The 72,089-nt window shown below is 42.9% G+C and overlaps 2 protein-coding genes across 2 annotated transcripts; one reads left to right on the top strand and one right to left on the bottom strand.

Annotated features, from left to right (window-relative positions):
* Nucleotides 1-12,317: 12,317 nt before the first annotated feature.
* Nucleotides 12,318-17,984, bottom strand: LOC308273997 (gastrokine-3-like; the record flags this gene model as incomplete). Its single annotated transcript, XM_080711383.1, has 6 exons — nt 12,318-12,412; nt 13,178-13,319; nt 15,183-15,290; nt 16,824-16,958; nt 17,102-17,155; nt 17,913-17,984. 6 exons carry the CDS (start codon nt 17,982-17,984, stop codon nt 12,318-12,320), a joined length of 606 nt encoding a protein of 201 aa, XP_080567509.1.
* A 37,857-nt stretch (nt 17,985-55,841) lies between these two features.
* Nucleotides 55,842-62,406, top strand: BMP10 (bone morphogenetic protein 10; the record flags this gene model as incomplete). The annotated part of the gene is made up of 2 exons (XM_080711893.1): nt 55,842-56,175; nt 61,466-62,406. The coding sequence occupies 2 exons, from the start codon at nt 55,842-55,844 to the stop codon at nt 62,404-62,406; spliced, it is 1,275 nt and encodes a 424-aa protein (XP_080568019.1).
* Between the last annotated feature and the right edge of the window lie 9,683 nt (nt 62,407-72,089).

Raw genomic sequence — 72,089 nt, 5'->3', positions numbered from 1 at the left:
TGTTTCAGCTATAAAATAAGAACATTATTTGCTTATGGTAGTGATTTTCCATATTTTATAATTTTGTAGTGTGTTTGTGTGTGTGTGTTTGCGTGTGTGTGTGTGTGTGTGTGTGTGTGTGTGTGTGTATTTTTTTTTCTGTGCTGAGGCTCAAACTCAGGGCTTTACATATGGTAGGTAAATAGGTAAGTACTTTACCACAGCTAAACACCCAGCCAAGTGTTGTTCTTGTTGTTTTTAAATTTCATCTTATGGATTCATGATTCTATCCTAATGCTAACTAGACTTTTTTATTATGGTGGTACTAGGGATGAAGTCTAGGGGCATTCTACCTCCGAGCTACACCTCTAGCCCTATTTTTTATTCTTTATTTTGAAATAGGGTCTCACTGAATTGCAAAGGGCCTCACTAAGTAGCTGAGGCTGTCTGTGAACTGCGATCCTCCTGTCTCAGCCTCCCAAAAGTAGGGATTACAAGTGTGCCCCACCACGCCTGGCTCTAACTAGACATTTCTAATTGTGGCATTGAAAATTATATGAATTAACCTTTATTATATCTTTTTGTTAAAATCTGAGGAATTTTCATTTCCCTCTCCCCAGATAACTTAGAGATAGTGCTAACTTAGAGATAGTGCACATCTGGACCAGCCTGGTGATGGGCAGAGGGCTTTCTGAGCCTTATTTCTTTTAAGTCCCTGAAAATTGCCTCTAACTCTCAAGGGAAAAAGAAATGAAGTTATAAGTCTGCTCATTGTCAAAGCAGAGCTCCTGGCCACCATCCTCACTCCGAGTTTCCTGTCTATTCCTGAGGTGGAGGGATTTTAATAAGCAGGACCAGGACATGAGGCAGACGCTGAGGGGGCCCAGCTCAGGTCTTCTGGAAGGACTTTGCTTTCAGGAAGAGATTTTAGGAATATGTCCTCATATGTCTGTGCAATGTGCATGTAGGACAAGCATCTTGCAATATTTTTAAAGGGTGGAAATTGAAATCTCAAGTGCAGCATAGGACAGATAAGAAGAAAATATTTGCAGAGTGACCAAGTGCTGCATTTGCATTACTGACTTATGAACTTCACTGATATCAGGGATGTGTTTGAGTCTCGATCCCGATAAAAGAGTTTGCTGGGGTGTGTCAGAGATATGGCCCTGGTCTTTTCAGATGTGATCGTTTGGGAAAAGAGATTTCGACCATCTCAAAACCAATATAAAGGATGGAAGCTGCTGTTCCAGGCGGCTTCACCTGCTGCAGCTCCTGCTTCTCTCCAGGCAAAATGAAGACTCTCGTGAGTATTTCTTTGCACTTCTGGATGCCGGTATGGTGGGTGCTTGCAGAGAATGTTCATAATATCCAATATGCCCTGGGTTTCCGAAGTCTGAGACTAATTCCTGCATGCTTCTAGGCTTCTGTGATTGAATCAATGGTGTCTTTGGCAAGAATAATGTTGAATACTAAACCAGATATTTGTGTGTCTACTGTCTATTTTTTGAGATGTTTACTAAATATACAAAGGAAAAGATGTGGTGACATGTAGATAATTTTAATCGGAGGATGCTTAACAGTAATTCCTTATCAAGAGCTTTGCAAGGAATGTAGGGATTTTAGAACAAATGCATTTACCATCTGAAAGAGAAGTAGTAGTTAAAAAATAATATTAGAAAAAATAATCATAGCAGCTATAGTTTCTCAAATGCATATTAAGTCCTAGGCTAAATATTTCATATTAACAATCTCTCCTATTCATTGTGTCAGCCTTGTAAGCTAAATAGTATTATCCTTTTACAGACAAGGAGACTGAGGTACAGAAGAATGTGATTTTTCCTAAGCCTTTAAATGTGGGGTATAGGATGTAATTTACCCATCTTAGTCCCTACCTACATGCGCAATCAGGCAAAATGTAAGCAGCTAAAGTGTCACCAGTGCCTACTCATTGTATAAATTCTTCTCTAAGGCAAGGCATTCTTCCGTGACTACCCCCAACCCCCATCTGATCCTGGCCTCCACAGTTCCTCAGGGGATTGTATTCTGATCCAGGCTGGGACCCCTTCTCCCAGTCTCTGTCCTTTCTTCTCATTCAGCTGAGAAGGAAGAAGGCAAAATGTTAAGTGCCTCCCCACAAGGTGGCAAAGCTCGTCTTCCCAAAGGGTCCCTCTCCCAGGGATCTTTTGCTTTTCCAAGAGGAGACCCAACCCTCAAGCACAAACTTATAATAACTGGGTGCCTTGATCATGATCTGGGGCCAGAGGTTATTTGGGGACAGAGGACATTCCCTTGGGCTTTCTCTAGTCATACCATTAAAGCAATTAGTCTACCTTCCTTTTCAAATCTTTATTCTAGACCCATTGAATAGAATGTGTGGGAGCATCAGAGGTTGATAGAGCTGAGCCGGGTAGAGAAGACATGGCCCTGTGCAAGTAAGCAGGCTGGATACAGGACAGGTCTTTGTTAGATAATCCCCCCTCTCCCCACACACACACCCGGCTCTCCCAAGAGAAATGGCAGTAGTGGAATGGAATGTAAAGCAAAAGTCCCATTGCCAGCTCTTGAAAGTATCTGCCCTTCGCAGACTCTCTGCATCAGTACCTGTCAGTGATAGTATATCATGATGACGTTCAGGAGGGAGAGCACAGAACTGGGGTCAGCGTGTTGGATCAGACCGTGTGAGTGTGTGTGTGTGTGTGTGTGTGTGTGTGTGTGTGTGTGATACCGGGCATGGAACCCAAGGGTGCTCTCCCTCTGAGCTACACTCCAGCCTTATTATTATTATTATTATTATTATTATTATTATTACTACTATACCTTTGGTTTTGAAACAGAGTCTTGCTTGGTTTCTGAGAATCTCCCTAACTTGTCCTCGAACCTGCGATCCTCCTATCTTTCCCTCCCCTATTTTAGGGTTACATCCAGCTCGGAGCAGACTCCCACGTAACTGCATCATAACATCAGAATTGCCTGCCTGTCAAGCTCAGGGCCTAGTTAAGCTTGGTGGTGGTGCCACTAACACCAGGGTTGTAGCAGAATATGGAAGTTTTCCTTATGTTAGCCTAAAAGTGAATTGGACTCTTAAGCCTCCTGCATCCTCCATCCAGTCCATCATATTAAAAAGAAACTCATTGTAGTTTTCTCATTAATTAATCAATTTTAAGTCCATTTTATTCTCTCAGTCTCAAGATTTCTCTCTCTCTCTCTCTCTCTCTCTCTCTCTCTCTCTCTCCATCATATTAAAAAGAAACTCATTGTAGTTTTCTCATTAATTAATCAATTTTAAGTCCATTTTATTCTCTCAGTCTCAAGATCTCTCTCTCTCTCTCTCTCTCTCTCTCTCTCTCTCTCTCTCTCTCTCTCTCTTTCTCCTCTCTTTCTTTTTTTTCAAAGGATATAACTGTCCATAGCCAGTGTGAAGCCAGGGTATTCCAACAGGAAAATAAGTCTCTGCTTACCCAGCCCTAGTTTTCCCTACTGTCTAGAGGTGACACTGTTGGGAGAGTTGGGAACTGGGTGGCAAAATTAGTCTTTTTGTATATGGCAAATGCTGATGAACTTAATGCCTGTTAAAGGAGTGAATGTGTGTGAATTCGACTCTGAAAATGGTTTGCCGTCCATCCGTGAGACTCACCAGTGTCCCTCTGTGCCCAGGGTCCCCTCAGGTCTCCATCCTCAGTGACCGTCCCAGAGGGGCTAGATAATCCCCTCCCCTGCACACACACCCGGCTCTCCCAAGAGAAATGGTAGTACTGGAATGGATTATCTTCTGTTTTTCAGGTGGCTTTTCTGGTGGTGCTGGCCATCTTTGGGACACAATCTCTAGGATATGAGGTAAGCTTGTTCCCTAAATGTGTTGGGAGCGAGAGTAAAATGAAGACAGAAGATCATCTGAAGGACAGTAGAGAGTCCACATGCCCTACTTGGGATGTAATCCCAGAAATAACCAATAATGGAAACAGAAAAGTGATCACTTCTCTCTCTGAGGTTAACCTGTCACTTTACTTGGGAGGCAGAGATGGGAGGATTTCAGGTTCAAGGACCATATCTGCAATGTAGCAAGACTCTTAGCAACCTAGCAAGATCCTGTGTCAAACCAAAAAATAAAAAGAGCTGGAGATGTAGCTCGGAGGTAGAATGTCCTTGGGTTCAATCCCCAGTACCAAAAAAAAAAATAAAAGTTGTCAGTTTTATATATTTTTCCCTGTGACATCATCGCTCCTCCCTTGTAAAGATAAGCTTTGCATTCTTATTGTTGCATGGGCTTTGGACTGGGATCCCAGTGGAGACGTTTCAGCCTTCAATTACTTGTGCATAGCAATTACAAGGTTTTATTTTGTTGGCAAAGCTGCCTTTCAAGTGCATGTGATTTATGGACTACTAGTTGTAGCTTTGTTGTCCGTTCTAGGTTTATAACATCTTCAGCCAAAGCAACAATGGTGGGAATGTTCAGGAGACGGTGACAATTGACAATGAAGAGAACACTGCCACTGTTAACATCCATGCAGGGTCCTGCTCGTCTACCACCATCTTTGACTACAAACACGTAAGCAGCAAGAGTTTTTATGCTCTTTGAGACCGGTTTTCCAAAGGGCAGAGGGACACACAGTTTTCCATGTTTAAGTTCTAGCATCTATCTTTGCAATTCCTGAAGAATTTCCTCTGCCAGGCATGGTGGCGCAGGCCTGTCACCTCAGTACTTGAAAGGCTGAGACAGGAGGATTCCAGCTAGAGGACAGCCTCAGCGATGTAGTGAGACTTTCAGCAACCATGGGAGACCCCGCTTCAAACAGAAAAATAACAAAATAACTGGGAGTATAGTTCAGAGGTAGAATGTCCTTGGTTTTGACAATCCCTATGAACACACACACACACACACACACACACACACACACACTTTCTCTCTTCTGCTTTTCTCTTGAAATAATCAAACAACTGATCAACAAAGAAGCAATCCAAACTATTCCTAATAAAAAATATAAGAGGGAATATTTTCATTGTCTTAACCTTTCTAGGTGGAAATTGGACAAGTGATGCACAGTCCTGTTACAGATTCAGAAAGTACATAGAAGAAGCCAGTTATAGTGGCACATGCCTGTAATCACAGTATGTAGGAGGCTGAGACAGGAGGATTGCAAGTTTGAGCCCAGCCTCAGCAACTGAGTGAGACCCTTGGCAATTTATTTAGTGAGACCTTTTTTTGAAAATAAAAAGGGTTGGGGGTACAGCTCAAAACTAGAATACCCCTGGATTCAATCCCCAATACTGACCACCACCAACAACAACAAAAAGGAAAGTACATGGAAGAATGACCAAAGCAAGGCCCAGCATGTCGACTCCCAATAACATTTGTTGAATGAATAAATCAGAGCTTCTAATACAATCATCATGTAGGAACAGAACAAGCATAAGCCAATCACAAAATAGCAGAAGCCCAGAGAAATTACATACGTTGAATTATGTATATAGATTAGACAATATCATATTTCTTCTCTAAGAAGAAATTTCCAAGTTCTAGTTTCTTGGAAACTATTAACAATATGTCTCAGAAACCTGCTCAGAAAACTTATTCTGCCCTTCATCCATTTGCTGATTTTTTCCCCCCATTTATCTTACTAATGATAGTTACGACCTGTCTTATAGTTATCTGCACCATGGATATGAGTAGGTTGTAACTCACTCTACTGAACATTTAAACACGCTTTTCTTTCTCTGTTCTAGAAACTTCCTCACATCCTTCACACTAGTGTCGGGGGTTCTGTATCATGTTTGAAAGGATAGACTCTTTGAAAGATACGGGTCAAAAGGAAGTGATTAAAATTGTGTTAAAGCAGAAGCCACAGGAATCCCAAAAATAGCTTAAAAAAAAAATCAAGTGGTGAGGATTTGGTTTAAGCCCTTTGCAGGATCCTCAGCCTTGCCTTTAGTCTATTTTTGAGTTTTAGGAACTAGAAATTCGTGAGAATTACAGAAACCAGAAGTTGAAGGGTTTATGTCACCTTGGGTTGGGGTGGAGAAAAGATGGAGAAAGCAGGGAAGGAGGAAAGACCAGGTGCAGCGTGCAGGAGTGCGGGTGAGCAGAGGAGGCATAGACGTGCTTAGGAGAGTTCAAAGGCACAGCTCTCTGCAGTGAGGGAGGCGTCTGTATCTGCCTTTTCCTGTTGGGAGGCCCCCAGCAGCTTGTGGCTGTTGAACACTCAAATGTGCGTTGGAGGGGGTGGCTTGAAAAGTTTATCTTCCATGAGTTTAAATTTAAATAGCCACATGCAGTGAGTATCCTAAAGAATGTTGTATTTTACTCCAAACTGGGGAAGAGGTAGAGTAAAAGCAATCACAAGGTGCAGAGAGCTGCTGCTTCTCAGTCTTTCAAACTCCAGACTGCAGACTCTGACCTCATCCTATGAAGTGCAGGTGTAAGTCATGGATTTGCACGATTTCAAAGGGGGAGGAATGGTACAAAATAAAAACGCTGTGTGGGCGGAGCTGATTGCAGGTTGACAGTAGTGACCTGCCCTCCCTGTGTGCTCAGGACTTGCGCGTCACCTCGCCACGTTTAAACCCAGGGAAGCAGAGAAGGGTAGTAACTGTGTCCTTGCTATCTCAGGGCTACATTGCATCCAGGGTGCTCTCCCGAAGAGCCTGCTACATCATAAAGATGGACCATAAAGCCATCCCTGCTCTGGACACACTCCAGCGGTACATCTACGAGAAGCAGGTAATGCTGGAGCATCCTTAAAAACGATCTGTCCCGTTGAGCATGTGGTGCCTCCCTGTTAGCCCACTACTTGGGAAGCCGAGATGGGAGGATCACAGGTTCTCAACCAGCCTCAGTCACTTGGTGAGACCCTCAACAACTTAGCAAGACACTGCTTCCTAATAAAACATAAAAAAGGCCTGGGAGTGTAGCGGAGAGATGGAAAGCCCCGGGTTCATACCCACAGTGTCACATCCCTCGGAAAATTTCTCTGTTTCTGAGTCAGGCAATACTAAAACCTGTGGAGAAATTAAAAGAGTTAGACAGAAGATTATTAATACTTCAACCTTACCATGGATATGGTACTCAACTTCTCAAGGTATTTGTTTATTTGTCTATTCATTCATTCACTCACTCATTCATTCATCTAAGCTCGATTTCCCACAGATGGCCCTAAATACATGAACTTATAATACATTCCAACATTTTTGTACAAAGGACTGGGTAGCCTCTTTCTCAGAGTTGAGTTCTATGGAATAGTGATTGGCAGAAATATGAGTGAAGTTATCATGTTCAGTGTGGTAAAGGTGCAAAAAACCCATAAAAACAATAAAGTACATCAGATTTACCAGTTCGTTTTACGTTGTCCTTTTTCTGTTACCTGAATCTAGACTATGCAGACCATGTTCTCCAGAGAATACACCTGGGTCAGGTACAACCCTCTGGCGTCTCTGATCACAAAAGCAGACTGGTTCCTGTTTGGGTCGCCCATCGAGCAACTCTGCAAAAACATTCCCTTGTACAGGGGGGAAGTGGTTAAAAAGACAGGTGAGAACCCCAAACATCATTCACTCACCAGACTTCTTCTGAAAGCTTGTATGGGCCCGCCACTCTGCTTGGTGCTCGGTGAAATACAAATGCTTTAAAACAGGACTTAATTCAGATTATATCCAGAACTGAACACCTGCTATGTTTGGAAATATACGTTGAATGTTAGGGACACCGAAATTATTAAAACTTTGTCTCCAAGAAACAGAGGATGGTCTAGGGAAGGATTCATGAGTGTCAAGGAAAAAATCATGGATTCTCTTTCATATATAAGAATTTCAAGCAGGTAAAAGGTCTCTTGGGTTTTCAGAGTAACATTTTTTTTGGAGGTGGTAAAAAGGAAAATGCTAAGAAGTTCTCTCTGCATCTAGAAGAACAGAATCTATCCAGGAAAGAGTGGGCAAAGTGCAGTGATGGGGAACAAAAACTCAGTTTCATCCAGGTATCATAGGGCCCAGCACTCATTATTGAATTGTACACGAAGTTTCTAAATGTGGTGCCAACTCATGATGAACACAACAAAAGAAATTCCCCAGAGAGGTGGGAGGTACATAAAGATACAAAGGGTGAGCATTTAATACATTTCTGTAGCCCAGAAGAAAATCGAACTACTCTTCAGCACTCCTAAGGCACAGAGGTGCGTCATCGGCACAGAATATCACCACTGGGCTGACCAATACTTTCAGGAAACTGTCAGTCATCTTTATTTTTAATATTTGCTATGCAAGTAAAGCTAAACTCTTGGGTAACATGAAGTCACAAGTACATCCTCTAGTCAAAACATTTACAGAAAGTACTGGTTTGATGCATTCTGATACATATTTTTTTATTTTTCTTTACAAAATTTCCCCTTTCTAGAAGAACATGCTGCTGGAGCCTGTGCCAAGGTTGGACTCCTGGGCATCTTAGGAATTTCCATCTGTGCAGGCGTTCGTATTTAGGATGATCGGCTCAATGGTTTTATCTTTCCAAAGAAACATACCTTTAGTTTCCACTCAGAAGCCAAAATAAAATCTTTCCCAAGTTTCCCCCTAATTGTGAAATTCAAGAATAAAACATAAGGCTATATTTACAGATATCTGGATGTCTGTTCTTTTTGCATGCGGCAAAGGAAGGGCAAACCATGTTTATGTTAATATTTAGAAGAAAAAAACATTATCAGGGTTTTCAATAAGGTATATAATGTACAAAACTTCCTAGATAGTGTAGCTGGGCCACAATCAGTCTGGTCAGCTGGGTGTGAGCCCTGATTTCTGTCTGCATCTGCTTGCTAGACCAGCCTCTTATCTGTGGAACTCAGCTCAGGGGTATTGACTTTGACCCAGCAAGGGGGAGGGACTTGGCATCAGACAACTCCACTGCTCAGGGGAAGTAATCTGTCCCCTCTGATTAGCACTCAGCGTTGAGGGCCATTCCTATGCCTCTTAGGAAATACCTTTTAACTTGTCAAAGCAGTAGACTCAACCTTAGTAAGCACTATCATGATAACGTGCCAACCAGGAGTGAGCAGAGAGGAAGAAAGGAGTAACTAACACTCAGGCAAAGATGCGCTGTACTGAAAATCCTAACAGCAGGGAAGATCTTACTGGGAATGCCAGGTCTATATGTAGCAGGAAATCAATTTCCAAGATTTCAAATAAATTATACTATGCAGGCATATCTCCTGATCTCCTGGGTCTCATGCCATCTGGCCAGCTGGATGCAAATTCAGAACAAAGTGGCACTACTTTAGATTGCTTTTTGCACTGACTTCTCCTAATATATACTTCTCCTTCTTAGTAACCATCAACTTTTTTTTTTTTTTTTTTTTTGTAGTGGGGATTGAACCCGTGAGTGTTCTACCTTTGGGTTATATCCCTAGCTCCTTTTAATTTTTATTTTGAAATGGTGTCTTGCTAACTACCTGATTGTGTCCTTGACTCTGTCATCCTCTTGTCTCAGCTTCCCAAGTAGTGGGATTTCAGGTGTGTGCCACCCCACCAGCTACCAGCTAATATATTTTAAGACTTTTTCTGCCGGGCGTGGTGGTGCACGCTTGTAATCCCCGTGCTTGGGAGGTGGAGACAGGAGGATCGCGCAAGTTCGGAGCCAGCCATGCTGGCTTAAGAGACCTTGTTTCCAAATTTAAAAAAAAATATAAAAATGGGTCTGGGAGTGTAGCCCGGAGGTAGAAGGGCTTCCAGGAGCCCCAGTACCCCCCCCCCCGACACACACACAGATTTACCATGTCCTCAGCACTGGGGCAGGGATGATGGGGCGAGGGAGAAGCCCAAATCAAAGCTATCATAGTCCAAAAAGTTATTTTTATTGAGGCAGTGAGGGATTTATACAGTAAATTTTGATGATAATAATGATAGTAGAGAATATATAATAAAGTGCCAAGTAAATATTAGAGCATTTTACCTGGAACTTTTTTGGTGGCAAGTGAAGGAACACAAATCACATTTGCCAAGGCCAAGAAGGAATTTATTGTTCTATGACAAGCCATGGAAGGAAAGGAGATTCTGGTCATGGGTACTGAGAACTAGGTGCTTAATGGTAACCAGACTCTCTTTTCCCACAACTCAACTCACTGTCTCTCTATATTTCAGCCTCAGTATCTGAGACTGGTTTTCTCCACATGAAGAGAAAACCCACACAACTGTCAGCCTCAAGGTCTTCATCTTCCCAGCTTCATTTCCAGAAAAGGGGCTCCTTTTAGTTCTAATTTCAAACTAGTTCTAACCTAAAAAACTCTCTGGAGATGACCCTAGTTGGTTCACATTCTTACCCCTGTGGCTAGTATTGGTGGGGGTGTGATGGAGTAACATAGATCCCCAGATTTATTGGTTTAGCACTATCTTTTCAGGAAAAAAAATTACTCAGCACCTCCTTATTTTTATGCAGTATCTCCCAATTGCACCAGAGACTGCAATGGTCCCCTGGGTCATTCCAGCATCCTCCTGCAGGGGGCGATATCTTTTACTTTGGGAATCTGTTGGAAAAGGGTGTTAAGAATGGCAATTCCTTTGGGATTTACTGCTTAGAGAAGTGTTATCCTTGCCCACTTTTATAATAAAAGTCCCATTTTTCTAACTCTGTTCTCTCTAAGTCAGTTAACTCCTCCATCCTGTTGTTATGCTGCATCTGATAGGATAGTGGAGTACAACAGATATCTGCCTAAAAGGAATGTGTCCAAACAAAGGCTACTGAGAAGCCGGGGATCCCCTCTATGTTCTTGTAATTACTTCTTCAGGGCTGAGTAAAGTGGATATCAACTCTGTTAACTTCCTGAGTACTTCAGCCACAGCCATTCCCTAGGCCTTAGGAAGGAGGTACAAACCCATTCGTTCCCCCAGGCTGTAGCATTGACGTTGGGAAGAGAGACGCCAACATCTCACCCCTCACAGCCTGCAGTGGTGCAGCCCACCCCTGGCGTGCCTCTGAAAAGTTACCTTTGCATACCCCTAGGACAAGGCCTGAGGCACACGGTCCTGGGCCAAGCCAACCATCCTATCCTCTTGTTCATAATCTTTGGCAGCTTCATTCTTCTGTGTGATCCAAATTAATTACTACAACTAGGAAATGTGGGGAACTGTCCTAAGTTTAAAAAATACTGGCTTAAAGATGTATAGCTTTTCGTGTGCTTTGGTCGAAGATCTCCTTTCTTAAGGAAACTGAAGACAGTGGCCTCGATGCCCCTTTGCTATTTTTAGCTGTCTCCTTCTGTTTCGCTGCACCTTTTGTTTGTTCTGCTTATGGGTGGGATACTGCCCCCAGGAGGGAGCTGAAGACATCTGCCAAACTGCCAGGTGACAACCTATCTTCTAAAACATTCCGAACACAATGCTCTACTCCCTAGCTAGAGACAGTGGATGATTTAATGATCCAACTTTAATTCTAAGCCTGTATAGGAAGAGCTGAGTTCTACTCCAGGGAGTCTGGCTCTCTTGCCTTCTCCCCTCTTTGCATCTTAGAGACTAGGAATAAAGTCTCAAGAGCAGTTTTTCCCCTCCCGTTGTCCAGTGTTCTGGTGGCACAGAGCCTGGCAGTAAGAATCCTGGGGTGTGAAGCTGACCCCATCTCAAGAGCCCTGCAGGGAGTGTTTGATTCCTGCCGGGAGTCCCTCAGCACACCTCACCTCCCACTCTCTACTCCCTCGGAGCCGCATGGAGCTTGCAGTGGGCAGGGTACTGCCTGGGGGTAGAACGAAGGAACTTTCTAGGGTGCTGGGAATGTTCTACCTGGAGGTTGCCACTAAGCCATTAACACCACTTCCAACAGAAGCTCCTTGGATTATTTTCAGAGGATTTCCTGGCATGGGCTGGGTCACAGTAGGCAATAGGCTTCCTTGGAATCTCGGCCCCTATTGTGAGGAGGCAAAGTTGCAGTGTCAGAAACGACAGTCAAGCCTGTGCTGTGGCTTTGTTTATTCATTTATTTATATATTTACTGTGCTGTGACTTTATTTATTGCTCAAATTCTCAAGGGGGTTTCTCAAGGGATACCCCAAAGAGAGACTCCTGGAAGTGGCACCTCTGAGAGAGGCACCTCCTTCTTTGCCCTGTGCTTGGGCGTGATGTTCTGGGCTGCACGTGGCTGGCCATGCTGAGAGAGGACAGTGTGGACGAGGGGCCCATCTGCGAGGCCAGTGATGGAAACTTTATTATTCTAACCCAGAAGGAGAGAGTGCACCCATTTCCCCAGGATTTCAGAGAAGGTTACTGGATTGAAAGGCAGAAGGCAGAGATGTTAAGTGAACGGCTTTCCATAGGCAGGGGCTGGGCCAGAGGCCCAGGCCAGGCAGGTCCACTCCTCATCTGGCTGATTTGGAGATTCAGAGCCCAGGGATATCACCACAGATAGAGAGTCCCATAAGGGACAGAAGCTGGACTTGGAAACAGGAATTAGGATCGATTACCAGGGCAGTTCCTTTAAAGAAAAGAAGTTTTACACAAATGATCACTTTAAGACCTCAGAATAGACATGCTATGAATTGCACCCAAATTTCTCCCCTCCTACTTGTCCCTGAAAGAGTTGTCTCCACATTTTCTATTTTTTTTTTTACTGACCCATAATTATCTTTCTTAATCCCCCAGCTTCCCAAGTTCTCCCCCCTGCTTTCCTCCTGGTTCTTCCTGTTAGGAAGAAGCCTTGTTTGTTGGTAAATTTATAGCAAGGTATAAACGACTGGCCCAATGGACAGGGTGCCGGCTGTCTATGGATTAGCCTACAGCTCTTGAAGTCTCGGCTAGTGGCTTAGCCCCAGCATGGTGTCAGCCCTGAGATGCTCCTTTCCCAGTGTGGTCTATGACCACTGGGGTTTTGCCTTCCAGCCTCAAGTGGCTTGAGAAGAGGACCCAGGACCCCTGTTTTTGGTGTTGTGGTACTGGGCAGAGACTAATGAAGCCTTAAGTCAGGCGAGGGTCCATCAACTGCCTGCCAGATCCCTCTGACAAAGTGACCAGCCTTGACCTCCTGATTAAGCCAACTCTGCTCCCTGTTTCAGGTGGTCCCTGGTGCTAAGAAATCATCTCTGTCAGTAGAGGGGGGAGACATCCTGGGCCACATTATTTTTATGCCACTAACAAAGGAACGGAGTGAACTGTCACTAGATTTTGCCAATGACCTAAAAAATCACTCTGCACCTCTTGACTGTCCCGTGGCCTCAGGTTTCTAGTGATGTTGTTAACACACCTTCTTTCTGCTGCTGGGCAAAGTAGGTGGGGACTTCTCTGCACATGTCCCTGATGAGCATTCCGTACTGGGCTAAGTTTTTGACCCGGTTGGGTAAAACAGTGTAGGTCAGGCCGAGGGTGGACGGGTAGTGACTAGAAACCTGGAAGACACATATCAGAATGGTGAGACAGGCAGTGCAGAAAAAAGGAAGAAATAAATTCCTGGGGCCTGGCCCTCAGGTAAGCAGCAACTGATTCAACTGACAAAATGAGCTGTGAATCCAAACCTGGCCCCAAGTTCAGCCTCCGGTGGCAATATCCTATCTAGCCACTAGGGGGAGACCTTACTCTGGGAAAAATCTGTATGTCTGTGTGTCTGGTGTCTTCCTGTCTTGTCCTTCCTCAGGGCTTTCTCCTCTCTGATGATAACAGAGTTTAAAATTTATATGTAATTAATTTAAATTAGTTATTTGCATTCATGTTATTTTTTGGCTAGCTCAGATAAAGTGGGATATTTTGACTTCTCAAAAAAATCATAAGTTGCTCTAGTTTTATGTGATATGAAGTGTATTTTTGTTGTTGTTGTTTTTGGTGCTGGGAATTGAACCTGGGGCATTCTATCACCAGGCTACACCCCTGGCCCTATTTTACTTTATATTTGGAAACAGAGTCTTACTAGGTTGCAGAGGGCCTTGCTAAGTTTCTGAGGCTGGCTTTAAACCTGTGATCCTCCTGTCTCAGCCTCCCAAATACGTGTGTGCCACCATGCCTGGTTTATTTTTATTTTTCCTCCATGATTCAGAAAACATTGCAGCCATGCACACAATGTGCTGTGCAAGATACTGAAGCAAATGACGGTAAATTTCAATGACCTTTCAAAGATTTCCTGCTGGGGTTATTTTTTTAATAGAATTTTTAAAAATATATTTTTATTGGTGCATTGTAGTCAAACATCGCAATGGAATACAAGACTTGTTAGGATATCTAAGTACACATCGTCCAATCAACCTTTATCCAATCCCCATCACACTACCTCCCCCCTAGTGTTTAACATTGATATATTTGTTTGCATACATCATGTGCTTTAAAGAGATTCCATCTTCCTCCACCCCATCCCTCTGATTGGTCACCTTAATTGCTCCTCCATAGGGCCCCTTCTTCCATTAGATTCCCTCCTATTACCCTCCTATTACCTATTAGTTTTGCATATTAGGGAGAGCATCTGATTTTTTTTTTTTCTGTGATATTTCTTTGTGTATGCCTCTTTGCAAGTTCCAGTCCCACTCTTGAAGGCCCCAGTACCGGCCTGGCCACCTGGTAGACTCTGCTCCCGGCCTCACTGGCTCCAGCACCGGCCTTGTCCCGTGGCGGGCTCCGATCCCAAACTCAGGGGCCCCAGTACCAGCCTTGTCTTTTAGGCTAGCTTCTATCTCGGCCTCGCTGGCTCCAGCTACAGCCTCATCAAATGGCAGGCACTGATCCCAGCCTTGCTGACCCCAGCACCGGCCTCCCCCCTCGGCAGGCTCCGATCCCAGCCTCTGAGCCCCGGGCACCGGCCTCCTGCTGGTTTTTAACTTTTCATCATTAGCAGTTTCCCTTGTCACTTAAGAAACTAAGGATCCAAGCTTCAGCAATCTTAGGTTATTTTCAACGAAAGATAATATGTATATATGTGTTTTGTTGGTGGCAGGAAAGGACAGAAGGCAGGGGGATGTGGATGCAATTATATTAACTCACTCTGACATTTATATTCAACAATCTACATTCACTAACATGTAGCTTAAAATGTCAGGAATACAACGAGCTGAGGTCATGGCATGGGGTTCTCATTCATTCAGTAATGATTTGACTTGAACAAGCCATTGGTGGGATTCAGAGTCCTTTGGGGATGGTGCGATTTCATGAGCATTATGGAGTATGAGCATGCATGAGTTACCCCAGGTGCACTGAGTTGTCCCACAATGTTGGATGTGAGTTGGAAAACACCAGAGTAGGAGGGGCCCGAGGGAGGTGGTCTCACTTACCTGCTTGCCCAGGGCCTCGCTAATGTCATCCAAACTTGGGAAGACTGCTTGGTCCATCTTGGCCAGGACACAGGCCATCTTGCTGAACAGTTTAGCCACCAAGAGGGCCTTAAATGCAACACAGTGAAAACACGGTCATTCATTTGGTCAGTCATAGGAATGTGCACCCACTCTCCACAGTGCTGGTAGCTGTTCTTCTGACAGTGATATGCAGTGCCCAGCGGTGTGCTGCCCTGGATGCCAGCGCAGAAGCCAGCACCAGGACCAGCAGTGCAGACTGAGCCCTGAGCTCTCCCGGGTGGGACTGGGAGAGTAGGGGCTTAGCACAGTAGTAAGGCTGACTTTAAGATCCTGTTCTGCCTCTCAGCTGCCATCTGAGTCTGCAGTGGCTTCTCTGCTCCTCAATTCATTCACCTGGAAAGGAGGGATAATAGCCCCGCTTCCACGCAGTGGTCATGGAATTGAGAGGGGGCGATGAGATGCTAACTGCTTGTTACTGAGTGATCTCTGAACACGCAGGGCTGTTGGGAGTGCTGGGCCTGGAACCTAGTGCTGGGCCTGCGCTGACCTTCCCTTCTATGTGGCTCTGTCCTTTGTCCTTGCTATGCTTGGGTGAGAACAGTGGTTCCCTGCAGCTGTGTCTCCTGAGCCCAAAGTGCACTTGCATGGAGCGAATCCCCTCCAGCAACAGTCTGGCTCTTTGTGCTTCATGGAGTGTGGAAGTTTTTGCTGAATGCAAGTTTCCATGGCTCGCAGGAGAGTTGGAGACCACTAGACTGTGTGCCCTTTAGGAGAATTTAGAGGACGTCTCCTAGAGGAAATTGAGAGCAGGCTGGGTGAAGAGCAAGGGAGGTGTTCAGAGAAGAGAACATGGCAGGTTCAGGTGGGAGCGGAGAGGATGTCTGTGTGTAGTGTCTGACTTGAGGGGTCCAGTGTGGATGGAGAGGGTGCAATGGGGTGGGTGGAGGAAGGGCTGGATGGCAGAGGGTTTCTGGGCCAGAGTGAGGAGATAGTTTATTTCCCTTTCAGAGCTTTGCCAGGCACACAAGGCAGCTGTTGATGTTGTTTGCAGATATGGTAACGGAGACCTGCAAAGCTGAGTGACATCTTTGTGGCTGATAGTGCTTTTCTATCGGAGAGCCAGGCCAAGGATGCGGGCGCTTCCTTCCTGATCTGGCATCTTTCTGCTAGATCTCACTACTTAAAGGGGTGGGTATATTGCAGATAGATTTCTCAAATTGCAATGTATCATTCTCTTTTAGAAGTAAATATTAAAATTGGAAGTCTAGAACAGATAACTTCTGTAGCTCATCCCAAATGCAAGAAATGGGGGTCTTCAAATGGCATCCTTAGTTATGAGGCCTTTGGTGGCCTTGAGAAATCAACACCTCACAGGAACACAAAATGTTACGAGATCCCTCTGGACCAGAGAAGATTCTCCTACATTCCCCGGCTCAAAAAGAAGTCACTGCAAGAGGAGGAAAGCTGCACTTTTACCTAAGGACATTCCTTCCCCCAAGGGCCCAAACCTAGAGAAGGAAAATTGGACAGAGTCCTCCTCTCTCTGGAAAATCCTTAAGCAACCTTTTGGACCAGATAAGACTTTCTTTGGTATCACAATGAATGTATTTCACATCTTACATTCTTGTAGTCCAAGACTCCATCCCATTCACTCAAAACATTGTTGTCTCGGATGCTGACGGTACCTTGCGAGGCACTGACATGGATGATTTGAGTCCCAACAGATCCACCCAGAGGATGGCTGTCGCTGACGTTCTGGAGAAAACCAAGCAACAATGAGAAACACTGAAAGTCCAGAGTCCCTACTTTTTCCATACCTCCTAGGCTTGAGGGGCTACCCACAAGAAATCTGAGGAGCATCACCCTGATTATCAGAGTGGACTCTCCACTCTACTCACCATCAGAGCCAGAGATGGAGTTAGGAAGAAGATCACAAAGGTGGAAGATACCATCTGAAATGGGAACAAATGTCAGTGAACCTTTTCCTTAGTGTCAGATGATAGTTCAAAGCCCAAGACCCTACTGGGGTCAGGACCTCCTTGAAATGCTCTGTAAATTTCATGTCCATGGAGCTCAGTGTGTATCAGGAGACTGTGGTTGTCTGGGATAGGCTGGCTACTCAGGAGGCAAAGCTTTATCAGTCTTGAAGGACACTTACGTCCTGTGTTGCTTCAGCTGTGAATCACCTGGCTAAGTATTAGGCAACCTGACTGACCACTTGATCTTCACACACAGGGTGGGACCAAAATGTAACAGCAATCCAAATTCCAGTCCCCAGTCATCTTTTTCTGCATCTCCCTTTCTACTTCGAGCCACTAGTCCAGCTCTTCATCCAAACCCAGTGCCGTCTGGTTGGCCCAGCACTGCCCTCTGGCCACCACCACTCCTCCAGAAGCTGAGATCACTCATACCAACTTCCTTCTCCCTAGATTATCTTACCTGGCCTGAAAATCAAAGACCACGTCTCACTTATTTTCACCTTACTTTGTAATAGAGTGTATTTGAATGCGACTAGTTCTTGAACTATCTGTAGTCAATCATCTCCTCTCCGTGTGGCCTGCCTTGTTGAGGGGATGCCATGCAGCAGAGAGTACGTGGAAGGGAATTAGAGGAGGTGGGAGCTGGCTAGGTAAGAAAGTGCAGCAACTAGTCTTTCTCCATATCCATCATCGTTCGTTATCTGGTGGATGTAAGGCTCCCTCAGCTCACCTGAGCTCTCACATCAGCTGATGTGAGATATCGACAGGATACCCTGCTCCCCACCCCCTTACAGCAGCCCATGCAACACTCCACATGCAATTTCAACAATAAAATGTATGATCCATCTTTGAAGAGAAAGAAAGCAGCAATTCAATGAACAATAATTGTAGTGTAGGGAGGTCATTCAGGCAGATGCCTGAGATGCAGACTACAACACCCTCTCATCAAACTATTCAGAATCGGTGCCGATATGAAATATATCTAAAGCTTTCTCCCACTGCAATTTGTACATGAGATAAACCCAGGACCCTAAAATCTGAGTATCTACCTACCTCCGAAAGATTTTTGACTTCTAAGAAACTGAGTATTCGTTGCTGAAGAGAAGACTGTTTTTCAGAGGTTCCAACACAGAAAAGGTTGTCAACAGAAAGGTTATTGACAAATTAAGGCTTGAAAGTTTCATTTTCCCAGGAGACAAAAAAGAGAATGTCTCCCTGGCTTCTTTCTAGTCTAAGACCATGATCACCTACATTTGAAATTAGAAAATGTACTTACGAGGTATTTCATGGTCTCTCTCTCTTTCTCTGTCTCTCAAATTTTATGCTGCTCCATGCATAACAGGATTTTCTATGTCCCATTTATTTTCTAAATCTGGTTTATATAGTCATAGACCTTTCAGCTATTGCCATTATAAAGGACTCTGGGAGTAGTTAACCATGAACCAGGTACCATTTGAATGGGGGGGGCAAGTTTAGGTAATTACACTTATCACTCTTCTTTGATTACATCTGAGTATTTTTCTTTTCTCCCAATACTGCCCCTGGTTACAAGGCAAACATGGGTATGAAGGAGTCTTTGTGGGCTGGCATACCCATGACCTTAGCCACTAAGGTAAAGATTGCAAACAGCAGAGCCCACAAAATGGCCCTGACACACAATCAATGCGCTCACTGTTTCTACTTCTCAATTTCTGAAAATGTTTTCTCCTTCTTCTTTAAAAAAATAACAGTGAGAGTGGCTGGGAGAAATTTTATGAAGCCCAAAGAGACAGATTAGATTGGTTGCAAAGCAATCTGGTCCAGCTCTTCATCCAAACCCTAAATCACATGTTTGGCTCCGCATCACCCTCTGCCCACCCACCGAGCTGACCTCATGTCATCTCTTCAGACATCCATGTTTGGTTGACTTCCCTGATATTTTGATATTTTGTCCTCACTATTTGGTTTTGCCTGCACCCTAAAGGACCTGTTGACCAGTCCTGGAGTCCCCTAGGCATAAGGGAACTATGGCCCGTATGCAGTAAGTCAAGCACCAGTTTAAACCCTTTAATACCTTGTCTTATTTTTCTTCAAACTCTGGCTGGCGGTGGCCCAGTTACCTGGATCAAATTCTCTAAGGCACAGAGTATGGTGGCACATGCCTGCAATCTCAGTTCTTGGGAGGCTGAGTCAGGAGGTTCACAGGTAGGAGGCTAGCTTCAACAACTTAAAGAGGCTCTCATCAATCCAGTGAGACTCTGTTTCAAAACAAAACAAAACAAAACAAAACAAAACAAAACAACACAACAACAAAAAAGTGCTGAGGGTGTGTCTCAGAGGTCCCTGGTTCAATCATGTCCCTGGGTTCAATCCTCAGGGAAAATTTTTATTTCCACAAAAGAAACTAAAAATTTCCTAAGGCAAGAATCAAAAAGATAATTTCTTCTGAGATGAGCTTGAGCATAGGAGCAATGCAAGAGGGAAGACAGGCGGCTCATTCCTTGCAGTGCTGAATGAAAACTAGCCAGGAGCATCAAATAGACAGACTTTAATTGGGTGTAGTGGCACGTGCCTGTAATCTCAGTACTCAGGAGGCTGAGACAGGAGGATTGCAAGTTCAAAGCCAGCCTTGGCCACATAGCAAGGCCCTCTGTGACTTAGTTTAAAAATTAAAAAAATAAGAAAAATAGGTCTGGGATATAGCTGGGAAGAACGCCCTTGAGTTCAATTCTTAGCAACACACACACACACACACACACACACACACACACACACACAGGCTTGGACTTTCTGGTCACTAAGCCTCAGAAAATATTCTCTCTCTACTCTTTGATTCTTCAAAAACACCATGCGAAGGCCACATACTCATCACTATTGTCTAAATAAGTAAAATGAATTAGAAGGACTTTCAGAGACTAACAACGACAGGCATTGTCTCTAAATGGGTGGTAGCAAGAGGGAAGAAATAAAAGTTAACCCTTAAGTTTTAGGATTTCGTGAGAAGCTTAATACATCTATCAGATCTGAAAGCAAGAAGGCGTCTTTGTATTGGGATGTCCCTAGTGAAAACTCTGCAGAAGCCACTGAAGAGAAATCAGGAAGGATTGCGATTTGCAGAACATCAAAAGGAAATATAATTATGTGTCTTTATAAGATACCTTGGAACTTACAAATCACCTTAATAGTCATGATTTTATTTGTACCTTATTACCAATTGCATGGGCTAGGGGGAACAGTGACTGCTAACCCATTATTATATAGATGAGGACACACAGTCAATAGATTAACTCTGCGCTAACCAAGTTCAACTCCAAACTGCACTAATCAGAGATCAATGCACAGCTAAAATTTAAATTCAACTCCGTGGATTTCAAAGCTCCAATTACACGCACCTCCCCCACCCCGATCCCCAAATATGCTCCCCTTCGGAGTTTGTTAATTTCAAGCTGCAGATAAAAAGAACAAGGATCCCGAGGAGCAAATGTTCTGCTTTTATGTCCTCATTTATAGATTTTTCTGTTTTTTAGATAACTCTGTTGAGCAACTAATGTTGTTAAAGTCTCTCTATGCAAAGGGAATAGCAGGCATTTAATTCCCAGGCAGCCAAGTGCCATTCCTCTCCCTCAGTCCTGGTGTCAGGAGTGAGGGAACCACAGCTAAAGCAGATGTGTCATAGAGGGAGAACCAGCAGAGCCCAAGTGAGTTTCTAGTCCTGGAAAGATCTGAAAAAGAGGGGCATTCAGCTGATAGGAATCCAAAGAGGAGAGTCTGCAAAGGGATAAGAGAGAAGGCCTCGAGGAATCAGAAATTCATGATGGATAACTTCGGACACCTCCCAGGGCCCCTGTTTTCTGGAATCTGTAGTTAGAGGGGTATAAAATATCTGGAAGACACTCATCTAACACCTCCCACCCCCAATGCCTTCCAATAGGTCCAGCCTCTGGGGGTGACACCGTTCAATTTATTGGAGTCTCTGTTGAGTAATGGAATAGTGTTGGGTTATTTTCACAATAAATTGCCTCATGTAAATTAAACTATTCTCAAATGAATTTCTTATCATAATGGCGCTTTAATTCTTGTTAAAATATTGGCATGTAAGTTTGCTAATAAATAATGAGTCAGCCACATACTTGAATCAGCATTCAGTTCTGCAAAGACCAAGAGCCATGCACAGAGAGGAATAATCAATCTATTCGAGCCACGGAAACTCATTAAGGAATGAGCTTTGGCTAAAAGAAAGTTTAGCAAGCACATCTTTTTATTTATTTGTTTTGGCCTCATATTCTCTCTTCTATCTTCCAGTTCATTCTGCAAACACGTCCAACCTCACCAATTCATTTTTCAAGTCATCCAGACTTCCAGGATTTGATCACCATCAACTTTTGCCTTGTCTTCTGCCTCTCTCAGCCCACCCCAAACACCAACAGGATCTGCGACGCCTTCTTCCCCATAGGTAGTTTTTCTTTCCTAACTCCATGCCTAGGTTCATACCTGGAGATTCTTACTCAGCTACTTCCTCCTATCCCTTCTTCAAGTCAAATTTGAACCACAGTCCCTTCTCTCATCCTTTCTTCATACCTAGTCAAATAATTTCTCTTCTTTGGAGACATCATAGTTCTCTGCTTGTATCTTAATTTTGCTATTTATATTTTTGTTGTGTTATATCAATTCATAAAGTTGTGTGATCAGGCTATTAAATTGCACATTTATGTCACTCAACTGTAAACTTCATAAGGTTAGAGACTTTGTTTTGTTCTCTGCAGTATCTTTTTTTTTTTTTTGGTAGTACTGGGGTTCCTGGAAGCCCTTCTACCTCCAGGATACACTCCCAGACCTATTTTATATTTTTATTTGGAAACAGGGTCTCTTAAGCCAGCAAGGCAAGCTTCAAACCTGTGCAATCCTCCTGTCTCCACCTCCCAAGCACAGGGATTACAAGCGTGCACCACCACACCCAGCTCTGCTGTATCCTTAATATCAAATATTTAGTACCATCCCTAACACAGAAGAGGTACTCAAAAATACATATATTACTGAGTGAGAGGATAGGTTTCACAGATACTATATTACTTCTCTCTGTATCTCCTGGAATAATTAGCCATGTCTAGCAAATAATATGTATTAAATATGTGTTGAATTTAATAGCAAATAATGGAATCCAACATTTAATGGTGATGTGAAAGAGGAAGACAATTCAAATCTGAACAAAACAGCATGTTCAATAAGGAAAAATGGCCCTCTCCAAACTCCAATAACAGTTCAATTAAAAGCTTAGCAGAGAAACATAATTAACATTTTTGCCCATAGATTTGAGGGCATGAGGTGAAGAAAAAAGAAAACAAAAGGCAGGCATCTGTAAGATTGTTTGCCTTTTATCTTGCATCCTGGAAATGCTGGCAAGAGCGAGGCTCTTTGGCCGGATCCCTTGTCCTGCTGGGTGTTTGCTAAGCCTGCTTTGATTCTCCCTCCTGTGCTTACTGCCTGCTGTAAACCAGAAAGTTCCTCACACCTATTTCACATTTTTTAGTTTCATTCTGGAATGCAGACTCGGGTATTCATCCCTGGAGTGGTACTGAACACAGTGGGCGTCAAAACCAAGGCTTTAAAACAAATGAGTGAAGCCTTTGCCCAGGTGCTCTCCACTGTACTGCTTCTCTAAGCCCTAGGCAAAGGCAACACATAAATAAGTAGCCCAGTCATGTTGCTGTGGCCGCCAACAATCTCTCATTCATTGTGTTGGTTGAATTAGTTTTTTTCTGCAGGGTGCAGTACAGCTTATCTGGCTTTCTTCATGCTTGTACCACTTGTTTTATATTCCTATATTTGATAGAGCTTACACCCTTCTGATATTCCTCGCTCAGCCCTTTCCCTCCTTCACGTCTATGTATGTCCAGGAACCTGAGATCCTACCTTCGAGGCCATCAGCTCCCTTACCCCATTGCGTTCCTGTTATCTTTTCCCTTTCTGGTTCAGTTCTGCTGGATGTTCTCTCTGATATTTCTTTTTACCTTTGTGAACCCCAGATCCTAATATTTCCTTCAGAGCGGGCAGAGCGGGCACCTCTGAGCAGGTACAGTTTTCTAATAAACATTATCTTGCTGCACCTTATATCGACCCCGAGCTACTTATCTCTATGTCCTCTAAATCTGCAACTGCGTGGCTTACTCCACTTCTTCCTGAAGTTCATTCCAGGTAAATGGGCAGCCAGCATCCCCAGGGTGCTCCATCTTTTAGGCAGATGACATCATCTTTTACAAAGCTCAGTGTTCTTACTACCAAACATTTTATTCAAGTAAAAGCTTCCAATACCAAGTCATGTTTTTTCTTTCCAAAGAGAACTAACATTTGGAGGCCTAGCCTGCATGGTTGCAACCAAGGAGTATCACACCCAAGTGGAGATTTCGGTCAAGTTTTATTGATCTGGCTAACTTTCAGGAATGTGCCCAACAGTATCTGATTCGGGTAGGCTCTTGGAAAATCTGACTCATGAGGTGACACAATTTTGCCTGTGGTCCTGACAGAGTTTCTTTTGGCCTCTGAGAGTTACAACTTTGGCAAAGCTGCCATTTCAGAGAAAGGAGGGTAGTGGCCAAAGGCATGGGCAGCAGGGCAGCCTGGGAGCTGTTAGAGAAGCTGTGTGCTGACACATAATAACCCATGAAAGGGATCTGTGAGGTGAAGTGGGGACAAGATGCTCTTCCCTAGTTTTCTTACACCATCTGCATTGTGCTATCGTGAGTTAGGTGTGGCAGGAATCAATACTCCTATTACTTAGAAGAAACATGCCTGCAAGAAAATTTAGATTCCCAGAAAGTTGTTGCTAATAACATTTTTTCATCATAATACATGTGCATGAGCAACTTGTGCACATCCTGAGGCCTGATCTACAAAGTTCCCCACATAGATGCTATGTTTCTCAGGCTTCCCATCATGTGTTTCAGAGGCTGCCTTTCGCTCCCCTCAGTGGGTGACACAATAATTCATTTTTATCCTTTCTGTGTGGGAGAAGGAGGGTGTTGGTCATCAGCCTTCCAGATGGCTCCCGAAGATTCTTCCTTCCTGGAATTCATGTCAAGTTTCTCCCACAGTGAATAAGGCCAACAGGTCCAACTATGGGCTACTGTAAAAATGTCCAGACTAGTTTATAAAAGACATCGTAGCTTCTGCTTTGTCTTCTCATGGATTACTTACTTTGGCAGAGTCAACTGCCATGGCTCTTATGTAATGAGAAACCAAGACTTTCTGTAGGGGCCATGTGAGGAGTCACCTTGGTTGGGCACTTTCCAGTCCTAGCCAAGCCTCAGGTGACTGCAGCCATGGATGACATTTTGACTAGCATCTCAGGAGGGACCCTCGCCAGCGCCACGAGCAGAGTCCTCCTGGATTCCTGAGCTTCAAATCCTTGGGATGCAGTACATGTTAGTTGGGTTTATGTTTTGGATAATTTGGTCTGCAATAGGAAAGAGCTGATCTTATTTATCGATGTTAAATTTGCATAATATGAAATGATCTATTTTGTTTTTTATTGGTGTATTGTATTTATACATCTATTTTGAAATGAACAACTCATAGATATTCAGTAATCACCAAGTTATGCAACCACCTCTTTTGCGTTTTCCAAAAACACTTTCACCACTTCAAGAGGAAGCATTACACTCATTAAGCAATTTCCCCATCACCCCTTCCCTCAGCCTCTGGAAATTGTCAGCCTGTTTTCTGTTTGTAAAGATTTACTTCTTTCAGATCTTTCGTGTGAGTGGAATTATATAATATACATCCTTTTCTATTTGGATTTCCCATTCAGCATATTTCAAGGTTCATCCACACGGTAGCATCTATCAATACTGTCTTTTTATAGCTCATGTTCCTCTTTATGTATATATTATTTTGTGTTTATCTACTCTCGGTTGGTGGACATTTTGATTATTTTTGTCTTTTTTGTCACTGTAAATAATGCTATTATGAGTGGGTGGGTAGAGGTATTTGTTTGGGTACTTTCTTTAGATTATTTTGGGTATTTACCTCAGAGCAGAATTGCTGGGTCATTTGGAGAGTATCAAACTGTTGTAAATAGCTGTTAAACAACTTTACATTTCAACCAGCAATGTATAAAGGCTCAGTTTCTTTATATTCTCACCAACACTTGCTTTTTAAAAATACTCTTACTAGTGCACTGCAATTATACATCTTAGTGAGGTTCCGTGTGATACATACATCCACACAACTCTTGGTGTATTTCCTTCTACACACCCCTCACCCCCAATCATCCCTTCTCCTTCCCCATACATGTTAGTGGAATTTATAGTCAAACCTTTCTATATGGCCATAGGATTAATGGCCATAGGATTATTGAACTGTTTCCTTCCCCATCCCCCTCCCTCAATCCTCTTTCACTACTCTTCAGGCCTCTCCCCACATTATTTAAAGTCCCTTATGTTTCTTATTTTATCTCTAGTTTCCACATATGAAATAAAACATACAATCTTTGACTTTCTGGAACTGGCTGGTCTCACGTAGCACAATATCCTCTAGTTTTACCCATTGTACTGCAAATGACATACTTTGATTTTTTATGGTGGAGTAGAATTCCTTTATGTCTATATAACACATTTTCTTTATTCATCATTCTATGGATACATCTTGTTTGGTTCCATAATTTGGCTACTGTAAATTGTGGTGCTATAAACATGGGCATACAAGTGTTTATATAGTATTCTAATTTCAGTTCTGTTGGGAGTAGTATAGCTGGACCATATGATGAGTAGTATAGCTGGGCCATGTCATGATTCCGTTCCTAGTGTTTTAGGAACCTCTATACTGATCTCCATAGTGGTTGTACTAATTTGTGATCCCACCAACAGTGTACAAGAGTCCCTGTTTCCTCACATTCTTGTCAACATTTGTCATGGTACATATTCTTGGTGATTGCCATCTTAACTGGAGTTAGATGGAAACTCAGCATAGTTTTGATTTGTATTTCTCTAGTTGCTAATGATGTTGAATATTTTTCATAAGATGTATTTACTGTCCAATTGTATCTTTTGAGAAATTTCTATTCAGTTCAATTGCCCACATTTTTATTGGGTTATTTGGTTTTCTAGTGCTTTTAGTTCCTCTAGATATTAGTCCTTTATCAGAGTTGATGACAAAGATTTTCTCCCATTCTGGAGGCTTTCTCTTTTGACTCTTGACAGTTTTCTTTGCTGTGCAGAAGATTTTTAATTTGATGCCATCATATTCCTTGATTCTAGGTTTTATTTTCTGACCTTTGGAGACTTACTGAGATCTCTACCAGTGCCTGCATGTTGGATAGTTACTATATTTTCTTCAAGTAATTGCAATTCAATTATTTTTTTGTATGTGTGTGGTACTGAGAATTGAACCCAGGAACATTTTACCTCCAAGCTACACTCCTAGCCCTTTTCATTCTTTATTTTGAAACAGGGTCTCACTAAGTTGCAGAGGGTCTCACAACTTAGTAACTTAAATAGCTGAAGCTGGCCACTAACCTGAGATCCTCCTGTCTCACCCTCCCAAGTCCTAGGATTACAAGCATGCACTACCACGCCTGGCTCACTTGTTATGTTTTTTATTATAGCCATTCCCATTGTGGCTTTGTTTTGATTTCCCTAAGGAAGGAATAATTATTTGAAACATTGGCTATCAAGGTATAGATTTGGTCCTTACAAGGAATGATATATTGAAGTGTCCCGATCATTAATTCACTCATTCCTTGACAAACATTCCTTGAGCATTATCTACAGAGTAGGTCCTGGATGTGGTGGAGATACTATGTATGAATAAGATAGTATTTTCCCCAAAGAGCTTCTTGTCAATTCAGGGAAATGATAGGTTTACTTAACATGAATTTACAACATATTCTCACTGTAAGGGGGTTTGAAGGGAGTATGACTAAGTGTTAGAGGACTTAACTTCCTATTAAGAAAGGAAAATTCAAGACTTGGGTATGAGCCAGAAGTTGAAATTTGAGAGTTCATGAGACAGCATTGGCAACGTCATGGTTTTGTCCAGGGCTAGACCTTCCCAGGCTGAATAAATGAGCACTTGCTTGAGGCCTCAACCTGGCTCTCCCTCCCCTCACAGTGCCCTTAGGCTCCTCTGGGGCTGTTTCTCCCTCTCCCGCTCCTGGAGGACAGCCCGATGGAACACACACTTGGCTTGGAGTAGGTCTGGAGTTGGAGGAACTGGTGGGAAAGAAGACTGGTTGGTTTTTGTTTATTTTCCCATCAGCACTCAGTTCCTAACCCTGTTCCTGTACTTTGGGTCAAGCTTTGTTCATGTTGGCACCAATACAAGAATGCCAAGAATGCCCCCTACCTGTTCTGATGCCGCCATGTTCCTGTTCATTCCTTTAACTTATATTGAGCATTGTAACAGCGGCTCATATTGAGCTTGAACTTGGCACCATACCGGCTTAAAGTAATCACCAACAGGCCTTAGCTTGTTTCCTGTCCAGGCTGGCTGATAGATCCTACATGGCCATCTATATCTATCTATTTCTTTCTTTCTTTCTTTCTTTCTTTCTTTCTTTCTTTCTTTCTTTCTTTCTTTCTTTCTTTCTTTTTTTCTTTCTTTCTTGGTGTGGGAGATTGAACTCAGGAGCATTCCACCTCCAGTCCCTTTCCTTTTCTTTCCTTTTCTGTTCTTTTCATTTCTTTTTCTCTTGTTTTCTTTTTTTTTTGTTTTGAAACAGAATCTTGCTATGTTGCTGAGGCTGTTCTTGAACCTACAATCCTCCCAGTTCAGCCTTCTAAGCACTGGGATTACAGGCATGTGCCATCATGTATGGTTATCATATATCTTTAACAGTATTATAACAGTATTATCTGCTTTTATTTGCTGGGTTTCCTCTTCTCACCTTCCAAAATGATTCATTCCATTTCATTTTAACAAATATTTTCGAGAGTCTACAATGTGTTCGGTACTGTGATAAGTACTGAGGAGACTGAAATGAACAAGTTGGACATAGTGTCTAGCCTGCTAGGCTTGACAGCTTAGTAGGATGTATGGCACTAGACTCATTCATTCATTCATTCATTCATTCATTCATTCATTCATACATTCCAATGACTATTTATTGGGCTCTTTCTCAGTGGTAGGCAGAAGTCTAGGTGTTGAAAATACAGTGGTGAGCTAGAGAGATTTGGTACCAGAATTTATGGAAGAGATAGGAACTTAGCACATGTGTGCCCCCTGCCCCCTCATGCCTTCACTTCATTCCTTGTGTTCTTGCTACATCCTCAAATCCCTATCCCCACTGTGTGTGTGTGTGTATGTGTGTGTGTGTGCATGTGTGCGCGTGCGCGTGTGTGCATGTGGAGTGAGAGATTGAACCCAGGGGTGTCCTACCTCTGAGCTATGCTCCTAACCTTATGTTATTTTTCATTTTGAAATGGATTCTCACCAAATTGTTGAGAGCCTCTCTTAAGTTGCTGAGGCTGGCCTTGCACCTGCAATCCTCTTGTCTCAGCCTCCCCAGTATTGGGATTACAGGCATGCACCACCACACTGGCTCCTAGCCCCACTCTTATTTCAGTAACCTCTCTTGATTAAACCCACATCTTTGCCTACTTTGGGGACTGGGGAAGACCACACATGCTGAGTGATCTAACTCTCCATCCATATTCTCTTATCTCATGTGGCCTCAAAAGTCACAGGCAATTCCCCGCATGCCATATTCCCCAAGTTTAATCATACACTCAAACTCCAGTCTCTCTTTCCCATCCTCCCTGTCCATGGATGGCCTTTCCTGTTTTGTGGTCTTTGACTCCATTCCCAGCCCCCTCAGTTGTTTCTGGTATTGCAGATCGCAGGAGGTCACAAGGCTGCCTTCCCCAGACTGTTGTCAGTGGCTTTCCAGTCTGACTCTACCAAGGAGAGACACAGGCAGACACAGATTAGAAAGCTGGAGGAGGGGAGAAATCGTCCTGATTCTGGTCCTGGCAGTGCCCGCTGCGGGCCAGCAACCACATGTTCCAGCCCCGTCAGTGTTTCCAGCACTGACAGAGGGGGCGGGTCCTGCTTGCTGTTAGTATTGGCTCCACCAGCCAGTCAGGGGCCACATGGATAATATCTCCTCTCTCCATTGGCTTCTTCGGCTCTTCCAACAACTTGCAATCCATTTCCTTTATTAAGCTTTTCAAGAATGTTTCCTATTTTCAAACTGGGCACTGCTGGGTAGATCTTGTTCCTTATTCCACGGAGCCTAGAGAAGCTGTCTGAAAAAAACTTCCATACCTCCGTCCACCACGTCGCCACTCCTGCCCCTGTGCACATAGACTCCGACTACTTTCTCATTTTCAAGGTCGCCTCTCTATGTTTCTGGATCAGGCCCGGCCCTGCTTGGGCTCTAGATTCTGTTCCTTCCCTTTTATTCATACGCATCTCTGTATCCATTCTTGTCTGTTTTTACTTTTTTTCTGGATTATTCCTATGAGCAAGAATGCATGCTGTTACGTCTCCCACATTCAAAGGAAATAAAATAGCAATAACGACAGAAGTCAAACAAAAATCCCTCTCCTGACAGCTCTTTCTACCCTAAGCAATGGCCCTTTCCTCTCCTTCCATCCACAGCAAAATCCCTGGGAAGAGTGGCCCCTAGCATCTCTTCCTTCTTTCCCCTGAGCCCATTCCAATCAGGCTTCTCACCTGATGCGCCTCTGGAATGGACCCTTCGCGCATCTAATGGCCTCCACAGCAGGCGGTGCAGGGGCCAGTCTCCAGCCCTCTCTTACTTGACAACCCGGCAGCACCGCCCTCCACCCCGCGGCACCTGCCTGGCTTTTCTCCCACTGTTTTGGCCACTCTTCCTCCTGTTCATCTTCTCGACCTCCAACATGGGGCTGGTCCTACACCTCAGCCCTCGGGACTCTCTTCTTTTCTGGTTATATTTGCTCAGTTAATGATGCCACCCAGGGTCCTAGCTTTTTCTTTTCACCCCCTCAGCTCTTAGGTTTTTATCAAAATGTAACCTCAATTTGGCCGCCCTCGGGGGCCCTATAGCAAACCGCGTTCCCACTTCTGACATCTCTTTCCCCATCCCCTGCTTTATTTTTCTCTATTCCACCAATCTCAGCCAAACAGACCATATGCTTTTACCAATGTTTATTCCCCTAGGATACAAGCTCCACTTTGCTTCCCGCTTTAGCCTCAGCTCTTAACACAATGCCTGGTACCTGGGAGATAGTAAATAATAATGAACAAAGGAGTGAATCAATCAAAAGTGCCTGCAAGGAAGAGATGCGCATCATAAGGGGAGAAGCAAACAGCCCCCGACTTAGGTGAGCTGGAATGGGGTGCAGGGAGACGCCGGCTCTCTATGAGAAGTGGCCTTTGGGCTGAGACCTTCCGGGAATGTGCATGTGGCCAGCTGGGAGTGTGTTTCGGGGTGAGATGTAGCCTGACCAGGATGGGTTGATGGCTCAAGGGGAGGGGAGGAGGGTGTCTCCAGACGGGTTGGGACCAGTGCAAGTGCTTACGGGAGACTAGGCTGGGCAGAGCCTGATAGGTTGGGGCAACGGGTTTTCTCTGCATCGGTAATGGGAGGATGCTAGAGGGCCTTTGCAGAACTGTTTTAAGCCTCCTGTGGAGGATGGGCTTCAGGTGGTAAGAGTGAAATGTGGGGACCTGTTAGAGTCAGGCTATGAGGGCTGGGTTCCGATGTTTGGATGTTTGGGATCCATGAGATTCTGGTCAGATTCATGAGATTGGGATCCATGAGATTCTGGTCAGACTGAGTTATTGCTGCCTGGCTCTTTGGGTTGTGCAGAAGGGGCAGACTCTGGGCACACTGATGCCAGTGAAGGCCAGCACTCCTGTGAGTTGCTAAGTGGGTGAGATCGAAGTGGTCCCTTGATAGAGCAAGAGCTTGTCAAGGGGGGATTTCTGAGCCATTTTCTACATCCAATCAATAGAGGTGCTAATCCTCAATCTAGATAGCGGAACAATCCAACTGTGCACTTTGGCTTTAACTCCACCGCGGATTTACCAGCTGTCAAGGACCACAGCTGCCAGCAGACAGGCCTTGTGATGAAGAATGTCAGACATGCATGGCAGGGACCTGGACATTTCAGGTCTGGCTCCTCCCTGCAATGGACTCAGGAGCAGTCAGGATGACCCCTCCCCCCAGATGGCCCTGCGCATTTTATTGCCTGCTGTTATCAAGAGAGCAGGAAGAAACTCTTGTGTGTGTGTGTGTGTGTGTGTGTGTGTGTGTGTGTGTGTTACTAGGGATTGAACCCAGGAGTGTTCTACTTCTGAACTACACCCCCAGGCCCATTTTATTTTTCATTTGGATACAGGGTATTGCTAAGTTGCTGAGATTGGCCTCGAGTCTGTGATACTCCTGACTCAGCCGCCCAAGTACTGGGATTACAGCCTTGTGATACCTCATCTGGCTTGAGAAACCTATTTTGTGCCAGATTATAGGGTGGAATTTCCTGGCTTTGACTCTTTAAGGCAAAAAGTATAATCTGTGAAGAGTAGCGAGCACATGAGTGTCTTCAAAACTTTTTGTCCTTTTGAGAAAAAGTTTTTCGTTTTTTGGGGGTTTTTGTTTGGTGGTACTGGGGTTCCTAGAGACCCTTCTACCTCTGGGCTACACTCCCAGACCTACTTTATACTTTTTTATTTTTGGAAACAGGGTCTCTTAAGCCAGCACGGCTGGCTTTGAACCTCCGCGATCCTCCTGTCTCCGCCTCCCAAGCGCAGGGATGACAAGTGTGCGCCACCACACCCGGCTTTAAAAAAAGGTTTTATTTTTTTATTTTACTATTTTTTATTTATTTATTTATTTATTTATTTATTTATTTATTTTTATTGTTATTGGAAACTGAACCCAGGGGCATTTCAAGTAGCCCTATGTTTTATTCCTTATTTTGAAACAGGGTCTCACTAAGTTGCTGAGTGTCTCGCTAGATTCCTGAGGCTGGTTTTGAACCTGTGATCCTTCTGTCTCAGCCTCTCAAGTACTGGGTTTACAGGACTGTGCCATCACGCCAGGCTATCTGTATATTTGCTAAGTCGCTTCTTGCCCTTTTCCATCCTTAACTACAGCATGCTGTTCACAAAGAGGCCACAAGGTGGGGATAGGAGCAAAGAAGGCTCAGGCCTAAGTGACCAAGTGAGGTATGAAGAGGATGCATTGCTAGACAGGATGAAGTTGCACTTGTAGATAATGTCTTACCCTTAATGTGCGCAGATTCCAACTATTTAATTTACAAGATTTTCCCTGGAGTAGGTGAACGTGATCTTGCCCTATTTTATTTTTTATTTTATTGCAATACGGCGGATGGAACCCAGAGGCATTCTACCTCCAAGCTACACCCCAAGCCCTATTTTATTTTTATTTTGAAACAGGGTCTCACTGCTTGCTGAGACTGTCCTCAAACCTGCGATCCTCTTATCTCAGCCTTCCAAGTACTGGGATTACAAGCATGTTCCACCACATTTGGCTGGTCTTTCTCCATTTTAAAGCTGGCGAAGCGAAGCCCCGAGAGGCAAGACGATGTCTCTAGAATCCAGAGCCACAACATGGGGAACAAGAGCCCGTGGTCTCCCTTGCTGAAATGTCCCCATGAACATCGCCAAAAGGATAAACAAGCAAGTGGGGAGCAACAGCAAAAACCCGTGTGCAGGACCATCATCCCCGCGTCCAAAACCCCGGTGCCCTCTCTCGGTCTTCCATCTCCACTCACTGTTGGAGAGGTCACCGAGCCTGTGAGATGTTCTTTGGGGTACATCTCACAGCTATGTTTCGACTCCTTTCCACACTGCTGCCATCTCCATTTCACTCCTGGATGGTGTCCACATCCCCAGCTTTCCCTTCCAACCCATCCCCTTCACCAGGATGACCAGAGGCGGGGAAAATGGGAGCAAACCAGGTTATCATTTTAACGTCCAGGTGACTGGTGGACATTGGTGGGTCTTTGGTTCTGGCTGGACCTTCTGGGAACATTGGGTGGGCTGATGGACAAGATGTCAAGGCATGCCCATAACACCTCTCCTGGTTCTTCCTGAGTCACCTCTAAAGACCAGGGTATTATTGTCTGGTGACCCCAGGAGACACACAAGGTGGGTTAGCATGTTGGGGACAAGCACCAGGCAGTTCCAGGCAACACCTTCATCCCAGAGTGTCCCTTGGCAGGGAGAGGAGGCAGCCTTTCTGTTCTCCAAAATGACTTTTGTTGACCTCAATGGAAATGTGACCCTGGGCCATGCCCCTAGGCACCTGCTATGTCAGTTGCCTGTGACCTTAAAAAGAGGAACTGGAGCCCTCACTGTTGCCTTATAAGGCAAATTGGGTGCTGCGGGGCGGTTCTTTGGGAGAGAAGGAAGGTGACTCAGGGAGGACTGGATGGGGAGGGGTGGCTGTTGTACAAATCAGAGGTACACACACACACACACACACACACACACACACACATGCTGGGGACAGGCTTCCTGCATCCACCTCAAGGCAGACACTTTACAACTGTCATTTCCTCCTGTATGAGTTCTTTTCCTCTTAAACTCGCAGAACTCAGGTTTACCTGTACCGATGATGGTGGTGGGGAGTCAGGGAGATGTTTATTCCCGGCCTCCCGGAAGCAGCTGCGCATGCCTCTAAAAAAACAAACATCAGCTGGGAGGCTCTAGGCTGTGCTCTCGGCGCTCAGAGCACATCCCTCATCCAACTCTCTGAGCCTTTCTAGAGCAAACTGCCCAAGTGAGTGTAATCAGGAACTCAAGGATGTGGCTGCAGGTGTCCTGGATTGCCAGATCTGTAATTCCCCATTCCTCAGAAACACTCCAGGGCGAGGGGGCTCTGGCCTGGGTGGGAGCGGGCTGTGCTGTCCACCTGAGCTGCCCTCACCCTGAGAGCTGGTTCTGGGGTGGCCCAGGTTCTGAATGGCGCTCCGTCAGCGGGTCAGGAGTCAAGGCCGACTCTGGCTCTTCTCCACACACTTTGCCTCCTTCATCTCAAACACGCCCTTTGCCTCTGCTTGGATTGACATGGGATCTGGTCCACACTGCTTTGCCCAGTGAAAGGGTGCAGGACAAATCACAGACACCAGGACTGGAGGAAGAAGAGCTTATTGTGGGGTTTGGGGAGGGACCTGACAGGCTGCCTCTGGCCTGTGGGAGAGCAGCAGCAAGGTCCACTGAGGGTATAAACCTATGCCCTCCCTCAGTGGGTATAAACGGGGCCCTGCGGTAGAAACTGAACGATGGGAAAGTCATTAGGGGTGGAGCTGACATTTACAAAATTAAGTTGTGGAGTTGACATTTATAAAATTAAGTTGTTTGTTTGTCATGGTCACCTGCTTTCTGAGAAGTTACAGTTTTGAGTTGTGAGGTAATGAAATTGTTTTGGTCAGTTCCCTAACATGGCTGATGGTTTAAAATGGCTGCACTTATGCCAATACCCAGGTCAGTTCATTCAAAGTCCCATCCCCATTGTTGGTAAAGATCGGGACAAGGAGTGCACAGCTCGACAGCAGGAACAGATTTATTTGGGGATAAATCTGGAGGAGGCACCTGACCAGGAAAGAGCTCATGAGAGTCAGGGGCCCCTGACTTACAGACTAGGGGCTTTTCATGGGGCATTAGGAGAGAGGGATAGTTACACAGTCATGGCTTCAACCCATCAGTGGTCTTGACAGGGGGCTGGACAGGTAGATTTTTGGGCTGGGGGCAGGGAGATGGTTAGAGTCACTTTCCCGCCACTGCTGGAGTTCTTTGTTCTCCACCGCGTCCGGCCAGGCTCAGGCCTCACAGCCTGACCTCACAGTGCCCACACCTATCACATCACCCGCCTCATTCACAGCTGCCATGTCCCTCCTCCTAAAAAACCAATCCACAAAGGTGGGGGCAATGCTGAGCACAGGTCTCCCTCCATCGCACCTCCATGCCTGGCCACCACCACCACCAGGGCAGCCTCCTCCATCACACAGGGGATATGAATAGTAAATAGGTTTCACTAATACAGATATTCTTCCAGTAGACTATTAAATGTGTTTTTGTCTGAAAAATAACTAGAGAGATCATATAACTTTTTTTTTTTTTTTTTTTTTTTGGTGGTGGTGGTGGTAGTGGTACTGGGAGTGGATCCCAGAGGCTTTTCTACCTCTGGGCTATACTCCCAGACCTCTTATACTTATTTGGAAACAGGGTCTCACTAAGTTGCTGAGAGCCTCACTAAGTAGTTGAGGCTGGCTTTGAACCTGCGTGATCCTCCTGTCTCAGCCTCCCAAGCGCGGGGATTACAAGGGTGCGCCACCACGCCTGGCAGATCATGTAACTGAGTGAAGGCCATATAGCTGTTGTTCCTGTACCTAATTTCAAACCAAATGTTATGATCACAACTAAATGTTTTCTATGAATCCGATCTCCTGCTAACCTCTGGCCATATGTCATCTCATTTAGTTCTCATTATTATTACTTATAATTTAAGAATGAGGACATTGATGCTCAGATACATTTTGTACCTTGCTCAAAATCTGATGCTGTGATTGATTCTATTGCCCATTTCTGTGTAGTATTATGAAATTATAATATGGTATTATGAAACTCACAAGTTCAGTGTGAGAGCTGATCTGTATCCTGCATGTGGGAATTCAGGTTTCACCCCAAAAAGAAATTTCAGAAGGTTAGAATGTTAGGATTAGAAGACATCTTCAAGTGCCTGCCCTTGTGAAGCTCCCACACTACCCCTTCTTCCTCTCCTGCCCCCCTGAGAATGCATGCATGTGTACAGCAGACACACACGCGCATACACACACACACATACACACGCGCACGCACACACACACACACACACACACACACACACACACACACACACCACATACTTTCAACATCAACTAACACTGAGAAAGATTCTCAAGAGGGCCAGCAGCAGTTCCAGCCTTTTTCAACACAGATGAGGACTCCAGGACCAACAGGTCTACTCCAATTTGCTTACTGAAATTAAGACAAAGTGAATAACATAAGTAGTTAACTTCTGTTAGGTGTCAGTTTAAAAAATTAAAGAGAATTCTGGTCAACTTCATGTCATTTCTTTTCACGTCTTTGTTAAAAGGATAAGCCCAGAACGCTCACCAATTATCAACTTTCATTTTTAAGGAAACAACATAGTTGTTGTAGACTTTGGTCCTGACACTTATGTATGTTTTGTCTTCAAATTATTTAATAGGTAAAAGTGAATATCCCCCAGTGGGAACAATGCGTTGACATGCAAATATAAATAAAGTTAGGGCAGAATATACTGTACATTTTTGTGAACAAATGCAAACACAACTACAAACTTAAACACAAGTTGCAAGCAGAAAGAAAATACATTTATTTATTGCCACTCATATAACTCTCACTTTTAGGTCCAGATTTGGATTCCCTACAAATCAGGACATTTTTCTATATAATCACAATCTGGCAGTGAATATTGGTACATTGTTGATATATAATCCTTTGGTCCCCAATCGAATTGGTTACATGGAACCAATCCCCCTTGCAACCAGAATCCCCCTCCCCAGGTGATGCTCTTCACCTCACACTAGGGGTCTAGCTGCTACCCTGATCATTGTCCCCTCCCACCAAACGGTGTTCTCACTCCCTGCTCAGACCTGATACCTGCTTTAGGATACCATAGTTCCCACTCTCTGCTGTACCCCACTTAATGGATTTAGAAAAATTGTTAACCAAATTGCTCAAGAAGGGAAGAAGGGAAGGAAGGAGCAGATATATTTTGCAGATATATTTTTGGCAAGATAAAGGCAAGCTTTTCTACCACAGCCCTATATTATTTGAGCATTCTTAATGGTGACTCTTTCAACTGCCTTAGAGTTGAAGACACAAAATCTGGGAATGTCATTCTTAAAAGTTTTTGCACCATCAAACGTTCATGAGTAGATCATCTTTGTTCACAGACAACTTTAACCAATTGCAATGGCCTGGCCCACAAATGACAGAGGCAGTTCATAAATAAGGACCCTGTGACAACCTCTTTTTGGTTTGTCTCTTACCCTTTGAACTCACAGAGGATCCCTGGGAAGTGTGGCTGGGAGTCAGCTCTGAGTTCTAATCTTGGCTGTGCAACCCATAAGTGGAGGGCGGCAGATAACTTTTTTACTTTTTACTTTCTTATTTTGGGGTACTTGAGATTGAACCAAGAGGCATTCTACCTCTGGGCTATACCCCTACACCTTTTTTTATTTTTTATTTTGAAACAAGCTCTGAGTTTCTGAGGCTGGCCTTGAACCTATGATCATCCTATCTCAGTCTCCCAAGTACTGTGATTACAGATGTGCACCACTGTACCTGGTAGAGACAATTTCTTAACCCTATGAGCATCAGTCAAACCTTCTCAGCCCTCGTCCTCTTACAAGCAGACATCCCAGGACCTCACAGGACCTTTGTATTTATCCCATTGTCCACCCACAACCGGTCTTCCTCATCATCTCCACTGTGCCAGGCCTGTCTGGCGAAGGCAGGCAGCCAGTGAGTCCTTGTGGGTGAATGAATGCACGACGGAATGACCCTGGGCTCCTTCAGGCTCCCTCTTTGGAAGCATCCACTATTAGCACAGATGAGAGCTCGCTCCCAGATTGCGTTGCTGAGAAGTCATATTGGGATGGCTGGTGTACCAGAACAGCTTACATCCACCGGCCCTCATAAAAATCCCCGATTCCCCGATAAGGAGAGGAAGTGTCTGCTTCAGGAATGTGATCCACGATAACCCGTCCCTCTGCTCGTGGTGGACTCTGGTGTGCGCCTGCGATGCTCGGCCACTTGTTGTATGAGGCGGCGGCTGCTGCGGGCTCTAAAGGAATGTGTGTCCAATATTTGGTGCTGAAAGGCTGCAAAGAGAAGCAGACCCAGGATGTGTCAGGGCGGCTGACTCACGGTGATAAAAAGGGTGTGATCCTCCTGGGGACGACCGGAGGGGGATGGGACCACAGGGAAGAATATGGAGAGGATTAGGAGGTCTTGCCTTAAGGGGTCTTGGTTTTTTAAAGAAATATAAAATTCTTAACCTTTCCTATCTGGTTCCCTTTAACCTTTCAACTTGACTCCGCCTAAAACTGAGTTTTAAATAAGCTGAGGGTTGACAGCACATCTTGTGCTCGATTGTGAACTTTATCCCTTTGGAGACAAAGGAGCAGACTGTCCTCTCGCATGTGTAAGACACTAGGCAAAGAGCCCAGATTCTTCAGTTTCGCAGCGGTGCTGGGAAGGCAAGCAAATCTGCGGAAGCCAAGAGCCAGGTCCTGGACTCCGATTCCTGCAGAAGGAAAGGAGAATCTACACTGATCAAAGACACCTGTAGGCATCCCATCCATTCCTTTGGACCTTCTATTAGTGGAAAGAGCGCTGGATTAAGTGGCAGATCTGGGTGTACCCCAGCCTCACCTACTGGCTCTGATGGGAAAGGAAGACTCACCCAGCGTCTCAGCTTGTCCATCAGTTCAGTGAATAGACTGCAGAGGTGCGGCTCAGATATGCAAAAGGCAGAGGCTTTGTGAAAGACAAAAACCTAGAGTCCAAGCTTCCATCAACCTCCCCACACAAGTTGATGGGGAGAGGGGTTTTCATGCTGTGCAGTTGAAAAGAAGGTAGTGTAGAGAGAAGGTCACAGAGAGCAGCCAGTGTGGGGGACGTGCTCCAGGCTCACCTGAGAGTCAGGTGCAAATCTCAGCGCTGTTAGAGATCACGTGTCCCCTATACACACATGTTCATATGACACAGGTCTTCATTTCATGCAAGGAAAACGTGAACTCTTCTGCTTGTATACCGATAATGTTTTATGTTCATTTAGTCTGCCTATTAGACTGAAGGCTAATTTTTCTAATTAGCTAATTTTTCTTCTTTAGGAATTTTATTAAGTAAATGAGCATGGTGGTGCATGCCTGTAATTCCAGTGTTTGGGAGGCTGGAACAGGAGAGTCTCAGGTTTGAGGCCAGCCTCAGAAACTTAGATTCTCTGCAACTTAGTTAGTGAGACACTTTTTCAAAATAAAAATAATAAGGGATGAGGGTGTAAGTTTGCAGGTAGAATGGCCCAGATTCAATCCTTAGTACTCCCCAAATGATTTAAATATTTAACAATAAGAGATTGGCTGAGTAAGCCTAGGTATATGCAAATAAATACAGCCGTTTGATAAAAGTCATATAAATTTACATGAGCACAAAAAGATATTCAGTCTGTGTTGTTAAGTTTAAAAAGTAGTTTTCTAACCTTTTCCTATCAGAAGGTTACACAGGAAAATGCTTATACAGGCTCTATATTTTCATGGTAAGATTGACGATTTTTAAATAAGTTTCTTTTTTTCTTTTTCTTCTTAAAAGCTTAATTGAAAAAGAATTTACATGCCGTACAACTCACTAGTTATAGCATATAATTTAATGACTTTTAGCACATTTACAAAATTGTTCAACCACCACCACCGTTAATTTTAGAACTTTTCATCACCACAAAAGGAAACCTCACACCCTGTAGCCATCCTCCCTGCCCCACCTCCTCCGCCCTATGCTGGCAACCGTGAATCTACTTTCTGTCTATAGAGACTTGTAAACACCCTCCTCATTTATGTTTTAAATTTGCTTTTATTTTTATCAAGTAATTTTCCTTAGTGGATTTTAAGAGCCTATCCATTGACCATCAGTCAATCCCCGGTACAAACAAACAGACAAGCAAATACAAACAGACAAGCAAATACATAAATGATAAAAAGAAAGAAAATAACCATCCCTTATCTGACTCCTCTGGACCCAAACCTGGGACTGTTACATTTCTAACTGTGGGCAACTTTTAGTGTGTAGGTCAAGTTTAGAGCCCGCGGCTGCCTTTACCTTTGCAGTGTGCTTTTATCCCTGGATGGAAAGAAAGAGAGCTTTGTAACTTCTGGATCCTTTTATTTCTGAAATGAGATCTTCCTTCCTTCCTTCTGAGATGGGGTCTCATTCTCTTGCCCGGACTGACCTCAGACTCCTGGGCTTAAGCAATCTTCCTGCCTCAGCCTACTAGTAGCTCGGATTACAGACATGCACCACCATGCCTGGATTTTTTCATTTTCTAACAGAGACAAAAACACAGCTGAAACCCTCACCTTGACCTTCATTTCTATGCTATGGTTTGCACGGCCTTGATTTTCATTCATCATCACTGGTTTGAAGTAAAATGATTGACTTATATCTGATGGATCTGGTTCCCAAACCCAACCATGTCTGTGCAAGTCATTCATACTTGCTGCGCATTGTTTCTGAAAGGATTGTGTGAGCCCGTTCCTAGGCTCATCATCAGTAGACATGAAATATGTCTAGGTCCTGCCCTAATACATTCCAGTCAGGGTTCCATGACGTCTGTGGCTCAGGATGTCTTTGGGTGAGAGGATCTGTCTGGTAGGATACCTCTGGGTTTACCAACGGCAGTCATCAGCTGATAGGCACCAAAGTGTGAGCCACTCGACTACACCTTGTGATGAATTCTCTTTCCCAAAGTTCTGTCATTATAATCCGCCACCCTGTAAGTTCTTCTTGCAATATGTGTGCTGGCAACCGCTTCTGCAGTGATCTCAGAATCCTGACATCTATCACTGCTCTTCAGGCAATGGAATGATACACGCCATTCTCATTGGTCATGGATACCAAAGGGCAATGCTGAGTTCTTCCAAAGCATGCTGGAAGAGCATCGTGAAGATGCTTCACATGCTATCAGGCGCTGCCGGCCACACGAGCAACCATTCAGTGAAGAAGAGATACAGAGGAGCGTGACCGGGATGAGCATGTGCAGGGAGATAAAATTAGTTTCCAGCCTGAGATACTCCTTTCTGCCTTCTCTGGACTCGTCCACATTTTTCCCCTTACATGGTCCATTCTGAAATGATCCTCATTCAGAGGTCTAAATGTCAACTGTTCTGAAATTGTGATGGTGAATGAATGTGTAGCTTTTCAAACAGATACCCTGTGGAATTTTATCATTACTGCCAGAAAGCAGCTGGAGAGAGAACTGTGGCCATATACTGACGAAAGGCCTGGTTTCCGGCCTTGTAAAGCGATGTCTCAAATCTACAGTAGTAGTTTGCAGATGGAGGCTTCATCCCGTTGACAGACTTTTATCCTAATCTGGAGTTCTCCAACCTTCCCAGCGTGGCATGTAAGCAGCCTCGTTTCCTGGCAGGGTCAGAGATCCCAGTGTTAAATGCAAATGGAGAAGCCCTTTCCAGGATTCACAGAGCACTGGTCTCTCCAGAGAAGAGCCGTTGTTTAAGTCCAAATGAAAAGGCAAGGATTTTCCCTTGAGTGCTCATACACGAACTGCAAATTCGAGGCTTTCAAAGTTCCAATATTTGTGACCACTGTCAGGGAATATCTGATAGTGTTTTTCCAGTATCTAGAAAGAGTCATTTCACCTTTAGAAGTTTTGCCTTTCCTGTTTATATAAAAGAATAGTTTATGATTTATTTCCCTGTATAATACATGCACACATACATACATATGTCCTTTCCAGGATTTTATGCCCTGTCCTTATATAAACACTTTTTTTCTACTGGAAACACTTAGAACATATATACATATTTTGGGGGGTTATTGGGGGATCAAACCCAGGTACATTCTACTTATTTTATTTTATTCTTTTTTTTGTGTGGTACTGGGGATGGAACCCAGGGGAATCCTACCTCCGAGCAACACCCTCAGCCCTATTTTTTTAGTTTTTAATGTTTGTAACAGGGTCTCACTGAGTTGCAAAGGGCCTAAGTAGTAGCTGAGGCTGTCCATGAACCGTGATCCTTCTGTCTCTGCCTCCTGAATGCTGGGATTACAAGCGTGCACCACCACGCCTGGCTATTTTGTTCTTTAGTTTAAACAGGGTCTCACTAAGTTGCTAAAGCTGGCTATAAACTGGCAAATATCCTGTCTCAGCCTCCCAAGTTCTGCACCACTGTGCCCAGCTTCAAAACATATATAAGGAAGATGGTGAGGGAAGATAGAAGGAAGAAAGCAGGAAGGAAGGAAGAGATGAAGAGAAAGAGGACACTGAATATAAATGACTTATAAACCACATTGTCAGTGTTGGGACTTTCTCCTGCTCTTGTCTTTTACCTCCATTGGCTCTGTGCACTTCATTCTCACCCATGTGTTCATGAGCGGACTGGTTGGAAGATGCCTCTTGTATCTACCTCCAAGCTACACCCCCAGCCCTATTTTTTTATTTTTTATTTTATTTTATGGCAGTGCTGGGGATGGAACTCAGGGGCATTCTACCTCCAAGCTACACACCAACCCTATTTTTTATTTATTTTATTATTTTTTTATTTTTTTATTTTATTTTTAAACAGGGTCTCGCTGAGTTGAAAATGGCCTCCTTAAGTAATAGCTGAGGCTGGCCATAAACTGCAATCCTCCTGTCTCAGCCTCCCAAGTACTGGGATTACAAGCGTGCACCACCACACCCGGCATGAACTGCAGGTTTTTATTAACCTTACATTATTATCATTTTGTGGACACAAGTGATGGGGGCTCAGCTGGAGTTGAGGGTTTGACTTTTTCTTGCACAATGTATTCTACTGGCTACAATGACCAGTATGTCAGATGGACCATCCCAGTGAATGAAACCCTCTTGTTAAAGGGCAGTTAGCTATGTATTTACTTAATCATTTAAAAATGTCTAAGCTTTCAAAAGAGTTTGATTCACTTACAGGCCAGGTCATGAGTAAAGATGTAGAAGGCACTAAATTTTAAGACAAGATTTTATTTAAAGGAAAAATAATTATTCCAAAGATTGAAGCTGACTAGGTCACTATATTCACAAAAGCCTTATAATGCTAAGCACTCATCCCTACTTTATAGATGAGAAAAGTAAGGCTTTAAGAGGTTAAAAAAAATCACCTAATCAGAGCAGGTATCTAGATATTTGACCACAGTCTGAAGAGTTGGAAGCCCTAGGCTAGATTGCATTTGATTCTGCCAGTTCATTCTGAATGATATTTTTAAGCCATAAATGAGAAAAAAATATGTTTTTTTCATTTCCGGGGAATAAAATGAGTAGAGTTTTATCTATAGACTCAAATCTCAGCAGAGTTAGCAATATTGCTTTTGTGTCTGGTTAATGAACATTGAATACAAAGAGGAACCCTTGCTGGGGGTGGTGGCACAAGCTTGTAATCCCAGCATTTGGGAGGCTGAGACCGGAGGATCGTGGTTCTCAGACAGCCTCAGCTACTAAGTGAGGCCCTCTGCAACTTAATGAGACCTTGTTTCAAAATAAAAAATATATATAAAATAGGGCGGGGGTGTAGTTCGGAGGTCGAATGCCCCTGGGTCCATCCCCAGACCCACAAAAAGAAAAAATTTAAAAAAAAGAAGAACCCTCCCAAAGTGGACTGCTTGTGGAGAGCCCGGTGGATGAAGTCTGTGTGGCGGTTTCCTTCTGCAGAGCACAGAAGCCAGCCTGCTATGTGAGCCCCCACAAGGGAGTCGGTGGGTTTGGCTGAGAGGGCTGGGATTTGATGGAGGGTCCTGGAGAGAGGACTAGATGAAAGAACTCTAGGACACCGGATTGCAAGAAGGTGAAGACTGTGTTAGGGGACTTGACCAAAGAACTTGAACTGTTTCTTTAGTTAGTAAGATGCTTCAGTGGGTAATACTAGAAAATGGCATCTTCAATAGCAACAGCTCAACAAGAAAAAAGGAAGAAACTCCTTTCTTTGGAGAAATTTATCCACCAGCTTTCTACCAATAAAAGAAGTAAATAAGGTAACAGTTGAAATAATACTATGTACATATATTTAACTACCAAAACCAATCTCATAGACACGCTTGAAGAAGGGGAGGGAGGGGTAGAACTGGGAGGAAAATGCTCTGGGAGCTGTGCACAGGCACATTGTCATTTCTGTGTGCCTCAGTATGATGTACAATTACAGTGCATCAATAAAAGAAAAGGCACCTGGGCGTGGTGGCGCACGCTTGTAATCCCGGCATTTGGGAGGCTGAGACAGGAGGATCGCGGTTCACAGCCAGCCTCAGCTACTTAGTGAGGCCCTTTGTAACTCAGTGAGACCCTGTTTTAAAATAAAGAATAAAAATAGGGCTAGGGGTGTAGCTCGGAGATAGAATGCCCTTGGGTTTCATTCTCAGTACCACAAAAAAAAGAAAGAAAAAAGAAAAAAGAAAAGGAAAAAAAAGAAAAGAAAAAAGAGTTCAATACATATGAAGTAATGCATCGAGCTTTTTTTTGTGGTACTGGGATGGGACCCTTCTACCTCCGGGCTACACTCCCAGTGAGGCTGGCTTTGAACCTGCGTGATCCTCCTGTCTTTGCACCCCACAAATGCAGGGCTTACAAGCATGCACCACCACCCCCAGCCATGCATCGAGCTATTTTAATTTGCCACTACAATTATTATGGAGGCTAAACATTTTCCCAAGTATTTGTTCACTGTTTGTATTTTCCCTTGTGCAAACCAGTCAGTCCTATTGCTCATATAAATAATATTAATTTCCATATGTATAACATTAAATGCTTATCTGTTGTGCTTATTGAAAAATTTAGCATAGCAGGTATTAAGAAAAGAGAGTGGGAGCCTGTCTTGATACTCTCCCTGGAAGATGCCCCGTTGCTCTGGCCTGCCGCGCTGGTCCTCTGCAGCCTCCTGCACAGTCGCACTCCTCCTCCCTCACCACTGGATCACAGGGGACCGGGTTATGCCACCATGATGTTTCCCAGGACACTGGCCATTCATTCATTTTCTCTACCCAAACACTCAGCTCCTGTCCTGAGATTTGCCATTTTCCCTTCAGTTCTGCAGGCTCAGACAGGACATTGACAATAATAATTCCAAACTTCGGAAGTTCAAAATAGAATTTACTTCAAGAGTTACTGAGATGGCTCTAGTCCTACTTGTATAGACTGGTTAAAATCCTGAATAGATGTTTAAATTTTTTGTTATACTATATGCCAAATTTTATGAGGGGGAATCATTTGTTTTAGTGATATTCATAAGTGTTAAGATTTATATAAAACTTGAATTATATCACTCAGTAAGTCAATAATTATTGTTATTATTAAAATTCTACCCCTAATTTCTCTCTTGAGCTTCAGTTTCAGCCTACCTTCTTGACATGTTTTCTTAGTGGTCGCATTTTCTCTTCAAATGTTCTAAGCTAAAAATCCCCCCCCCCCCCGCCAAAAAAACCACCTATGAGACCACTAACTTTCCAATTTTTATCTTTTAAGTGGAAAATAGACGAGGTGCTAGGTTTTTACATAGCCACAATCCCTGTACTCACTTTTCACTCAGCATTTTCACTCAGCACCTTGCCTCTGGGGTCGATGTCTTGAGTTAAAATCCCAGTTATATTATTACTAGTACCTGCTCCACAGTGGGCATCTTGAATTTCTTCTTTGAACCTCTGTGTCCTTAGTTCAAAAGTAGTAGCTATCTCATGGAATTGTGACAATTAACAAGCTCACTCAGATAAATAATTTAGTGCATTGACAGTCACACATTTACTGCTATCAATATCAATATCAATACCACCACCACCATCATCATCACCATCACCATCATCATCACCGCACCATCATCATCATCATCATCATCACCATCACTATCATCACCATCATCACCACCACCATCATCATCATCATCATCACCATCACTATCATCACCATCATCACCACCACCATCATCATCAATACCATCATCACCATCACTATCACCATCACCATCATCATCATTATTATCATCACCACCACCACCATCATCACCATCATCATCGCCATCATCACCATCATCATCATCACCACCATCATCATCAATACCATCATTATCACTATCACCATCATCATCATTATCATCATCACCACCACCACCATCATCATCGCCATCATCATCACCATCATCATTGCCATCATCATCATCACCATCATCATCATTATCATCACCATCATCATCGTAATCTTTGCACTCATTTTTTTCTTACCTGACAACTTTGCCTCTTACTCCCCAGAGAAAACTGAGACCATTAGGTTTAAAATTTCTCTACTTCTTCTCCTACCTCCTCAAATGTGGCTATATCTCCACCCATCTTCCTTCTCCCCATGACAGACAAAGGTGTCCCCTCCTATGGCTTCTCCTCTAAACAGCCTTCTCTCTGCCCTGTCCTCCCTCCATCACATGAGCCCTGTTGGGGTAGGAGAATGTGTTGAACTGGGTGGCTGGGCTTTGGAATGAAGCAGAATTGGTGTCACCCTTTGCTGTTCCTCTTCTTGGTTCTTTGGCCAGCATCCTCATCTTGTAAAATGAAGGTGATGATCGCAGCTAGGTTGTAGGGCCTGGGGGAGAGTTGAATGAGACAATAAGCCTAACACATGGGCCCAAGTACCTGGCCCAGAGCAGGACCTGAACAAGTGCCGGCTTTTATTGCTATTCTTGTGTTGGTTGGTATTGCAGGGCTTTTCTTGCCAGCTCAGGGCCACCATGTGCAACACAGTGTAGGTGCTTGATAAACATTTGTTCAAGTGGAGGTGGTGAATGGTGAATTATTAGCCATGATAAGTTGCCTCTGGCTGAGGCTCAAGACTCTTGGCTCCTCTCAGAACTGCCTGACATCACCACCATCAAGTTCCAGAGAGCGCCATTTATGGAGAAGAGGGTGCTCCAGGGGAAAAGTATTATATTCCTATGAGGATTTTTGCTTCAAGTCTAATGACCTGATGACCTGGACTGGACCAGGAAAGAACCCATTCACTCTGGCTGTAAGCAGTTTCAAGACTTAGAACCCAAGGTAGCCACCCTCTATATGTCTCTCTTCCATAGGACCATGTTTCAATCTACTTAAGCACTAAAGTAAGCATAGGAAGAAAAAGAAGAGGTCCATAGGAACCCCTCCGAAGGTCTTCAGGTGGGGAGGATTAGTCCTAACTGGAGGACGCCTGATCCTTCTGGTCCTGTCAGCTACTTGGATGACCAGGATTCCCATAAGTCAAGCCCTGACCAGTATTCCTAAGACACTATTCAAAAAAATATCCAGAGAGGGAAACTCAGTGTTTTCAAAGGAGACTGTCATGGAAATAGGTGACTGAGGCATGGGATGGCAGATGGATGGCAACAAGTCAAAGACAGCCCAGGCATGGTGGTGGTGCACACCTATAATCTCAGTACTTGGAAGGCTGAAACAGGAGAATCACAGATTTGAAGGTGGCCTTAGCAACTTAGGCTCTCAAAGATTCAGTGAGACTCTAAATAAAAATAAAAAATAGTACTGGGGGTGTAGGTCTATTTCTAGATCCTGCTTTCAAATAAAAATTTAAAAAAGAACAGGGCTGGGAGTGGGGTTAGAGTTAGAATGCCCCTGGGTTCAATTCCCATCACCACAAAAATAAAATAAAATAGGAAGAAGCCAAAGACACAAAGCAACTTTAGGAAGTAGAACATACCTGCAATTTTGAGAAAGATGTGAAAGAAAGGTTAATATCACAAATTTAAATGTAGATCACCTTGACCACTTTTAAGCTTGATTCTAGAAACAGAGTAGACCACTTTATTTAACCCAAAGCACTTGGGTATATGGTGTGCTGTGTCACAGACGTGTGCCTTCGCATATTTGGCCTTTGGGCATGTTCTCTGTGCCAGGCTTCTTCCTGGGTTCTGGGGATATGTGGATGGAGTATACCCCTGCCCTCAAGTTGTCTGTGTTATTTGAGAAGACAGACATTCTAACCTTATCTTAGGGAAGCTGATACAACCCAGAAGTATGTCAACCATGTAACAGAGAATGGCCATTCTTTTGCCTGGAGTAACAGCTTGGGGATGCAGATTTGGAAATTATTTTTTAACCATATATTTAGTCCTTTGGCTTTCTAACAAAGTTCACTTGGGTGTTTCATCTTAGTTAAGCCAAGAATTGCTGTGTGTCAAGCATGACAATCAAGTTGCCTTACAGACGTCTTCTAAAAAATGTCCTATACTTTTTTGTAATTCAGCAACCAAGGCTCCATTTAGCTCTCTGGTTGGCTGCTTAAAGAATTCTGTTGTTATGTTTCACTAAAATTCTTTTCAGGTGCTATTATCAATCCCAACCACACAAAATCCCCTGGAATCATTAAGTAATGAGTCCTAAACACTTAGTTCTGATAGATTATTTATTAATAATTTCAGAGGGTGCACGAAGGCCATGACGTTGGTTCCCCGGACATGCACACATTGTACATTGCATCAGAACAAGCTTAATTGAAGGCACTTCATCTAAAATTGACTTTGTGATTTCCCAGTCATATTACTTAGCAAGGATTGCTTAAGCAAAATCACCATCTTATGACATCATATGATTAGATTAGAACTTGACTTTTGTAACCAGATCTTTTTCCACTGAGAGGAAGAAATAAGTAGAATTTTTCATGAAGATTAACCTAGCCTTTTAAGGCAGATGCCATCATCCCTTTCTGTTTCGGAACCAGAAGGCTGTTTCTGTAAATAGATTTGCCATTCTGACATAACTTAAGACCAAAGATTGTTTATGGCTTCTAGTTTTTTTTCCCCTCTTTGTTCTATGCATGGCATTTAATGAAGTTGAGTCATGTAAACTCCAGATTCACAAGTAATGAATGATAGAAAGCCATAGTTCTGACACAACACACTTAGCCTACTGCTCTGATACAGCCTTCCCCGGGAAGCCCTTCGACCCTGCAGCTTTCTGAACTTATCAAGTGAAAGTAATCAGAAGAGTGGCTGTCCATTGATAGGGCAGGTCCCATTCACTTCTCCCTCCTTCCTTCTGTCTTCCTGCAGAGCAAAGGAGGCTGGCCAGGATGACCTGGCTGGGAAGCAAGGAGTCAATGTGTCACTTTCTTTACGGTGACACAATCTCAGCCTGTGACACTGACATTCATAGATTGGTTTGGCCCAGATGAGTCTCTTAGAGGGACTGACTTCCTTTTCCTCCCAAGGATATGCTGTTTTGTAAGAGTTGCTTTCCAAGTTCAATATCATAAGTGTGGTTTGCACTGACCTTGCGGCGAGGTCCTGCTGGTGAATACTTGAAAGGGGCGTGCGTGTTGCTCCTTTGAAATGTGTGCACACTGAATTCCACAGACAAGGTGACCATATTTTCTTTCTTTCTTTCTTTCTTTCTTTCTTTCTTTCTTTCTTTCTTTCTTTCTTTCTTTCTTTCTTTTTTCTTTCTTTTTTTTTTTTTTGCAGTACTGGGGGTGAAATCCAGGGGCATTCTACCTCTGAGCTACACCTCCAGCCCTATTTTTATTCTTTATTTTGAAACAGGGTCTCACTGAGTTGCAAAGTGCCTCACTAAGTAGCGGAGGCTGGCCATGAACCTGGATCCTCCTGTCTCAGCCTCACAAATGCCGGGATTACGAGTGTGTGCCACCATGCCCAGCTACCATATTTTCTTAATGAAAGAGCAATTAAGGGATCTCAGGTTTTGCCTCTTCTTCTGGGGAAGTCAGATAAAATATTTGAAAATGAGTCTGACCCAGGAACCCTAAAGATTTTAGAGGAATTCACCATTAATAGCACAGAGAAGCCCTCTAATATGTCCACTTGTTGTGTATAACCATAATACAGCCAAGTGTATAAACACCATAGCTCATCCATTTTCTCAGAATCCCACTATGTCCACATGAGGATTATAAATCCATTATGAGTGGACGACTGCAGGAGTGTGACTCTGAGTTTCCCCAGCCATGTGAACTTGGGACAGTTCATCTGACCCTTTGAATCTCCAGCTCATTTGCAAAATGGGGAAACAAATGCCACCTTCCCCCAGTGAGACTTGGGTAGTAAGTGCTAATTGACAGTAGAAGGGCTCGGGACAGGGTCCTGGTTATGACATGCTAGGGAAGCCCAGCAACGGAAGGGACATGTTCTCTGTGGCTCCTTGTGAAACCAAAGTCAAACAACTCAAAAATCTGCTAACATTCTTCACAGAAGTAATTGCATTTATTCGCATGTCTAAGTTCTCCCTCTGAGTTGCTTTCTAGACCTGAGTGTCTTGTGAGGCGTGAATGGCAGCTTATCTTGCTGAGAGTGTGGGATAAACCCTTAGCAGCCTCTGGTGTTAAAGGGCTTGACTTATCTCAGTGTGGTGGCAGGGCGCCCTGGTTGCGTTTCCTTCTTTGTCTTTGCGTGCAGTGTCCATGCTTAGCACAGCTGTCAAACACCTCTCGAGATGCTGAGAGCGCAGTGACGGGCTGTCCGTCCACTCCCAGGATATCCCAGGATGACGGGCATTTGCCTATTCAGCCTTTAGCCAAGAAGCACACGCAGAAAAAGATTTTTTTTTTAGTGTTGAGAAATTTTTGCTTTAAAAAATTGCTTCAGTAACAGATGGGTTTCTGAAAGAAGGCTAGGTGTAAAAACTTGATTTAAAATGTAATTGAATCATTGCTCCAAGGAACTCTTAGCGAAGCTTTTACTAAAGCTAAGAATAATAATAATTACTATTAGCCCGGGCGTGGTGGTGCATACTTCTAATCCCAGCATTCAGGAGGCTGAGACAGGAGGATCGCAGTTCACGAACAGCCTCAACTACTTAGTGAGGCCCTCCGCCACTTAGTGAGAGCCTGTTTCAAAATGAAGAATAAAAATAGGGCTGAGGGTGTAGCTCGGAGGTTCCATCCCCAGACCCGCAAAAAAAAAAAATAATAATAATAATAATTACTATTGCACTTTGAAATTTGAGAGATAATATCTATTATCTATCATATATATATATATATATATATATATATATATATATATATGATTTTCTTTCTAAATCTGAGATGTCTTTTCTCCTTTTCTCTAAAATGTGGACAGGCCAATATTGTATCTGTTTTTCTCTATAGTTGGAGATGGCACATGAAATATCAGATCTTAGGGCAAAGGAGCTCTCCTCCTAGGATATCTCTTAGGCAAAAGTTCAAAATTGTTCTTTCCTATGAAACCTTTAATCCATCTGGATATGATTTTGACACAAAATATGAAATAGGCAATACATATTTCCAATAAAAATCTCAGCATCATTTATTAAATTGTTTATCTTTTCCTCATTACTCAGCTGGCTATTTTATAGCCAATTCTTTTTTATTTGTGTAAGTCTTCTTTCAAGGATCTTTATTTTATTAATCTCCTCCTATAACACTAAAATGCTGTATTTAATATTAATGGAATGAAATTTCCCACCTACTTCTTTTCTAAGAGTATCTAGCTATTAATACTTTGCTCATATATGCACATTTTAGAGTCACCTTTTTCAATTCTATTGAAAACCTTGTTAGGATTGTCATTGTAGCTTTATTGAATTTCTGGGGATGACTGTTATCTTTATAATAATGCCTTCCAATTTATGAGCTTGAATTTTTGCCACATTTATGTAATTTTCCTTTCTTGTTCTTCGATAAGACTTTTTGCCTGTTAGTGTCAAGTTTTATATGGGTCAAATCACTTACTAGAGGGTATGGGAGCCAACACAATACTTTAAAAACAGTGCTTCCCGACCCCAATTGTACCTTCAGTCAAGAGACTACTCTTGCAGATCTCAGGAATGAGAGAGGAAGAGCTGCAGAGGCCAGGACTTGACGGGCTCCACCAGAGTCTCCACGGGCAACCTACAGAAATGTTGTCACGGAGGGAAGGGTTCCTCCTTCGCTGGGAGGAACAGAATTAGGAAATCTATTTGGGAAAACAATTTGGCATTAAAGTCATGAGAGTCTTTTCTGACTACTAATCGACACTTTTATTCCTATGTATATTCTCATTAAATATACTCTATACCTGCACTGTGCAATCCACTTTGGACTATTTAAATAAGTTAAAAGTAAGTTAAAATAAAATAAAAATTTAGTTATTCAGTTGAACGAACCACATTCTAACTGTTTATTATGTACATGTAGTTCCCATGGTGACTGCACTGAACAGCTCAGATAGGACATTTCAATCACAACAGAAGGCCCTACTGGCTGGCATTTTCTAGAGAACAGAAAAACAGTAGTGAGATTATTCCAGATAACACTGTATATAATAAAAAGAGAAATAATCCAAGTGCCTATTAAGAATAAAATGAACAAATTAAGCTTCATGTATTTATAAAACCGACAACCATTCAGTACTGAAAATCAATAAACTACAGCTATACATGACAACACATTTGCATTAAAAAGCATTCTATTGGAGCTGGGCGTGGTGGTGCACATTTATAATCCCGGCATTTGGGAGGCAGATACAGGAGGATCCAGGTTCATGTCCAGCCTCAGCTACTTAGGGAGGCCCTTTGCAACTCAGTGAGACCCTGTTTCAAAATAAATAATAAAATATAGGACTGGGGGTGTATCTCAGAGGTAGGATGCCCCTGGATTCCATTCCCAGAACCGCAAAGAACTCACATTTTATTGGGTGCCAAAAAAGTCATAGAAGAAAACATATTACATGGTTCAACTTATGCATGTTAACATAGACAAAACCTGTCATAAAGCTTGTTAAACATTTTAACTATGACATCTGATTTGAGATGTACTCCCCAATTCTTGAAAATTTCTAAGTAGAAAGAGTCATAATGCTTCTGAAGGAATCCAAGATGGAGAGCCTGAGAACCTAGAATCATGTTAAAAGATCTAACTGCTCTGGCTCTTATTGGTTAGGAAAGTCTATTGATTTCATTTGTTCAGGGTCTGCCCACTACACAGAGAAAATAGCAGAATTCATAAGGGTGCTATGCAAAGATTCTAACCTTATTGGAATTGAATCACAGATTCCTCTGAGACCAATTAAGTTTAATGTCAGATTCATCAAGTTTGTACAATTATGGAACTAGTCTTAAATGCTGGCTGCAAACTTTGTAAAGCAGCAGTTCTAGGGCATTTTGAAGTGATATTAAAATATGACATGCAATTAGTATTTTGCTTTTCATGTGTGTAGGCTCTCTTAAAATGTCCAGAGATGCCTTGTATCTCTGGTTCAACAGCATAGTGGTCTTAAGTCCATTCTGAATAAATTGTAACCCACTCTAAGTGGGTAGGATTTAAAATGATGAAATTTGCTGCAAACTAACGGAATAGATTGGGTCCAGAAAAACCAAGAGAGGGAGAGGGATGTGGTGATATCTTGACCTTTAAGAGTCAGAAGCAACTCATCAGGAAAATCTTGTAGCGAAATAATGGGATAAGGAGACTCTGCAGCTAAAATGTAAGGTTCCCAGACCTAGAAGAGGAGGAAGCTTATGTCTCCATCTTGCACACATGAAAGGTCCTCCTTGGTCTACCCCAGCACAACTGTGGGTTATAAGGGCATTGATTAAATGTGCATTGCAAAATGTTTTAAAAAGTAAGATGTGGTCGTGAATATTTTCTTATTCTTTCTTTTTGCGGTACTGAAGATGGAACTCAGGGACCTTACACCCTCGGATCCATTTTATATTTTATTTGGAAACAGGGTCTCACTAAGTTGCTGAGAGCCTCATTGAGCTGCTGAGGCTGGGTTTGAACCTGCAATCTCCCTGTCTCAGCCTCCCAAGTACTGGGATTGCAAGCATGGGCCACCATGCTCAGCTCTCAATCTTTTAAGCAATTAAAATAACATTTTTGTGGAGAAAATAGTTCAAATATTTAACTCCAATTGGTTTAACACCAAGTGTGAGGAAATCAGTGAAATCTCGATTATTCTTTTTATTTCCTGCCTAAGACCGTGAAGAACTTGCACTCTGCAAAGTGAGGTGCAATATTTCTTCTCCTGACCGTTGAAGTCAGGGCACCCAGGGCTGTAAGTACCACCACTTGCTCTCCTGTCCTGCGGCAGTTACATGCACATGCCTGCCATTCAGAGTTTTAGAGTGTGCGTTGACATCTCTGTGTGTGTAAAGATAAATGGTGCTCGTGTTGATCAGGACGTGATACAGGGGCCTCACAGGTATGTGGTCAGAAACTTCATGCTAAAGCATACTGAGAAAGGGGTATGGCTTTTGGACTCACTTTCTGTGGACCTGTTTTGGTATAATCTATTTCTAATCTACAATTGTCTTTTTAATATATAAAGCATTATTAAAAGATATATTTAATATGTATCGTTATATAATATCTTTATATGTATATATATATATATATATATATATATATAAGCAGAAAGTTTAATCAAATAGAATATTGAATCAGAATTACAAACTTCCAGACAAATTAATTATGATCAACTACTACTACAAAAAATATAATTTTTTCTTTGGCAACTAAAAAAATTACTGCAGTAAAAGTTTACATGTTAGGAAGAGAAAGAATTGGAAGATGACTAGAAACTTCAATATATATTACAGATATTGTAGTAGCTGACTGGTTTAGGGAAAATGTGGAAAAATTAAATGTAGAAACTAGTACAATACTCCAGTGTATGAAATATCTCAATATAGTCCTCTGAACACAGCATCAAGCTGCCTGAGTAGTTGCACAGGGAGTCATAGAAATACCAGTACCACTGTCCCAGCAGAAAATCCATCCCCTGGAGTTGTCCACAGGGTCAGCCTGACCGTGCTATGGCTACTACTGCCACCAATTAGGGTAAAAAGCATGATACATTGATTTTTCTTTCCTAAACTGGACACACAATCAATTCTGCCATTTTTTTTTTCTGGACTAAGGCATTTTTTCACAAGCCTACTAATGGGATTTGTCAAGCTTTAGCTGGAGCTTTCTGATGACCAGCTTGGCTTAAGTCTTAGGGAAGAACTTAACATTTAGAGTCTTGGTCATATTAATAGTTGATTGCACAAGTAAAAGACCTAAGGTCCATTTCCAAATTGCTACCTGTCCCCTGACTGTTCCTGCTCAATACCGGGCTGGTTTGGGCTTTGGTCAGCCTTTCAACATTATTACTCATGCTCTGGTCCTATTATGATAGGAATAATAATAGAGTTATCATAGGCAACACATTAGATGACAATGTAAAACACTTAGCACAATGCCTGTTTGTGGGAAGCATTTAATTAGTTTTAGTAGCCATTATAATTAAACTCTTCCTCTATTTTTCAAAAGCCATTTATCCTGATCAAATCTGTACGAAAAAAAAGTCTATTGAATGAAATTTATTCTTTCCTGTTTCTAAAAATGTGTGCTCAAAAATTTACATAAATTCATTTAGATCTATTTACTTAACTTGAAGATGTTGGCTGTTTTGTCTGTCTTAAGAAATGTTTGAGGATATAAGCCCTACCACTTGAAATAATATGTATCACCACTGATGTGTATTGTTTTGATCTGAACACCTATTATATGCATGTGTGAAACCATATGTCATAAAAGCAGAATTTAGGCATTCCTGCCAAAAAGGAAGCGAATTGAAAGGAAGAGTAGCAGGGCCTTTGCAAGTAGAAATTTGTTCTATCTCTCAACCAGTGTCAGAATGTGGAAATGTTTACAAAATGCTCATTAAAAGAAAAGGGATTGCAAGATAGAAACAAAATCTGGTGCACGAGTTTACACTAAGGAGATAAGAAAGGCTAGGCCCCTATAGGGGATTTTGTTATCCAATTACTGCAACCTGACTTTTGGGGGGAGAGGAAGAATGGAGGGGGAGGGGGAGAGAGGAAGAGTTTCCAAACTTGTCTCCAGTGACAGGAGACATTTACGCTCCGCAAGATAAAACTGCCACTTAGAGCCCAGGAGAGCTAAACCTTCCTGGGTTGGCCTGGGAGCTTGAGCGGAGGCATGGGTTCTCTGGTCCTGTGGCTGTGTGCTGTCTGTGGCCTGGTGGTTCGCTCTGTTTCTGGCAGCCCCATCATGGGTCTTGAGCGGTCGCCTCTGGAAGAAGATATGCCTTTCTTCGATGATGTCTTCTCTGAGCAAGATGGTGTCGACTTTAACACGCTGCTGCAGAGCATGAAGGACAAGTTCCTCAAGACACTGAACCTGTCTGACATCCCCGTGCAGGATTCGGCCAAGGTCGACCCGCCCGAGTACATGTTGGAACTCTATAACAAATTTGCCACCGATCGGACCTCCGTGCCCTCCGCCAACATCATCAGGAGTTTCAAGAATGAAGGTAAGTCTGCATTCCCGCTGATGAACCTTGGCTTTCGTGAAACAATAAGAAAATTCAGAGTGCACGGGGGAGATGTGGATAAAGACAACTATATCCACTTGAGGGTGTGTTCGCAGATACACAAGAACCATGCCCACTTGGGTCTGAGCCATTTACTGATCATTTTAGAACCAAAAAGATACTTCAACACATTTTGTATCATAAAGCCACAAAATGTCTATTAGATATCAGAAAGCGATCTTTTAAATTTTTTAATTTGGACACCAAATAATAAAAAAAAAATGTTGGTCTGCTGCTTTATCTTTGTGGCTTTCTAGATAGGCCTCAGTTTTCATTTTGGCTTTTAATTGATTACAGAATTTTTCAGCTTCTACTAGAATGAACACAGTAAAAGCAATAAAAAGCCAGAAAGTTGTGATTTGTGTTTTATTCAAACTTTGGGCAAGTTTCTATTTTGTGACCTTATTTAAGAAATGTTCAAACTGGATGAAATTCATTTTGGAGATTCGTGCTGGAGCCCTGCTGTATTTGATGTGTCACGTACATCTGTGGGGGCAGTCTTCAGGAAGTGTGCATGGCCCAATTAATGATTCTGATTAAGTAATTTCTTTATAAAATTATCTTTATGAAAAGCAATGCACAAGCTTTGAATTATTGTTGGGGAAAGTGTTACAATACTAGATCATTAAATTCAGCGATTAGAGCCTGGTGTGGTGGCGCACACTTGTAACCCCAGCATTCAGGAGGCAGAGGCCAAGGACCGGGGTTCTCAGACAGCCTCAGCTACTTAGCAAGCCCTTCACAACTCAGTGAGACTGTTTCAAAATATAAAAAAAGACTACAAAATAGGACTGAGGGTATAGAGCAGAGGTACAAAGCCCCTGGGTTCCAACCCCATCCCAGTACCACACACACACACACACACACACACACACACACTCAGTGATTAGGTCTAATGAGCCAGCTAGTTAACTCTTTAATAAGGTACTAGTAGGGCTGGGCATGGTGGCGCACGCTTGTAATCTCAGCATTTGAAAGGCTGAGACAGGAGGATTGTGGTTCACAGACAGCCTCAGCTACTTAGTGAGGCCTTCTGCAACTTAGTGAGACCATGTTTCAAAATAAAGAATAAAAAGTAGTGCCGGGCGTGGTGGCGCATGCTTGTAATCCCAGCATTTGGGAGGCTGAGACCAGAGGATTGCGGTTCGCGGACAGCCTTAGCTACTTAGTGAAGCCCTCTGTAACTCAGTGAGACCCGGTTTCAAAATAAAGAATAAAAAATTGGGCAGAGGGTGTAGCTCGGAGGTCAAACTCCTCTGGGTTCCATCCTCAGACCCGCAAAAAAAAAAAAAAAAAAAAAGTAGGGCTCAGGGTGTAGCTCAGAGGTTGACTACCTCTGGGTTCCATCCCTAGATCCGCACACACACAAAAAAAGGACTAATAGGAAAACTCGCTATCTATGATAGAGGCTGTGAGTCCAGAGAAACTAATTATTTACTATATTTAAAGTCTGGTTTTATAGTAATAATTTAAGCAGGTATAAAAGAGGGTTTTTTTGTTTTGTTTTGTTTTTGGTGGTACTGGGGTTCCTGGAAGCCCTTCTACCTCCGGGCTACACTCCCAGACCTATTTTTACATTTTTTATTTGGAAACAGGGTCTCCTAAGCCAGCGCGCGCGGCTGGCTTCGGACCTGCGTGATCCTCCTTTCTCTGTCTCCCAAGCGGAGGGATTACAAGCGTGCGCCACCACGCCCAGCTAAAAGAGGTTTTTGTTAATGTCAAGATGTTCTCAAAAGTGAAAGGCAGTGTCAAAGAACTCATGATTTGGAATTTTGAGAGCCGGTTGACGTGGGTAGCTGTACATAACTAGTTTAAGTTATCGGAGGCTCAATTTCCTCATCTATAAAATGGAGGCAATTAAAACTGTGAAGCCCAATGGAGTGAATCGTAAGAGGGAGGAAGGATTTCCGTTTATTATGAAGTATTAAACAAGCTTTAGTGATTATTAATGAGTTACTTGCATCCGAGTAAATGTGGGACTACCTTAGGCCTTTAGATATTATTTGTTCGTAAAATTTTGACCACCCAAATGTCTGCTTAGTAACTGTTCTTTAATGGGAAAGGCAAGCTTAGATTATAGATTCCTTTTAAAGTGGAGTCGGAGTAGAAAATCAACAGCTCCTTCTGTGGGAACCTCTTCAGCACCCAGCCTGAGAGCGTAGCTCACGCCATGTGTGAGAAACTGTCTGAAATCTGTAGAAAAGCAGGGATGCTTTCTGTTTTCGCCTCTGCGGTGGAGGATGTGGAAGATCCAGGTCAGGATTCAGAGTTAATCCAGCTTGTTATTATTGGAGATAGGTGTGGTCAGGAGTGTATCTCTGAGCTGACACCCAGCCCTGTTCCTCTGCTAATCTGTTGTGGGGCCATACACAGACTGGAGACATGCATCCCTTTAGTGGCTCACTGGTGGCTGATATTTCTCTTCTGAGCCTTTGGGTCTGTTCAGCTCAGCTCCTTAGTAGACAAAGACCCAACACCTCCACACCCAACTCAAGAGGGGAAGATAAATGTCACATTCACAGTGGGAAAAGCATGCCTTCCATTCTTAGCTCCCCGTGTCCTCCCCTGTCATCTAGGCAAGTCAGTTTTCTGCATCAAGCTTTGATTTCTTTTGATGCAAAATGAATAGAGGCTCCCTACCTAAATTATTGGGTTACTGTCAGAACCACATAAGCCCACATTTGCAAGGCACCTGGTGTGTGCAGTTCGTGAAGAACATTAGTTCTTGTCCTCTCAAATGTAAATCCTCTTTCTATTACTCATTTCATTTGCAAATGCAAACAACTTGGCAGTGAGTTTATTTCAATCAACTTTATTAAGGTATAACTGACATACAGAAATCTGCATGCATGAAAGTGTATAATTTGACAGGTTCTAGCATATGTAGACAGCCATTGAAATAATCAGAAAGACCAACATAGTGAATACATCCATTATCTAGCTGGAAAGATTCACTCATTGAAACAACAACAGAAATACAGAGATGTCAATAAAAAGTCAAAAGAGAGATGCAGAAAGCAGGTGCTCAAGCAACTCTTGATGGAGGGAGCACTTGAGGAAAGGAAGGCCTCAGTGGGAGAGGCCAGAGATGGGTAGGTATTGGTGAAGCTAAAGGGCTCATCAAAAGGTCAAAAGGGCATACTCAAGAGTGCAAAATACAGGAAAAAAGGATGGGTTTTTGCAAGTGGTAAAGGTATCGGTCTTCAAATAGGAGTATTTTTAAAATTATTAAATTGTTTAACAAATATTAACTTAGCAATTGTAATATTCCATGTACTGCAGAGGATGGATGGGACTGTGGCTGGGTCAAGATGTTAAAAGCTGGCTAGTGTATCTAGAGGAAGTTGTGAAGCATATGAAAAAAATAATTACATATTTTTATTAAGATAGATTTTAAAAGCTCCACATAGTTTTCACCCCAACTACAAGCCTTAATGCTTTTTTTTTTTTTGGTGGTGGTACTGGGGTTCCTGGAAGCCCTTCTCCCTCCGGACTACACTCCCAGATCTATTTTATATTTTTATTTGGAAACAGGGTCTCTTAAGTCATCGAGGCTGGCTTCGAACTTGTGCGATCCTCCTGTCTCTGCCTCCCAAGCGCGGGGATTACAAGCGTGCGCCACCACGCCCGGCTGCCTTTATGCTTTTTTAAGAGATAATAAGTACAGCTGAGTTCAGTGGCTCATGCCTATAAGAGGCTGAGATAGGAGGAACACAGGTTTGAGGCCATCCTCAGCAGATTCGTGAGACCCTCAGCAGCTTAGTGAGACCATGTTTCAAATAAAAAATAAATAAATAAAAAGGACTGGGGTCATAGATCAGAGATAGAATACCCCAGTACAACAAAAAACAAGATAGTAAATAAAAAATAAGATAAAGTTAAAGAAAATATTAAAAGAATATAATTTAGAGTAGGGATACTTCTGAAATAATGAGATGTACAATTAGAGAAATGTTGTCTAAGATGATAGAGAACCCTCAATTGCCGGTCTATAGTATCTTTGGTGTCATAGAGTCCTTCAATAATTTGATGACAAATATTCTCAGGGATTTCTTATAGGCATGTATTACCTGAAGCAAGTATACAAGAACTTTAGACTTGTTCAACTTATTGAGACTGTGTTTCCAAATAAAAAATAAAATAGGGCTACATATAGCTCAGAAGTAGAATACCTCTGGGTTCAGTCCCCAGCACCACACACACACACACACACCACAAAAAGAAAAGTCAGGTAGTATTTGGAGATTTGCCTCTATGACTAAAGGACCTTTATAAAGTTGTTTCATATAGGTTCTTGAGTGATTTGTTTGTGTGCCAAACTCCATGCTAGGTGCTAAAGGTGTAAGACTAAGGCGATCCATCTATCCACAAGACCCATCTTCTCTCATTCATAGAGAACCACACACCACAAAATCAACTGCTGTGACCACTTGGTAAATGGCTATTGTATTGGTCTAATTAGGCTTTGTTGTCTAGAGCCAGAGTCAGCAACCTTTCTCTGCAAAGGGCTGAGATAGTAAAGACTTTGAGCTTTGCAGGCCATATATTCTCTGTTGTGATCATCTATCCCTGCCATTTCAGTGCAAAAGTAGCCAAGACAATGCAAAAGTAAACAGGTGGGCCTGTGTTCCAATAAAACTTTATTCTCAAAACCAAGTGGCAGGCCTAATTTGGCCCATGGGCCATAGATTATCAACCCCCAATCTAAATGGAGTTCTTTTGAAAAGACCAGAGCCCGGCCAACTATATGGGGATGTCCACCCATTTAAATACAAATATGCAAAATGGTGAAGTCCTTAGCCACACACACACAAAAACTTCAAGAAAAGAACAACCGCTACATATCCCACTTGATGGCTCTTTACTATGTAGGAATATAGAGGGCTCTTTTGCAAAGCCTCCAAGGTTTCTTCCGGTTTTATAACTACCCAAGACAGGTAAGCTACTCAAGGAAGGCTGAGTGAGATTTTTTCCATCCATGTGACAAGCATTTTTCACATTAGTTCTGCAATCTTAACTTGTTTTAACATTCTGCCCATTGACCTTTTAATATTTTCTATGTTATAAATGGCTAACATTGTGTTTGTATTCATTGATCTCCTTTTTCTTAATTCCTTGTGTAGTTGTGTGTTACGTTTCTTGTATGGTCAGGACCTTTTAGTATATAAACAAGCATAGGTTTTTCTATGAGATACGTGGCAAGTCTGATTTCTGCAAATCTCTTTTTCAGACCTGTTTTCTCAACCCGCCAGTTTTAATGGTCTCCGAAAATACCCTCTCCTCTTCAACGTGTCCATTCCTCACCATGAAGAGGTCATCATGGCGGAACTCAGACTGTACACACTGGTACAAAGAGATCGCATGATATATGATGGAGTGGACAGGAAGATTACCATCTTTGAAGTCCTGGAGGGTGAAGGGTACAACGAGAGTGAAAGAAACACGCTGGTCTTAGTGTCAGGGGAGATCTATGGCACCAACAGTGAGTGGGAGACATTTGATGTCACAGATGCCATCAGGCGCTGGCAAAAGTCAGGCTCATCCACCCACCAGCTGGAGGTCCACATTGAGAGCAGACAGGACCAAGTGGAGGGTGCCGGGAAGGGACAACTAGAAATAGACACCAGTGCCCAGAATAAGCATGATCCTTTGCTTGTTGTGTTTTCTGATGATCAGAGTAGTGACAAGGAGCAGAAAGAGGAATTGAATGAAATGATTTCCCACGAGCAACTTTTGGAGCTGGACAATGCGGGCTTGGATGGTTTTTCCAATGGACCTGGGGAAGAAGCTTTGCTGCAGATGAGGTCGAATATTATCTATGACTCCACTGCCAGAATCAGAAGGAATGCCAAAGGAAACTACTGCAAGAGAACCCCACTCTACATTGACTTCAAGGAGATAGGCTGGGACTCCTGGATCATCGCTCCCCCGGGATACGAAGCTTACGAATGCCGCGGCGTCTGTAACTACCCCCTGGCAGAGCATCTCACACCCACAAAGCATGCCATTATCCAAGCCTTGGTTCACCTCAAGAATTCCCAGAAAGCTTCCAAAGCCTGCTGTGTGCCCACCAAGCTAGAGCCTATCTCCATCCTCTATTTAGACAAAGGTGTTGTCACCTACAAGTTTAAATATGAAGGCATGGCTGTCTCTGAATGCGGTTGTAGATAGAAGAGGAGTTCTGTGGCTTAATTTAATAACTGTAAATGTGTATATTTGTGTTCTATTTAATAAGACTATTTAATGAGGGTGTACAGGTAATAGAGGCTTGCTGCCTTAGGGAAAGAGGCAGGTTGGTTGTTGTAGGAAATGAATATTTTGCTAGACAATCTAGTCCCTTCCAATCTATTCTTCAGACTTCCAATTTTCTGGCAACGCCATTTTTAACAGCAAATGGCAAGCCACACTACTTATCCTCCATGCCAATTTGGAAACAGTGATCCTCCTAAACAAAATTCAGTGTTAAAATGCACATATTTGTGTATGTACATGTGTACATATGTGAATTTATGATATTTTGGTTCTCTAGAGGAAGATGATACTCATATACATGCATGAATCGCTCAAATATGGATACATTAAAGGTCATGTAATCCATCATCTCTTCTCTGAATAGCATTTATGTCAAGCAAATTGCATCAGGAATTTGACCGTCCTCGGAAGCATTCTATTGCCAAAATACTCTGGAAATGTCCGTGGGTCTTTTGTCAGTTGAGTTTGGGCCATGGCTCAGAGCAGCAGGCCTGGTGAAGGACAGCTTCATACTTAAGGGGAGGGGACCTTAGATTAAAACAAACAAAGAAACAAACAAACAAAGGGCTTCAGGAGGCAGTGTTCCTAGGTATAAAACAGTAAAGAATGAACCTGTAGAGGTTAGTATGTTCTAGAAGGCAGTGCCTGCTCAAATAAGGAAGACAGAGGGGACTTCAGGATGAACCCCAAACAATAGGAAGCAAGGCCATGGGCATTGGCCTTTATGGAAGAAAGGGGGAAGGGTATAGATGCCAGCCTAGGTGAATTCGTAAAACCAAAGCAGTTCCCGTTGGAGGAGCCAATCTTTTGGACAAAATAAAATGATCAAAGAGCAAAGGGAGGGAATCCAAAGGGAACTGTTTGCTGGAATCCTAACTTCTTCAAACATTACTGCTCTTACTTTGTAATCCTTCTCCCTTGCCTCTACAGCTCTGATTTCACTTTTTTCCCCATCTTCTTCCTTCTCTCTTCTTTTTTGCACCCACGCCTCACATCCTTCCCAGATTTTCCTGTGTCCTCTGTCCTCACAGGCCTTCATTACCTGGGGGCGGGCTGGGAGGGGACACCTAGAAACATCTGCTCTCAAGGTGGAAAAGAGTTAATGATAAAATCTCTAGATTTCCCTAGGATGTTTAAATTTATTTTAATAATATACGTTATCATATGTTTGGTTCCATGAAGAATATTTAAGTATAAAAAAAGAAAACCAGCCGGGCGTGGTGGCACACACTTGTAATCCCCATGCTTGGGAGGCAGAGACAGGAGGATCGGGCAGGTTCAAAGCCAGCCTTGCTGGCTTAAGAGACCCTGTTTCCAAATAAAAACATAAAAAAATAGGTGTCTGGGAGTGTAACCCGGAGATAGAAGAGTTTCCAGGCACCCCAGTATCACCAAAAAAAAAAAAAAGAAAGAAAGAAAAAAGAAAGAAAGAAAAAGAAAACCAGAGACCCAAATGAATACATTTAAATACATGAATTAATGACTAGATCAAGCAAATGGCTCAGAAGCTAAGCTTGAATTTTTAAATCAGATGTGCTGCATGGTAAAAACCCATTCTTACCCTTCTACCCGCCTCTCATTTGGAATTCACCAAGACCAAGGGGCTGGGAAGTATTCCAGACAGGAGTGATTCTGTAGGCAACTAGATCTTCCCAGCATCTAGTAGTCTGGCGGCCCTCGAGGCTCTGGCTCCAGTCCTAGTCTGGGTGCCCCATGCAGAGCCATGGGCTCTATGCAAGAGGAACCAGAGAAGAATGAGTCTCAAGCCAGGCTGGCATCTCCAGGCAGGCGACACAGATGAGTCCCACCCTATTAAACACTTCCTTTAGAGATCCTGCACTTAAGAAAAAAAAAAAAAAAAACTAACCCCGGGCAACTATTAGCTTCCATTTAAGAAAGTTCTTAGGGCATTAGTTTATATTGCTCTAGAAAATGTAAGGAAATCTGCTTTGAAGATCTTTTTCCCAAAAGGGACCTCAACTATAGTTTTTTATCCATTGGTGCCCAAAAAGCAAATCCCAGGGAATCCGTTGCCCCTGGAAGAGCAGTATTTTGACCATCCATGGGAATCCAGTGAAGATTTAAGAGGGCCGTGCAATTTGGAATCAGTCATTTCCATGCCAGCCTTCACAGGACATGATGTTTGTGAGCACAGGCTTGTGTACTCGTGGGCAGCTGGCTTTGGGTCACTACACTTGGCATCCTCAATGGAAGTTGGTACGTCCTTTATCCTCCAAGGTACACCATGTACACTCATATACTCCACGGTACTTCTCATCCTTTCTAAAGGGCACTGTAATCGCTATAGAGTAAACTCTCAGCTACACATGATAGTTTCTGGTAAATTTTATTTATTTTATGTCTAAATGTATAAAATAGTAGTGTGCTGGTCAATGTTTTACAACCAGAAATCCTGGGTGGGAAAAAGTCCTGATTTATAATTTCACAAGTGTAAATAAATGCTCCCACCATGGCCTATTTCTAGCTACGAACTGGCTTGCAAACTTTCTGAAAACATCACAGTCATCTCTCAGGAGCTATGTGCATCAGCCCTGGCATACCACTGACATCCACATGCTGATCCTAGAAGGCTAACCAGGAGCTGGCCCTGCATCCCATACGCCCTACTGCAGTGCCACCAAGCTTCTAGGGTGATCTTGTCTTGAGCACTTATAATCACTCTGCTGCTAAAGAGAGGTGAACATCTCGGCTGTGTGCAATCAGGCTGCATATCTCAGATGTTTCTCCACTTACCACAGTCTAGATACAAGCCTGCATTTCTGTGATATTCCTTTCTTGTAGAAAGGGAGTACAGAAAATTACATATTGGTTATTCAAATGTCACCAGTTGCATACTAATTATTTGCTTTCTTCTTATCAAAAAGTGAAGAGACAAAAATCATAAGTAGAGGCATTCTCCTTGCCCTCCACCTGCAACGCTTCTAACCTCGCTGCATTGATGCAAAGCCATAGAATGCTGAGATCATCCGGAGAGTAGAACTTCTCCGTGTCTCTCTGGTCATCGCTCTTCAGCTATGGCCCACACCAGTCTTTTCTTTCTTTCTTTTATGGCAGAGTTATCAGCACTGAAGTTGATAAGCCCAAAGGACTCCTGAGGAAAACTGTAGGGGAGGCACTTGGGCGGCCTACAACTCCATAGTCATATAAAGGTTTCTAGGCTTGCTACTATTTATTGATTGATATATTTATTTTTGTAATATAATGTAGAATACCAAATATTTTATTTTTATGTTTGTGATTCCCTCCTGGGTAGAATAGTCTTCTGTGCATCTGAAATAATACCCTTCCCAGAGTATGGCCCACTTAGAATATATGGCCTGTATTTTCATCTCTTACTTTTTGCACCAAAATGTCCTGTTATGTTAAGGAGTCTTGCCATAAGCTTGCCATAACTTTGTATGTGTGTGTCTTGTAGGCGTGCTGTGAGCTGCTTCATAGGCTTACTGGTTTGTAAATACTACAGTTTTAGCTGAAGTGCAGATGTTCCAGAAAATATCTAACTAATAAACCATCGTGCCATTTCATAGGCTGACATTGTCATTTTTATCACGAGAGGCCAAATATTGTCTTGCCATGAGGGAATATGATTGTCTCTCAGTGAATAGAGGTGGCACTTAATTGGATTCCTCAAAGCAGATACTCTCCGTCTGGATGTACCCATTGCCTTCACAGGTACATCAAGTCAGAGACCCGATTGGACAAATCTGTTTGTAAATGGACCAGCTTTCTAAATGTCAAAAGTATGAACTTACTTGGGTGTGGTGGTGCATATCTATAATCTCAGTACTTGGGAGGCTGAGACAGGAGGATCAAAGATTTGAAGCCAGCCTCAGCAGCTTAGTGGCACTCTCAGCAACCTAACAAGACCCTGTTTCAAAATAAAAACATGAAAAAGGGCTGGGAATGTAGCTCAGGGGTAGAATGCCCCTGGGTTCAATACCCAGTACCAAAAAACATTTTTTTTTGGTTAAATTTAGTGAGTTCTTAGAGTTAGCCTTAAAAAGTGTCAAAGTCTTTCCAGTGTATACTTTTTGGTCTGACAAAGTAATGACAAAAAGCTTTCTTTAAGAGACTTTTGCTAAATGTTTTAGTATTCTTTGTAATTTAGATTCTTTGAGTAGAAGATATATTCATATAAAAGAACTGTATATATTATTGCTTACTGAATTCATCCATAGACCACAAAGCCCAACAGTGTTTTGGCAAAGTCGTTTGTTATTTATGCACAACATGTGGGAGATGGTATTCTATTTAACAATTATATGTACTTATCAGAGTCACTACTGGTACTTGGGCCTTTGCAGTGCTGTAAAGCTCACCTATGGTGATAAAGGAAACTCCAGGTCTCTGTGCATTTTCTTGCCTCCAAACAAGGACAGTTGATGTCACACATTAAATGGAAGAAAAGTAGCTAACATTGTACAATAGCAGCCAAAAAATGTTTCTGTACTTTTTTTCACATGCTCATGTGTTACTAACTCCTTGAAGGAAGGACTGTCTTTTGTGATGAGCATGTTTCTATCTCACAGATCACTGATTCTGGTGAGTGTCTGGCCTGATCGCAGTGGGGAGACTGACAGGCTGGTGCCCACCTAATGGGCTTCCATGCATGTGGGAAACCCGTTAGTGCCTTGGACACAGCACACCAGCCAAGGCATGATCGTGCTCTTGGGAAAAACAAGTTCATTATTAATTTCCAAATCTGTTTAGTTATTATGAGGCTAAAATGAAGATGGAAATAAATATTTTACACTGTGTTTATAAACCGAATGTGTACATTCAGAGTCATCTTGTTAAATAAAACTAAAAAATTATTTTGACAATAATTATTAAAAAATATTTTTCTTTGAGATGAAATTTTTTGCACGCCCTTTTTGCTTCTTTACAGTTCTGCTTCACAGTATATTAAAAATGGAATGAAATTGCATTATGGAGAGTGTCCTGAAGTGGGTTTGAGCTTTTCAGTATTTTCACCTGGGAGTGGAATTCTGTTATACGTCTCTCCCATTTCCTGCGGCTTTCAGTCAATCCCATGGATGCCAGAGACACACACGGAAAATGGAATGGGCTTCTCCTTGTCCATAACTGAAAAATATATTTTTAAAAATTTCCAAAGCAGGCATATTAAGGAGCAATTCAATGTTCAGGCTAAATTTCACTGAGTTGATATAGCTTCTCATAGAATCTCAGGCTTAAGTGGGGACCATTAGGTTCTCTTGTGTGCCCCCTTCTCTCTTGAAGCACACCAAGGAACTTTTTTATCTTTTAATTTTGGGAAGGAGAAGGGAACCTACTACATTTTTAATGACATCTATTACACTTTTTGAGGACTCTATCTCAGCTGGATTCAGTTTACCAAATAGGGTGGTCGTATGTGAAAGTTACTGGGAAAGCAGAAAACCGTTAGCAGCTCTTTCCATTGAAAGCATCACCTCCCAGATCCTAACTCCTGGGGTCCTACGTAGGTGTTCAACCCCTCCCTCATCTTCGTGACGGCCCCCTGACTTGGGGTGCTCTCCTATCATTCTGGGTTTACTATTCTCTGTTCCCTGCAATGCTGTGTGTTATGGTTTGAATATGTCTCTAAATTAAAATGCTGAACTTTAACCTCCAAATTCATATGTTAATGGTATTCAAAGAGGCCTTTGAGAGGGAGGACCACTCTCCCACAAATGGATTAATGGGCTCACAGGTTATGCAGGAACAGGTTTGCTATAAGTGAGCTGGCTTCGTGCCCCATGTGATGTCCTTTGTCATGTTCTAATGGAGCAAGCAGGCCCTCACCAGATGCTGACCAGACTCCCGTTCCATGCTCTTGGACTTCCCAGCCTCCTGAACCGTGAGCTAAATGAACCTCTATTCTTAATAACTGACCTGGTCTCAGGTGTTTCTTACAGGAACAGGAAATGGACAACATGTATCTAAACACATGACCAGATACAGCAGGTTTCCCCAGCCAGATGGAAACAGATGGAAGCCTAGACCTGGGCTGGACCTCCTGGACCTTCCTTCCAGGAAGGAAATTCATTGCTATGGCAGCAGGTGGGATTTGGAGGGCATAGAGATAGCCTATAGTAGAATACAGTTCCCTCCACTGGACAACCATCTTCCATTATTTTGAGATGAATTCTGTGATGTCCTGGCTAGGCTGCCTCTGGCCAGCATTTTAGGAGGGAGTGCAGTCTTTGCTTTGAGATGGGTACTAACAAGGTGAGGCCGAGTTCTAGCCATGAGGGAGAGGAAGATGAGCACCCAAGATGGGCTTAGGCCCGAGTTGGACTGAAGAGGCCTGGAAAGCCATCCTTATGACTTGATTTTGAATTCTTGAACAACCTAGTTATTCTGTTCTGCAAGTCATTTCATTTATGGATGTCTCTCATGGTGTGAGTCTGGAGCCTCCTCCACCCGTGTCCAACCTGACCTTGGCTGCTTCAAGCCAGATGCCTGGTTTTCAACTGGTGCAGCCTGGGAACACACTGGAAAAAACACAGGGCTGCAAGTTATTTTTGTTTACAGAGCAAGAGAAAAAATTATGTTCATAGTGCATGTTTTGCAGTTAATAATACATTACATTTCCAAGAGGGCTTCTGATGTGATGTGATCTTTGCAGTGTTGTAGGAAAATAATGCCAGGAGATTCCATGTGACTCATCACGTGGATCAGAGCCCACTTTTGCACACAAGAGACTATTTGTAAATAAGGGGCCTATTTGGAGAAGGTGAGAGCTTGTTAACTTGGGTGGTTATAAATGGATTATGTGATTATCTTGGACTCACTCTCCCAAACTGTCAGCTTACAAGAAACAGTTCCTGCTTTCTCTTAACTTTCCTTAAACCATTCATGCAGAAGCTAAAGTAGCTCATCTCATCCCAAGAAATCCCCCCAATACATGGACACCTTTATCTATATTTATTTTAAACTGTGATTCTGAGAATTGTATACAAATCAGCCTACTCAGTTCAAATTGAGGTTCTTGATGGGAGATGTGAAGTATCATTGTCAAATTAAGATTCAGTAGAAGAAAAGTTTCAGAGAGAATCCTGGGCCACTGTCTTTACACAGCACGGGAGGAGGTAAATCTCTAATCTCTTGAGAGTATCCCTGCCTAAAACGTGTAGCCTAACCTGACGGGTTGTCAGGCAACATCAGATAAACCTATATGAAGAACATTCTACAAAATAGCTGTCAGTCTTTAAATTAAAAAGTCAATAAAAGACAAAGACCTATTTTATTTTTGGAAACAGGGTCTTTTATGCCAGCACAGCTGGCTTCAAACCTGCACAATCATCCTGTCTCCGCCTCCCAAGCGCGGGGATTACAAGCGTGCGCCACCACGCCCAGCAAAGCTTAACATTAATAAAACATAGAACCCAATAAAAATGGGAAACTGAACTGAATGGACATTTCTCAAAAGAAGAAATACAAATGGCAATAAATAGATGAAAAAATGGTCAAAATCATTAGCCATCAAGAAAATGAGTGATGGGTCATGTGTGCCTCTGCCATCTTGTACTCCATTAAGATGTATGACTACAGTGCACCAATAAAAAAAATTTAAAAATAAGAAAATGCAAATCAAAACTACAGTGAAATTTCCTCTAACGCTGGTCACCAGGTTTTTAAAGTTCAGTGCGATATAGGAAGCAAGCAGGCAGCTGTCTTACAGATAAGATATTTGTGTACAAGGCGACTTAATGGAAGGGAAGCATTCTTCAGAGTGGCAGCCCTGACATCAAGATATGAGGTGCATGCTGGGCGCAGTGGCACACACTTGTAATCTCAGTACTTGGGAGGCTGAAACAGAAGGATCGCAGGTTCAAGACCAGCCTTGACAATTTAGCAAGACTCAATAACCTAGCAAGAGTCCTCTGTTTCAACCACACCCCCCCCCAAAAAAAAGGCTGGAGGTTTAGCTTGTACATAGAATGCCCTTCAGTTCAATCCCAGTACTAAAAAAAAAAAAAAAAAGAATAAATAAAAAACAACAAAAAAACATGAGCTGCGACACATTTTCCTAAATAACCAAGTTCAACAACACTCCATTCCCTGAAGGGAGGCATGCTTTTCAGGCAATAAGCCATCTGTTCCAAGTGTTTAGAAAATGAATCTCCAATCACTGGTAATTTAAACTTCCTTATACCCCAGTTCAATGTTTGATAAGGCAAGAGTGCTAACAGGATGGGAACTGAGTTACTATATTAAGAAACCCAGCCAGAACAAAAACCAGCCCCTTGCAGTTATTTTGTTTATGCTCCAGAACCATCTGTTTTAATTAACATAATATTTACATGAGGCCAGCTCCTGTTACATCTTTTGCTGTAGTGGTCACATGTTTTGTTCTTTGTTTTTTTTTTAAGTTCTTGCAAAAATAAAATTGCAAAATATGACTGAATGAAGTGTACATCATGGAATCACATGATAGCCCTCCAGCTCCCAAGGGCCAGGCCCATCCTCTTAATGCAGTCCTAGGCCAGGTATTACCAGATGAAATTCAGGACACCAACTTAAATTTGAATCTAAAATTAACAATGAATAGTTGGCTTAGGATAAGTATGTCTCAAATATTACATGGGGGCAAACTTAACACTAAAAAAGTGTTCACTATCTACCTGAAATTCAACTTAATTGAATTTTTAATTTATTTATTTACTTTTTATTTATTTATTGGTAGTGGAAATTGAACTCCAGGGCATTCTACCTCCAAGCTACACTCCTAGCCCTTTTTATTTTTTATTTTTGTTTTGAAATGGGCTCTCACTAGATTTAGAGTCTTACTAAGTTGCTAGGGCTGGCTAGTCTTGAACCTGCAATCCTCTTGTTTCAGCCTCCCAAGTACTGGGATTATAAATGTGACTATAATATAGGTGTGTCACCAAGCCTGCCTAATTGATGTTTTTTATTTGTTAAATCTGGCAGCCTATGGCAGATATTGCTCAGGTTACAAGAGTAGAAAAACCATAGAAAGATAAAGTAGTTTGCCTCTCTGTTCCAAAAAGGGCTATTCAGGCAGTCACACATCAAGCCTAGCAGGTTCACTGTTGAAGAGCAGCTTTGAGATGTGAGGTTGAACTCTGCTTGACCACAATGCCTACTAATACTGCCAGTAGTAATGATTCCTACCGCATCCTCCTCCTCCTCATTTCATACACGGACAGCAGAGTCACAAATCAGAAGTCACACAGCCAGGCAAAAGCTGACCAGGATGTGTGTGTGTGTGTGTGTGTGTGTGTGTGTGTGTGTGTGTGTGTGTGTGGTACTGGGGTTCCTGGAAGCCCTTCTACCTCCAGGCCACACTCCCAGACCTATTTTATATTTTTTGGAACAGGGTCTTTTATTTATTTATTTATTTATTTTTTTGGTGGTACTGGGGTTCCTGGAAGCCCTTCTACCTCCGGGCTACACTCCCAGACCTATTTTATATTTTTGAAACAGGGTCTCTTACGCCAGCGCGGCTGGCTTCGAACCTGCGCGATCCTCCTGTCTCCGCCTCCCAAGCGCGGGGATTACAAGCGTGCGCCACCACGCCCGGCGGAACAGGGTCTTTTAAACCAGCTCGGCTGGACCTGCGCGATCCTCCTGTC

Source organism: Muscardinus avellanarius, assembly GCF_963383645.1.
Source record: "Muscardinus avellanarius genome assembly, chromosome: 15".
In the NCBI taxonomy this organism is placed as follows: domain Eukaryota; kingdom Metazoa; phylum Chordata; class Mammalia; order Rodentia; family Gliridae; genus Muscardinus; species Muscardinus avellanarius.
The sequence above is the reverse complement of the archived record's forward strand: the minus strand, read 5'-3'. Positions and strand labels throughout refer to the sequence as shown.